We start from the raw sequence: 72,089 nt of genomic DNA on the forward strand, positions 1-72,089 counted from the left end.
TTAATTGAGGCTAGCGTACGGGGGATAGTTTCAGGTTCTGGAACATAATTAATAGCCCCTTCTTAAATCACGAGGAAGGAAGTGCAGTGGGTGCCCATATTACTGAGGAGGAGTGGGTGCTCCATTTTGAAGCCATGTTCCATTGTGCCCCCAGGTTAAACTGCCCCTCTGGTCGTGAGGCAGATATCCCTGATCTGGTTTTTAATATAGAAAAGGTCAAGGATGGTATTGTCGGGTTGTTAAGCAACAAAGCCTGATGGCATTCTGTCTGACCTTTTTAAACCAGACCCAACATTTTGGGTGCCAGTTCTTACAGCAGTCATGGATGCAGCAGCAAAAGCAGGCTGTTCCGATTCTTGGGCTACTTCCACTATAGTGCATGTTTTAAAAAAAGGCAATTGAGACAGCACTCGCTACTATAGACCAATTTCTTTGCTGGACTCAGTGGTTAAGGTGGTGGGTCAAGTACTTCTAGATAGGTTGATTACCTGGGCAGAGGAACATGCTATTCTGTTGGACGTCCTGTACGGGTTCCGCCCAGGCCCAGTGCCTTAACCTATCCATGATTCTCAATAAAGATATGGTTGCCCGACCGGGCACTACTTATTTAGCATTCATGGATCTGTCTTTCATGTTTGATCACGTGAACAGGGCTAAACTTTGGCAAACCATGCTGGCTATAGGAGTAGATGGCAACATTGTCTATTGTTTGGAAAACCTCCACCAAGCAACAAACGCTCAGGTCAGATTCTTGCAAGATTTAAGAGTTTCCTGCAATTTTGCCATAACGAGAGGAGTTTGCCAAGGGTGTATTTTGGCCCCCTTCTGTGTAATTTGTATATTAATGATCTTTATAAAGTTTGTTAATGACAAGGGTTGATTATCCGCAGGTAGGTGGACGTGGTCTGCTGGTTTTATTATAAACGGATGACGCAGTACTTATATCTAGGATCCCTGCTTGACTCCTTCCCCACCTTTATGACGGATCTGGATTTATCAATAAACTACTCCAAATCTTATGTGATGCAGGTGGGTCTTTGCACGAAAATGTCTTTTCAATTTAGGGTAGGATCTACTCAGGTCCCCTTCTCGAACCTGGGGGCCATAATGGATGAGCAGATGAAATGGGACCCACTAAAACAAAGAGGGGAAACTTAGTGAGGGCAAATACAGCCATTTTTAATTTTGCTTCTAAATTAGATAAGAGACCGATTGCAGTACTTTTAAAGATATATCAGGCTAAGTGTGTCGCAAAAGTCTCTTATGGCAGTGAAATGTGGAGGTATGTCACTATGGATGAGCAACAAGTGGCTGAGAATACGTTTTTTTAGTGTTTGTTTGGTGTGCCCTGTGGAATGTCCAACATGGTGGTACAGGAAGAACTGGGGGTGCCCTACCTGTGTGACATATTGGCTCTCCACCTACTAATATTTTGCTTGAAAATTTGGCTGAATGAAGGTTCGTCTTTGAGTCGATTGTTATTGAAGGAGTGTATGACCCTTGACTATGCACATCACATACCCTGGCTCAGAAACATAAGGAGTAGTTTTGAAAGATTAGGAAGAGTAGAACTGTATACATATGCTGAATCTGTAACTAAAAAGTATCTGGGGTGGACAAGGGAGTCCTTCTGCAGTCTAAGGAAATTAGAGAGGGAAAATCTGGTATTGAGGAAACCTAGTGTTCAAATTTTTAATATTGAAAACAACACTCTCAACTGAGCCTATCTACTGGGATCTTTTGGCACTTACTGACCAGGTTTTGCCTGGATCTCTTTTACCTCTTGTTGACTCACCACAGGGGAGCACTAGAGGACGTATTCTAGCATCCTGCGGTTGTGACGGTGAGTCTCCACAGGACTTGCTTTATTTTCTATTATTTTGTAAGTTTTATGCGATCCCCCGGAAAAACTTTATTACCCCTATTTTAAGGAGGCTGGAATTTAAGCAGGCACATCTAGCGCTTATCTATTTACAACTGTTGCATGGAGATTCTATTCTATTTTTCCTTAATTTCCTAGAGCCTGCTTTGATTAAATGCCAGTAGCTGTTAGGGTTTGTTCTTATTCTAGTCACACTGATTATACATACAGATCAAATAAGGCCTCGGGACTCATCCTTCTAATGGTTTGCTTTTACATTTATGTTCAAGGGAATATGCACGTTGTATTGTATTTTTGCTATGTATTATAAGATATTTTCAGGGAGTCTGGTCCATCATGTGATGAATTGTGTAAATATTTTATGAATTTTTTTAAATACCATCTATTGTTTTTTAAATATCAGAGTACTTTTATGGTTTTATATGTGAAAACCGAATAACTTTGGTTTGATTGATTGATTGATAAACTATAGACATTTGGGTACAAAACACAATATTTCAGCATCCGTATACAACCACCAACATGTGTGTCTGATCTATCACCAATTCAATTACACCTATATATCTACTGTGCGCAAAGGAATATGACTGTAGTCCTGAATTACTAAAAATCTTGTAACTCTGAGACCAACATTTTTTCTCATGGCCAACCATTAAGAATAATCTCCTTGACCGTGTTGCATGCCGTGTGACCAGACTTTTTTACTGATCACATGCCCAAAATCAGTAATTGCATCTTTAATGCTGGCAACTACAAATTCTTCTGAAGGATCTTGTTCTATGAATCATCTTCTTGATTGATAAACTATAGACATTTGGGTACAAAACACAATATTTCAGCATCCGTATACAACCACCAACATGTGTGTCTGATCTATCACCAATTCAATTTCACCTATATATCTACTGTGCGCAAAGGAATATGACTGTAGTCCTGAATTACTAAAAATCTTGTAACTCTGAGACCAACATTTTTTCTCATGGCCAACCATTAAGAATAATCTCCTTGACCGTGTTGCATGCCGTGTGACCAGACTTTTTTACTGATCACATGCCCAAAATCAGTAATTGCATCTTTAATGCTGGCAACTACAAATTCTTCTGAAGGATCTTGTTCTATGAATCATCTTCTTGTGAAGACAGTTTAGAGAGAAAGTCTGCACTTATATTTTTGAGAACTAGGAACATATGCCACTGTAAAATTATACTCCTACAAATCACAGAAAATTCTAATAGGTTGAGAAAACCTTTTATATTGCCTTTACTGTACAGATAGAAGGGGTTTCTGATCTGTTCTTATTGAAAATGGTTTGCCCCATATACTTTAGAGTTTTCAATACTCCAGGAGCCTGTCAATGCTTCTGCTTCAGAAGGAGAGTACTTCGATTCAGCCTAAATTAAAGATCTTGATTCAGAGACCATGAACCCAATGTAAAGTAGGTCAACCCCCGACCTATCAGAATATGCATCAACAGTGATAATGCATTTTGACAAATGCAAAAAGTGTTTAGAGGAGTAACCTTAATAAGAACTCCCTTGAGGTTTACAAACACTTTTTTTTTAATTTGTGCCCGTACAAACCAGCACTCCTTTTAAGCAAGGACCTTAATGGAACAGCTACTATTGACAAATTGTTGGCACATCTTTAATAAAATCCACACAAACGTACGCATGATTTCAGTTGGTTCTTGTTACTTGGTTTACATTCTTCGTCAATAACCTGAAACAGGTTCTCCTTTGGGAAAATTCCATTGCCAAAAAATGGTTTTGCTTTAATGCTCAACCTCAAAAGCATGAGGCTTTAACTTGTCTAATTGTACTGTCATTCCCCTGTCTTGAAGAGTGAACAAGACTTTGTGCAAACATTTGATTTTGTGTCTCAGTAGAAGTGGCAACAATTAAAATGTCACCCTGGAATGCCACCGCTCTTTCAATATTCTCAAATAACTTGCACATAAGCTTCTGGAATACTGAAGAGACAGATGCCAGCCCAATAGCATCATGCTGTACCTGAAAGTGCTGTCTGGTGTCCAGAATGTGGAAATGACACAACAGTCTTTGATAAATTCATTTTGGTGATATATCATTTTTAAATCCAAAGCACTAAAAACATTTGCATTATCTAACATTGCCAACACTAAATGTATGTGAGGCAAGGAATGGCAGTAAATTAAAATGTGCCTGTTCACGGCTGTAATGTCCGCACAAAATATCAAATTGCCATACAGCTCCCTCACCCGAATGGTGGGGGAAACACAGTTAGCATCATTTGCTGGCAGGATCACATCCTCCAGGTGCATTTCCTGTACCATTTGGGTTCAATCTTTCCTTGCTCTGATTGTTCTAAGCTCATGCTTAATGGGAACAATGTATTGCTTTAGCTGAATTTTATGTGTGAACAGTACATTTTTGCCCAACTCTTTACAAAAAGCAGACATATTTTTTCAACAACCTTTCCAAAATGTCATCTTCCACAGCCATACCGTAAACTGATGCTTGAAACACTGGAATCTTGGCATTGGGATCAGAGACATCTTAAGGATTTTGAGGGCCCTGGGCCAAAAGTATTTTGGGTGCCCCTGTTCAGAACCACATTGAATTTCTGATCCAGTTTCAGCTCTTTCATGCCTTCTTTGTCTAGGCATCTGACAGCGCGCACATGAACACTTGCCAAATTCTAAGGGCCTCATTTATGAGGCCGTGCGTCACTTTTACGCCGCCGGTGCGTCACTTTCTGTGACGCACCAGCAGCGTAAAAAATGTGCCTTGTTGCACCATATTTACAAAGTGACGCATCTAGGTAGATGCGTCACTTTGTAAACCCCTGCGCTACATTATGCCTGCGCCAGGCGTTCTGACTCAAGAAAGGGTCATAGAAGTGATGCAGTGAAATCTATAAGATTTCACTGAGCCACTTCTAGGACGCAAATGCGTCAATTTCTTACACCTGCCTCACAGCAGGCGTAAGACTGACGCAGGCCCTTTCACATGGGGCTTGCCCCATGTGAAAGGACGCATTGCTGGAGTTGCGTCACTTTTGTGACACACTCCAGCAATGCGTCACTTTTGCACCATACAGATGCGTCAGGAATACTGAGGTATCTGTAACTCCTTGTGCAATGATGCGTCATACTGTAAATATGACGCATCATTGGTGTCGCAAGGAGGGCGCAATGAAAAGTGACGCATCGCTGTTTTCACGCAGCGATGCGTCACTTTTCATAAATGTGATGTGTGTTTCAATATAGTAACAGAAGCAGCTCACTAATATTACTGCAAATAATCTCTGTGGCACCTTCCCATTTTTCATATGTGAGGTCCTGTTTTGATCTAAAAGAAACTTTCAATGGATATTGCATGAAATATAAACACAACATTTCTCAGCAAAATGTCTGTACTGGACTCTTACACATCACTGACTTTAAAAGTAAATTAAAGGAACAAGGTATTTAAAACAATCTGTTTAAGAAATATTCAAGATCATCTGGGCAAGACTCTATGCTGAACAGAGCTCTTTCTATCAGGGGGCCCCTGAAAGGCTGGGGACCTGTGGTCAGAGCCTATGAGGGGGCCCCCTGAAAAGTTGGGGCCCTCGGCCAGAGCCCGCTTTGCCCATGCATTAAAACGTCTCTGATTGGGATTTGAAAGAATACCACTATTGCCCTAGTGATACCGATCCAAAACATATTGACAATGAATAGCATTACACACCCTGTTCAAGTTACGTTTAGATGAAAATGAACAGTAGTCACAAAATATTTCACCATATCAAGTTATTTTTTGGCTGTGCACACGCTTTGTCACCATTGGGTTCTGAACTCTTGTGTTCCCAATGATAAAAAATAAACACCTGATAAAATCTTCAACGACGAGCAAGACCCTGCTATAACCTCTCCATTTTACCATTTACTTCAATGATAACATTTGGGGGAATATGTAGTTCCTGACAAACAGCTCGATTGTTTGTTTGACTTTAAATCCTTTGACTTACCCACATCTGTGCCATGACTCAGCTCCTGTTTAACAATGAGAGATTGAGAGGCTTGCAAGCTCTCTTCATCTTGAACTGCAAGAGCACTAAGTGAGTCAGCCACTTGCAAGTTCTTCTAAGCTGACCTATTCATTCTGGATATGTCAGATGCATAATCATGTTTTCTTTTTACCCATTCCATTTTGATACACAAAACTAATTTTTATTGAGTCATCTGACGAACTTTCTTCTTCAACTAAGAATATGGCTCTCGCCCCTGAAATCATATACACACTTGAGAAATTACCAATTTTTCCGCCTCTAAAGCATTTTTTACTCAGAATGAAGAAGCGCAGCTCCTAGAATCACGGGGCCTCATTTATGAGGCTGTGCGTCACTTTTACGCCGCCAGTGCGTCACTTTTTGTGACGCACCAGTGGCGTAAAAAATGCACCTTGTTGTGCCATATTTCAAAAGTGACGCATCTAGGTAAATGCGTCACTTTGTAAACCCATGCGCCACATTATACCTGCGCCAGGTATAATGTGTGCAAGGGGGGCGTATTGACGCAAGAAAGGGTCATGGAAGTGACGCAGTGAAATCAATGAGATTTCACTGCGCCACTTCTAGGACTCAAATGCATCAAAATCTTACGCCTGCCTCACAGCAGTCGTAAGAATGACGCAGGCCCTTTTACATGGGGATTGCCCCATGTGAAAGGACACATTGCTGGAGTTGCGTCACTTTTGTGACACACTCCAGCAATGGGTCACTTTTGCCCCCACAGATACGTCAGAAATACTGACGTATCTGTAACTCCTTGCGACATGATGCGTCATACTGTAAATATGACGCATCATTGGTGTCGCAAGGAGGGCGCAATGAAAAATGACGCATCGCTGTTTTCATGCAGCGATGCGTCACTTTTCATTAATGAGGCCCACAGTGTGCATGCTTGCTTTTAAATTATTATTTTGACAAGAATTAAACTGTACAATTTATTGGGACTTGTCTGTTGACCTACTCAGCTGTTTTTATGGTAGAAGCTTTCCCCTGAAACAGCAGCTGCATCTCAAACTGAAGAGTTTTCTCTAAGTTCTTAAATGGAGCAATTAAAAGCTCCATTCTGGTCACTCAGTTAATTGTTGTCTATTGTGAAGAAGGTGTGAAGCGTCTCAAAACTTGCTCCTGAATCTTTTTTATTAGTAGAGCAATGACTGATGACTTGAACCCATATGTATAAATCAACAATGTTGCTGATGTCACATTTGGCAGCAAATACTCTAAAGCTGCCACATATGAATCCACTGGTTCATTTATATGGTGATGACGGTATACAAATGTAACCACTTCATTATAATACGTGGTTCTTCCATTAAATGACCCCCAAGTCTGCCCAACGCTTCCGTTAAGTATTAATAATCCCTTGCACCAACAATTAGAGGATGGAATAAAAGTGGTTAGTGTTAAAACTTCTTGCCCATCCATGTCCAAAAAATCAACAGTAGAACAATTTTTGTGTTCAAGTAAAATGAACCATTATGTATTGAACGCATTAAGGGTCTTTTTTACAAGCCCATTTCACTGCCGCTGCGTTACACTTTTTTGACAAATGGGCTTGCATATATTTACAAGGCCACATAAAGTCAGATTGCATGACTTTTCATGGCCTTGTAAATAAGAACCTCTTTCACGCATTGTTATGCTCGAAAGGGGTGTTCCATGGCTGGTGCTAAGGGTGTTTCCACGCAACATCCATGAAACTTGAAGCATTCCTATGTTTAGAAAATGTTGTAAAACTGTGAATGCGTCACAATACTGCACCTCCCCAGGGAAGGTGTAGACATAGAATGAAAATGGAGTCTGCAGCATGCACAGAAGGAGGATATTGCCATTAATGATTGTTTTTGTGCAGGAAAGTGTCCCTTCCTGCACAAAAACAACCTTCCCTGCAGCGGAGGCACCCTTGCAAAATGACACAAGGGTGCCTGTGCTGGTGCATGGCAGCCAATCCTGCACAAGCGCAGGGGAAAGCACAGGAATACGTTGTATTGTTATTAATACGAGGCATCCCTGTGCTTTTAAAGCACGGTGCCGCAAAAATGCTTGCGGCACCACACTGTGTCATATTCTTGTAGATGAGGCCCATAGTTTACAAGCAGTCTTAACCTCTTACCCCTGTTCATGCTGGGTGAACCTGGCTCATTTAAGAACACAGGTGGTTGGTTACTGAAAAGACTTGGAGTACACAGATTGTAGAGATGAAATAAGTTTAATCATCTATTCAACCCCTTAGGCAACCAAGGACCAACTCCATCACCAACTAAGTAACTTCTCTTCTGCCACCTGGATTCCACATTCCAGAATCCAGTAAGCAGGGCATTGTACATTAGCATATAAAGGAACATACATCATTAATAAGATATAACATATCTCCCTTCCTAAATAACCTAAAACAAGTTATATTGATACAACACTATGATTTGTAAATAAAAGAAATATAATTAAGATGAAATAGATTTAGAACAAAAATACTAAATACATTTATAATCTTTCATCCATATAGGTTTGGATTTAAGACGAACACATCTCTCCCTTACATTCCCATTTGAATCCAAACCTGAAAATCTTGCAGACTTAGATTCAGCGTCGATACCAGCTTGACTTGCAAGAAGTTTACACTCCAAATCATTGCATTTCGTTATACTTCTTATATTCCATTTCTTACCATCATCTAACTTGACTACATTACCAACAGTATAAACAATTTGTTTTGGTTTGGACCATTTGGAAGAACCTGGTTTCCTGTTCACCATTTGCTGTATACGTACCCAATTACCACTTTTAAATTATTTTGAGGGTGTCTTAACTCTGATATTATGATCATGAATATATTTTTCCTGGTACTTTTGAACTTTATTCCAAACTTCTCTGCTGTCTCTGACTGTCATGTCATTTTTCTTAGACATCCAAGCGGGTTTGACTTTAGAACCCGCTTCACGTTTTTTTTAAAGAAAAAATGGAGACATCCCAGTGGCAGTATGTGGAGTATTTCTGTAAGACCATAACATGTTTCTGACAGCATCCTTGCAGTTGTCACCATTGTTGTTAGCTAGTTGAATACATTCTTTCAAAACTCGGTTAAATCTTTCTACTAAACCATTTTCTCTTGGATTATAAACTGAAGTAGTGTTATGTTTAATACCAACCATTTTGAGATAACCAACAAATTCACTTGCTACAAATTGCGGACCATTATCTGAAAGAATCATACTAGGGTATCCTTCTGTACAAAAAATTTCTTCACAAAAATCAATTATGTTAGAAGCCTTGATGTCTTTTGCAAAAGCAACCTCAGGCCACTTGGAATGAAAATCCATTAAAACTATAGCATATTTGTCTTCAATTCCCTTTACATGAAAAGGACCACAAATATCGATGGCAACCTTGTCCCATGGTTTGTTAGGAAAGGAGGTTGCAGAAATGGTGGTTTCTTGTGATTTGTGAGATATATCACTACACATGCATGCTACACAACTTCTAACACATCTTTCTATATCCTTGTCCATGCCAATCCACCAAAAATCATTCCTAGCTCTCCTTTTCATGCTGGTCATGCCACTATGTCCTTCATGCAATAACTTTAACATCTTTTCCTTAAGCGATGAAGGTACCACTAACCTGTCACCTCTCCTAAGAATACTATGAACATATGATAGTTCTCCCCATATCATCTTATAATCAGCTAAATCGGTCTTGTTCAAAGTGGATGGATCTATGCCTTCATGCAACTTTTTGATTAAATGCTGCAAAACGTCATCTTTATCTACAGCTTCAATCCATTCCTGTTCATTTAATGCATTATTGCATGATTCCTCAATACTGGCTATTAACCACTCGTCCTTATCGTCATCTACACTAACCGTATCACAGTTCAATGGAAGACGCGATAGACAGTCCGCATTGATATTCTTGTGACCTGGTACATACTTTATCTTGAAATTGTATTCCTGCAATCTGTAAGACCATTTTGCTATTCTAGGTGTGGCTTTTGAAGCACCTTTTGTAGTAAAGATGTCAATTAGAGGTCTGTGATCAGTCCATAGTTCAAATGCCGTACCCCAAATAAATGTCTTAAAGTGATCCACCCCCCACCAACACGCTAAAGCTTCTTTTTCAATTACCGAATAAGATGGTTCAGCCCCTTTAAGAGTGCGAGAAGCAAAGGCAATGATTCTCTCAGCACCCTCATTGTCCCTTTGCATAAGAACAGCACCTAAACCATAAGCACTTGAATCAACTACTATAATAGAGGTATGACTAGAATCATACGGCTTCAGGGCAACTGCTTCGGTAATGTCTTTTTTGATGTTGTTAAAAGCTTGTTGACATAAGGTAGACCAATTAAATGACACACCCTTCTTCATCAGCATTCTCAATTCATGTACTTTGTCAGCAAAATTAGGAACAAATTTGGAATAATATTCCGCAAGTCCCAAAAAGGACCGTAACTGATCTTTATTAACTGGATGTGGCGCTTTTTCTATAGCATCCAACAACTTCATTTTCGGCTTAACTCCCTCTTTGGAAATAGTGTGAGCAAGATAATCAATTTCTTTTACCCCAAATTTACATTTCTCACCACTTACAGTTAAACCAGCTTTTTGAAGTTTACTAAGGACATTATGCACATTTTTATCAAGAGAAGATAAATCTTTACCCCAAATTAAAACGTCATCTTGAAAAATTCTTACTTGTTTCTCATCTTTCAAGATATTGCACATGACTCTTTGAAATACTGAAATACTGAAGATGGAGATGCTGAACCAAACGGCATCCTCAGATATTGGAAAGCACCTTCGGGAGTGATAAAAGATGTTAAATGTTTGGATTCATTATGCAATTTGATCTGATGATATGCATTAGACAAATCAATAGATGAAAAATACATTGCATCCTTGATACTAGATACCATTTCATTAATGTGTGGAAGGGGATAATGGTCAACCCAAATGTTGTTGTTCAAATCTCTCAGGTCCACACACATCCTAATTTTTCCATTGGGTTTTCGAGCCAAAACAATAGGACTAAGCCAATCAGAGGCTTCGATAGGTTCAATCACTTTAGCTTCACACAATCTATTTAATTCTTCCTTCAATGGGCCTCGTAAAGCAAACGGCACATTTCTTACTTTATGAACAATAGGATTATTGTCAGACTTAAGAATAATTTTGTGTTCAAATTTAACTAAACATCCAAGATCTTTGCTGAACAGTTTGGGAAATATAGATTCCCATTTGGAGAAATGATTGTCATCAGTTAATAAAACTTGATCAACATGATCTTGGGATAATAGTATTTGATCAGGATGATTGGGGTCTAATATTAAACCCATTTTCTTTGCATCCTTCCATCCCAATAGAGCACGTCCTTGTTCAACTACATAAACCGGACTTAAACAAGATCTTCCTTTGAATGTTAACTGAGCATCATAATACCCCAACATAGGTAGTTTTATACCACAATACCCTTTAGGACTCGCATTCGAGTAAATCAAAGTTGGTTTGCTCCCATTTTCCCACATATATTTATCTATAATAGTATATGGTGAACATGAATCTGCCCATAGTGCCATGTCATCATTATTTATTTTCACAATACACTTGGGAGGTTGATAGTCTTCAGATATCTCACAAACAGAATCATCATGTATGACCATTACTTCAATTTCAGTTTTATTATTTTCATAATCATCATCTTCACTATCACTTTGAGGTTCAATGAGATTGACTGAACGTTTCCAATTACTATTATCACCAGTTTGGCACCACTTGGCAAAATGACCTATCTTTTTGCATTTGCTACAAATGACTTTAACAGCAGGACATTTATTGAAATCAGCAGTATGTTTCTGACTGCCACATCTGAAACAAACACGCTTGCTGAAATTACTTTTGTTTTTCGAGAAATTAATTTTTACATCTTTGTTATCAGATCTAAAATCAGTCTTCTTTTTGCTATTGTTTATCACACTAACACTGCTGGATTCATCATTATCTTTCTGTTGTATGGCACTTAATTCTTTAACATAATGAGAAGTGTTTTCCATTTTCCTAGCAGTGTCTAGAGTTTTCTGCAAAGAAGGATTTTTGAGCTCAAGTAAACGCTCTTGAATTTTTATATTTCTAATTCTGTTGATAAATTGATCTCGAATTATTTCTTCCTGTAAATCTTTAAATTTGCAGGTTATAGCTAAAGACCTCAAACAAGCTACATATTGTTGGACATTTTCCCTTTGTAATTGTGCTCTTGAGAAAAATTGATGTCTTTCCACCACTATGCTAGTTTTTTTTCCATAATTTTCCTCCAAGGCTTTTAAGGCTTCAGAATAAACATCTATGGATGCATCGTTGGAACTGGTTTCACTAGTTTCGCTGCTTTCATCCACAGTGTCAACAACAGTAGAGACTACACGATTTATTACAGGTAAAGTTTTTAGAACTTTCCTTCCTTCTACTCCTAAATTGTGTTTAAGTAAAGCTAACTTTCTAGAAGGTAAAAATACATCTCCTCCAATAGCCTCTAAGTAGGTTTCAAACGATTCGGACCAATCCTCCCAATTCATGGAAGGAGAACCAGGATTTTGTAGGAATTTGGGAGGAGCTGTAACAGAAGAGTTAACATCCATAATGATTAAATTCACTTAATTTCTATACATTCAAGGAGAGAAAAAATTTATTCAGGAACATGTATATAAAAAAAAAATATTAAATAAATAATGTAGTCACCGATGTCAGCTTGAATAAGGTAGAGTTGTTCAAATTAGCTCCAATGTGCTTAATATATGCAGAAATATATGTAATATGTTGAAGATGATGAAGTTATAACTGTTCAAATGTTTCATGCAATTCTATTCCCATCAGTATTTTAAGTTCACCTGCTGTAATACTTGATGCTTGTTATAAAGGTTCCGCTGTTGTGCTCTGGAAAATAGTTTAAAAGTAAGAGTATAACGTCTTGTTAAAATACGAGTAAAACGATGTTTCCGTGTTGTGATTTGCCGACATACACTATCTGTGTATAGTTGTCATGGCAATTGAAGATGGCCGCCATGCGTTGAGGACGTAATGCCGTGGAGATGCGCTGCGTGATTCAGCGTTTAGGCGCGATGATGCATAAAGTGATGACGTGTGAAGTAGAATGCTGAGATACGCGTGTAGCGCGCTTGAATGTTAACAAGGCACGCGAGTGAAGATTTGTAAGTAAACACCAACGCTAACGATCTCCAGCATTTGAGTTTCTTTTTCGTGAAATGGTAGTCAAATATTAATCCAATTATGAGTAACAATGCGGAAAAAATGTTCCAAGTTTAAAATAAAATGCGCATTCAGGCGGTTGCAGTCGATATAAAGGTTAAAAGGTTAACAAGTTGTTTAACTATGAAAGCAGGCTAAAAAAAAATTAAGCAGGAATAGTTTTTAACTTGAAATGTCTAGATTCAAAGGTACCTTGTAATTCGTAGTTGTCAGCCTTAGGGGTTGAGAAAAAATTCCAGTAGGTTGAAGAACTTTTCTTCAATGGTTCTTCACGAATTCATTCATCTCTCCATAAATTCAGTATATAGATCTTCAAATCGATCCCATCCTCGTGGCCACTGAAAAGACTTGGAGTACACAGATTGCAGAGATGAAATAAGTTTAATCATCTATTCAACCCCTTAGGCAACCAAGGACCAACTCCATCACCAACTAAGTAACTTCTCTTCTGCCACCTGCATTCCACATTCCAGAATCCAGTAAGCAGGGCATTGTACATTAGCATATAAAGGAACATACATCATTAATAAGATATAACAGTTACCAGTTGATTGTAGATATGAGGGATACCAACATTTGTCTGAAATTGATCAATGTTGAGCCTGTGACACAACTTTGGTTGTGTTTTAGTACCATAAATTGGAAGTTGTTAGGAAAATGCATTGCCACTGCATTTGGTAAGTGATGGTAGTAGGGAATATCCAAGGCAGAATATCGAAGGGTCACAATATTGTGAACAGAATACTGAAGGGGCAACATAATGAAGAGGTAAGTGAACACAGGAAGCTATGGATTTACTATTCTTTACTGCACATCTACTTCCCTTGAAGATATATTTATCTCCAATAAACATATTTATATACATATTTATCTTTCAATATTGTGTCCGTCTCTATTCTGGTCATCATATTGTGACTCATATTGTGACTCTTCAATGTTCTGTCTTTTATATTCCTGAGACACACTCTGTAAAGTTAATGTTTTAGCCAAGATGTATACAGTATATAAAGAGCACAGATCATTTACCTTGTCTGAGGGTCTTTTCGTACTGTATTCTTTATTAGTCTGCTGCACTGGAATATAATGTTTAGTGTTAGAAAGGCGGTCCCTGGGGAGGCAGAAGATGTCTGACTGACCACCCCGAGACCCACCTCTCCTTATGGAATTGGCCGAGCGTCGTCGAGAGGCCTCCTGGATGGGGGTCCTCTCTTAGAATCGTCACAGCAGAGCAATCACACCACTACAAAGGGACACCACACAAGAGGGTAACTTCTTAGAATCTTTATCAGCAATAACGATTGGTTCTTTCGGCAATATGTACAAACGGATCGAGGGATCCTTAGAGTCTCGGTAACTGGGGGAAACGGGTAGCGGGACAGTCTCAGTACCAGTCTGGCACAGGGATACCCTACGCTCAGCTCTCAATCCTCGAGCTGGGGGGTTCCGCGAGGTCGGGCCGCGGCAGCGCCAGCAGGCTCCGAAGATGGTTTCAGCGAGGTTGGGCCGCTGCAGCGCCAGCAGGACCCGAAGATGGTTTCAGCGGGGTTGGGCCGCGGCAGCGCCAGCAGGGCTCCAAAGGTGGTTTCAGCGAGGTTGGGCCGCGGCAGCGCCAGCAGGACTCCAAAGGTGGTTTCAGCGAGGTTGGGCCGCGGCAGTGCCAGCAGGACTCCAAAGGTGGTTTCAGCGAGGTTGGGCCGCGGCAGCGCCAGCAGGCTCCAGAGGTTCAGGGTTCAAAGTAGCGAGTTCTTCTCAGGGTCAGCCGCGACAGCGTCAGCAGGGCTCTCGACTCCAGGATACAACTACTGACCCATCCCAGAGCTGTCCCAGATATAGGTCTGGAGTCCTTTGATGTCCGGACCCTCGCGCCTGGGGGTCAGAGGGGCCGGGATGAGAGTGTCCAGACACCCAGCAGGGGGGTGGAGCCAGCGCCCAGGGAGGCCGGAGGGCGATCGACACCAGGCGTACGGGGACGACTGGAGGCCCATCGAAACTCCCCTCCTCCTGGATCCGTCAAGTGGCCGCTTCACCACCTGGTCGATGTCGGGGCTTCGCTGGGGCTGTGGCCGAGGTCGGACCGAGGCCACGTGGTCCGGACGTGTAGGGTCCAAGATGGAGTCGGGGCCTGAAATGGTGGGCCGGAATCGGGGTCGGATCCGCAGAGTGGGGCGAGCAGGGGTCACCGGGCTCCCGAGGGGGAGAGCCGGGGGTCGCCAGGGGTGGCGGCTCTCGTGAAGTTTGGAGGGGATAGTTTTAGGCCGGGGGATAGGGGTTGCTGTTGTCCAGGGCCCGCTATGCAGGAGAAGGGGGACCACGCCACGAGGCCGGGTCCAACACACATCCCCCCCAGCTGAAGACGGGGAGAGTCACCCATCTTCTTGGGGGTTCTCCTCGTCGAGGCGGAAGAAGTGGGACAGGCCGTCGGCGTTGGCGTGGTCGTTGCCGGGGCGATGTTCCACAGTGAAGTCCATCCCTTGGAGGGAGATGGACCATCGCAGCAACTTTGGGTTCTCCCCTCGCATTTGCATCAACCACCGCAAGGGTCGGTGATCAGTCTGCACCCGGAAGGGGGTGCCGAAGAGATAGGGTCGGAGTTTCTTGAGGGCCCACACCACGGCGAAGGCCTCTCGTTCAATGGTGCTCCAGCGTTGCTCTCGGGCCAGCAGACATCGGCTGATGAAGGCCACAGGTTGATCAACTCCTTCGGGGTTGATTTGGGAAAGGACCGCCCCGACACCGTGCTCCGAGGCATCTGTTTGGACCACGAATTCTCAGCTGTAGTTGGGGGCTTGGAGCACGGGGGCGGTACACACAACAATGCTCCCATAGTCCTTCACGAAGTGCCGGTAATACCCAGTGAGCCCCAGGAAGGCTCGGACTGCTGTCTGGGTGACCGGGGGCTCCCAGGCCATGATGGCGTCGATCTTGGGTTGAAGGGGAGCCACATGGCCGCTCCCCACTTGGTGTCCCAGATAGGTCACGGAACCTTGGCCTATCTGGCATTTGCTTGCTTTGGTTGTCAATCCGGCCCGTCTGAGGGCCGTCAGGACTTCCCAGAGGTGCTTGAGGTGCTTGGCCCAGTGGAGGCTGTACACCGCAATTTCGTCCAGGGAGGCGGCGCTGAACCCTTCTAGCCCTGCCAATACCTTATTCACCAGCCTCCGGAAGGTTGCGGGGGCGTTCTTCATCCCGAAGGGCATCACCCTGAAGTGGTAGTGGCCATCTGGGGTCGAGAAAGCGGAGCGCTCTTGGGCGCCCGGAGAGAGTCCGATCTGCCAGTAGCCGGAGGTTAGGTCGAAGGTGCTCAGGTAGCGGGCCGCCCCCAGGCGGTCGATCAGCTCATCGGCCCGAGGAATGGGGTGTGCATCAGTCCGGGTGACGGCGTTCAATCCCCGGTAGTCGACACAAAATCGCAGTTCGGGAGTGGTGCCCGGGGCGGCGGCTTTTGGGACCAGGACGACTGGACTGGCCCACGGACTGTCGGAGGGTTCGACTACCCCCAGGGCCAGCATCTTGGAGACCTCCGATTGGATGCAGGTCCGAACTCGGTCGGGAACTCTGTAGGCCCGGTGTCGCACAGGCGGGCTGTCCCCGGTGTCGACATCGTGGACGCACCACTGGGTGACTCCGGGGGTGAGGGAAAATAAGTCTGCGAATTGACCCAACAATTTCCGGCAATCCTGGCGCTGTTCTGGGGTCAGGGCGGAGGAGAGGGTGACCCCCTCGATGGAGCCGTCTTTTTCGGAGGGGCTCAGGAGGTCCGGTAGGGGCTCGGAGTCGTCTTCAGCCCCACCATCGGTAGCCATCATCATAACTCCTGTTTTCCACCACGGATTTCCTGAAAAGCAAATGCAATCAAGATTAGACTGTCGCAGCAGTGCTTCGACAGAGACCCCGGCCGCAACCCACCCACGAACAGCAGGAAGCCCCCCAAAACGCTACATTGAGCAAGATGTCAGAAGAAATAGCAAAAAAAAGGCTGTTCCTTATGGATTTTGTCCAAAACACTTCTATCCGGTATTAGACCTTCCCAGGAATGCCCCAGGCAAGACCCGCCAACCCACCCGCAAAAAAACACCCGACAACACCCCCAAACAGCGAAAAAGCTAAATCTCATACTTACAATGTCTCTCGGCCTTCGGTCCAAACGCGGCGCTGTGCAGCTAGGTCATCATCATCATCATCAATCATCATAACTCCTGTTTTCCACCACGGATTTCCTGAAAAGCAAATGCAATCAAGATTAGACTGTCGCAGCAGTGCTTCGACAGACACCAAAAATTACACACAAACCCCCGGAACCCCGCCAAAGAGCACCTCAAAGGCAAGCAAGTCAGCAAAAACGGCAAGAAATTTCCACCTCATATTTGGTCCAAAACACTTTTGTCCATTATTAGAGCTTCACAGCAATGGGCCCAAAACCGTCAACTCACCCGCAAAGAAGTACAACACCCCCACAAGTGCTGAGTCTTTCTTCATTGTGCGTAATCCAGCACTCTGCTTGGAGGGAAATCGCAGTCTGGAGGAGGAGGATAGAGGAGCATGTTCTTCAGAACTTGTGAACCTGAGGAATGTAGACTGCGGCACCTTCAAATCAATAAGCAAACAAGTGAAGACAGTTCTGATGATGGTCTTGTTTTTGGGATTAGGTGATTAAAGTTTGAATTAAATTAACTGTGCAAAACAAAGAAAGAGAGACACAAAGCACACAGGAATAAAAGTGAATAAGGACGAAAAAGAAAGTTCTTGATTGATTGTCTCATTTTCAGGGCTCGGTGTCAGGGAATAAGAACAAGATTTCGTCATCATACTCTGCGAATTCAGGCTGGATGAGGTCAGTGGCACCGAACAGAGAAAAAATCCCCTCATCTACGTTGCTGTCCTCCTCGTCTTCATGCGGCGTGCTTTCTCGTACTTTGTAATCTGGTGGTATGAGGTGCTGATTCATCTTGATCATTGTCAGCCGCTCCACATTTTTGGGCGAGAGGCGGCTCCGTTTGGGAGTTACAATGCCACCAGCAGCACTGAAAACACGTTCAGAAGACACACTTGCGAGTGGGCAAGACAAATAGTTTATAGCCAGGTTGAAGAGCTGTGGCCACAATTGTTTTTTGCCATGCCAATACTGCAATGGCTCATCATTAAGGAAGACCTCTGTTGAGTCATTCAGATAGTCCTGCACCATCGACTCAAGGTCATCAACTGTTCCTCCACTTTGCTTACTTTTTGCTGTGCCTGTGACATTTTTTCGAGAACCATACCCCATCAAACTTAGCCAATCCTCCTCCCCAGCCACTGTTAGTGTTGTCATTGTGTGTGGTGCAGATGATCCAGTTGCCGGTGTCTTTAACGGCTGAGAGGTCACTTGTGCCCCAGCCACAGGTGCAGAAGTGGATTCTTGTGACTGCGGATGGCCTGCTGATGCTGATGCTGATGCTGATGTACTGGCTTCTCCTTCAATAACCTGCCGTTCTTTTTCAAACCTCTTGGCTGACCAGGCTAACCAATGTTTGTACTTTTGAACATCTGCATCAGCGAAAGGAAAGAATGCGTTGTCTGCCAGCGCCTTTTTGTAGCGTGGATCCAGAATAGTAGCACAAATGTAATGCTGATCTGAGTTGATGTTTTGAAGACGTTCATCACCACGTAGGCGATGTAATAATTTCTCAGACAAAATGAAATGTTTTTTTTTTTTTTTCATCTTTTTCAAACTCAGAAGAAACCGCCATCAGTTGGTGCTCTAGTATGCACAACAATGGGATAGCTTTTCCCAAATTACAGTCCTCCTGGCTGACTGCACGCGTGAAGAACTCAAAAGGACGAAGCATGTCTGTCAGGCTTTTAACTATGTCCCATTGCGCCTTACTCATCCGCAGGTCCTCCTTCTGAGATGTAGCCTCTGTCAAGAAATAGTGATCGAGTACCGTATACTGCTCATGCAGACGCTCAAGCATGTAGAAGGTTGAGTTCCAACGTGTTGCCACCTCCTGGATGAGTGCTTTCACTGGCATTCCACGTTGAAGTAGCAGTCTCCGCAGATGCTTCCGGGCCTTAAAAGAATGGCTGAAATGGTTGCACATTTTGCGGCAGGTGGCCATTACCTCGAACGCTGGACTCTCTTTATCACTCAAGAATTTTTGAACTACCAGGTTGATACAGTGCGCCAAACACGGCACTCTAACATGGTCACCAAGGAACATGGCCTTAACTACATTGGCGCCATTATCCGTGGAAACATAACCAATCTTGCGTTTTAGGGGGGATAGCATTGTCAAGACCTTTTTGTCAAACTCTTCCAAAAGGTTTTCTGCTGTGTGACTTTTCTCCAAGCCAAACATGGCTAGTGTTGCATGTTTCCGAGCAGCTTTGAAAACTTGGTCCGGGTCAACACCTGCGTTTAGCTTTGCTTTAACACCTGAAAAAGAGACCCAGTGTGCAGTGATGCACATGTAATCATCGCCTGGGCCACTGGTCCACATGTCTGTTGTCAGATGTATTGTGTGAACAGCACTCTTCTGCAAAGCTGCCCCAATCGCCTGCAGCACATCTTCATGTAGTGCTGGAACCGCAACTCTGGCAAAATAGAACCGGCTCGGAACCTTCCATTTAGGGCAGAGCATTGCAACTAATTCAAGAAAACCTACCGCTTCTACAAAAGAAAAAGGTAGAAGGTCCACAGCTAGCATTTTAGCCAGCTTAGTGTTATACAGACGCGTCAGTGGGTGGTTGCGTTCATATGGCACGTCTGAAGTAAGCATTGTTCTAATGTTGCCCTGGACCAAGCATTTACGGGCTGATAATGACTTCGTTGACCCAATTTTGCTCGCTGGTGAACTTTTGTGCGTTGGTGTCTCACTCGCTCCAACACTCTTAGTGTGCCTCACATTGGGTGTGCTGCTGACAGGGGTACTGGGTGTAAGGGAAGTGTTTGACACGTCTTCTTCCTGCTCGTCAACATCAGATGAAACATCAACGTTTCCTTGATTTTGGCCTTTCTTGATCGCAGCTAGGTGCGCAAACCATTTGACAGCGTGCTTTCTCTCAAGATGACCACTCTGGCCGCCGGTACCATAGTTGGTACCTGACTTACCACGACTAACTGCAAGCTTACAAAGGGTACAAATGGCAAACTTTGGATTTTTGGGACAAACAGTAAAGAAGTCCCAAACTGGGGACTTGAAGTGTCTGTGGGACCTGGAGGAGCCGGCGATACTGGTGGTGGTGGTCATGAAGCTAATGCCAGATGAAGTGGAGGATCTGGATTGCCCAACTTTTGTACGTTTTCCACTTTCACCGCCACTAATTAAGGTCGAGGTTGACGAAGGTCTCTTCTTGCCAGAAAGAAATATGGAAGCGGGACGAGTTGGTGTACTACTTAACTCCAATGATTGTGGTGTTTCCACTGCCTCCTCATCGACAACATCATCATCATCATCATCACGCGCAGCAGCTCTTCGGGCTAGGGTCAAAATGTCTGTTTGCTGCATGCCCGCTGGGGCTGCAGTGACCTTTATGATGACTGGGTCGTCGTTGGCAGAGTCTTCATCAGCAGCAGTATCCGCCACTTCTTGTTGAGCCTCATCACACTCCATAAGTCTGAGACTTTGGACGAGCTTCCTTTTACGCTTAAGTACCTTTGTTGGATCATGGTGTGCCTCACTCTCAGACGGCTGTGGTGCTGGTTCCCAAGTTTGATCCGTATCATCAGAAGGAGGTGTGCTTGAAGAGGATGTAGACACCACCCTTGATCTCTTCCTTGCTAGGGTTGTGGAAGACAATGAAGGATCAGCAGGAGGAGTGGCTTCCTCAAATGATACCTCGCCTTGATTGTCGATTTCCTGATGTGCCCCTACTTCGGGAGGAACAACTATTGTGGGCACTTGTGACCCTCCATGCACCTCTGCTTGCGCATCTCCTTGCGCTGCCTCTCCTTCCACATGTACTTGGGCTTGTACTTGCACATGTGATTGTTGTTGCGGCTGTGGTTGTTCAACACTCGTCAGATGAGCTACAACAACCTGTGTTGATTGAGGGACATTGCTGCTGCTTTCTTGCGATGAGCCAACATCACTGGTCGATGGTGATTGAAGAACTATTCTGGCTGCCTCTGCAGCACTCAAGGGCTTGGACTTAAGTTGGCGTGGTGGTGGTGGTGGCACTGAGCCCAATGGAGCGGGGGGGGTGCTGCCAGCTTGGTCCCCAGCAGATCCCGCTGCTGCTGCTGCAGGCATACTTTTTTTTTTACTCCCAAAAAAAGGGGCGGGCGGCACACCAGTCTCCTTGGTAACTTGCTTCTTCTGCTCCTTACTGGCACCTTTCTTGCTAGAGGAGCTACGGGTTACTTTTTTTGGGGCCATCCTCTTCAGAGCAGGTCAGCAGGCAGCAGTTGCACGAGTTGCAGAGGGTTCTGTGTCCAGACGTGACGTCGCGTGACGTTATGCTGCACACACCGCTGCAGGACTTCTTCCTGGCACTGGTGGTTCTCTTGAGTCTTCTTGTGCACCTAAAAGCAATGGAAGACAGAGGAACATCAGTTCAGTTATACACCCCAAAAATTCGACAAAACACAGAAAAATGAGCACAATCCCATGCCATCCTTGATGTTTACATTGAAGACACCCCACAGAAAGACTACGGACATGCAAGTATGCAACACTCACTACCCCTGGGCATAATGGATGAAAAGTAGGCAAAATAAGTGCAGGCCTCAGACACTGCCTCTCCTCAAAATGGCCCCTTACACCCCAGGCACATGTTGCCTGTACCAGCCAGCACTCAAGATGGCCACCACCACCACCCACATGGCCAGTCCACATCAACAGTACACCCCCAAAAAACAGAAAAACAGCCAGAAATCACCACAATCCAACGCCATCCATGATGTTTACATTAAAGAGAGTGAGACCACACCACAGGCACACTCAGTCCATGCACCACCCACCACCCCTGGGCAAAAGGCCACACCAGCAGCCCCCCAAAAACGACAAAAAACAATAAAATAAGCCCAATCCCAGCCCATCCATGGCCTCAATTATGTTTAAATTCAAGAAGACACCCCACAGAAAGACTAGGCCCATGCAACACTCACCACCCCTGGGCAAAGGGCCCCACCAGCAGGCCCAAAAAAACGACAAAAAACAATAAAATCAGCACAATCCCAGCCCATCCATGGCCTCAATGGTGTTTAAATTCAAGAAGACACCCCTCAGAAACACTAGGGCCATGCAACACTCACTACCCCTGGGCATAATGGATGAAAAGTAGGCAAAATAAGTGCAGGCCTCAGACACTGCCTCTCCTCAAAATGGCCCCTTACACCCCAGGCACATGTTGCCTGTACCAGCCAGCACTCAAGATGGCCACCACCACCACCCACATGGCCAGTCCACATCAACAGTACACCCCCAAAAAACAGAAAAACAGCCAGAAATCACCACAATCCAACGCCATCCATGATGTTTACATTAAAGAGAGTGAGACCACACCACAGGCACACTCAGTCCATGCACCACCCACCACCCCTGGGCAAAAGGCCACACCAGCAGCCCCCCAAAAACGACAAAAAACAATAAAATAAGCCCAATCCCAGCCCATCCATGGCCTCAATTATGTTTAAATTCAAGAAGACACCCCACAGAAAGACTAGGCCCATGCAACACTCACCACCCCTGGGCAAAGGGCCCCACCAGCAGGCCCAAAAAAACGACAAAAAACAATAAAATCAGCACAATCCCAGCCCATCCATGGCCTCAATGGTGTTTAAATTCAAGAAGACACCCCTCAGAAACACTAGGCCCATGCAACACTCACTACCCCTGGGCATAATGGATGAAAAGTAGGCAAAATAAGTGCAGGCCTCAGACACTGCCTCTCCTCAAAATGGCCCCTTACACCCCAGGCACATGTTGCCTGTACCAGCCAGCACTCAAGATGGCCACCACCACCACCCACATGGCCAGTCCACATCAACAGTACACCCCCAAAAAACAGAAAAACAGCCAGAAATCACCACAATCCAACGCCATCCATGATGTTTACATTAAAGAGAGTGAGACCACACCACAGGCACACTCAGTCCATGCACCACCCACCACCCCTGGGCAAAAGGCCACACCAGCAGCCCCCCAAAAACGACAAAAAACAATAAAATAAGCCCAATCCCAGCCCATCCATGGCCTCAATTATGTTTAAATTCAAGAAGACACCCCACAGAAAGACTAGGCCCATGCAACACTCACCACCCCTGGGCAAAGGGCCCCACCAGCAGGCCCAAAAAAACGACAAAAAACAATAAAATCAGCACAATCCCAGCCCATCCATGGCCTCAATGGTGTTTAAATTCAAGAAGACACCCCTCAGAAACACTAGGCCCATGCAACACTCACTACCCCTGGGCATAATGGATGAAAAGTAGGCAAAATAAGTGCAGGCCTCAGACACTGCCTCTCCTCAAAATGGCCCCTTCTTACACCCCAAGCACATGTTGCCTGTAGCAGCCAGCACTCAAGATGGCCACCACCACCACCCACATGACCAGTCCACATCAACAGTACACCCCCAAAAAACAGAAAAACAGCCAGAAATCACCACAATCCAATGCCATCCATGATGTTTACATTAAAGAGAGTGAGACCACACCACAGGCACACTCAGTCCATGCACCACCACCCCTGGGCAAAAGGCCACACCAGCAGCCCCCCAAAAACGACAAAAAACAATAAAATAAGCACAATCCCAGCCCATCCATGGCCTCTATTATGTTTAAATTCAAGAAGACACCCCACAGAAAGACTAGGCCCATGCAACACTCACCACCCCTGGGCAAAGGGCCCCACCAGCAGGCCCAAAAAAACGACAAAAAACAATAAAATCAGCACAATCCCAGCCCATCCATGGCCTCAATGGTGTTTAAATTCAAGAAGACACCCCTCAGAAACACTAGGCCCATGCAACACTCACTACCCCTGGGCATAATGGATGAAAAGTAGGCAAAATAAGTGCAGGCCTCAGACACTGCCTCTCCTCAAAATGGCCCCTTCTTACACCCCAAGCACATGTTGCCTGTAGCAGCCAGCACTCAAGATGGCCACCACCACCACCCACATGACCAGTCCACATCAACAGTACACCCCCAAAAAACAGAAAAACAGCCAGAAATCACCACAATCCAATGCCATCCATGATGTTTACATTAAAGAGAGTGAGACCACACCACAGGCACACTCAGTCCATGCACCACCCACCACCCCTGGGCAAAAGGCCACACCAGCAGCCCCCCAAAAACGACAAAAACAATAAAATAAGCACAATCCCAGCCAATCCATGACATGAATTATGTTTAAATTCAAGAAGACACCCCACAGAAAGACTAGGCCCATGCAACACTCACCACCCCTGGGCAAAGGGCCCCACCAGCAGTCCCAAAAAAAGGACAAAAATCAGCACAATCCCAGCCCATCCATGGCCTAAATGGTGTTTAAATTCAACAAAACAGTTGTATCATGCACCCCTAACCAACCCTGGTCCTACTGGATACTGTGGCTACCCACAATATAATTTATTTAATGTTCTGAAAAAGTTCCAAAATTTTACTTGCAGCAACTGTAATGCCCCAAACAAACTTACTTGTGAAAGTTGATTTCTAATCCAAAAGTGATCCAAAGACAGTCAAAAAGGCCTGAAATCCAAATATCCAGCAGCACCCACAAAAAGTAATCCTTCCAGCTCCAGATCCAAATGAAAGTGACCAGGAGATGGACAAAGCACTGGGAGGAGCCTGCTGGACAGGAACAGGAAGTTGGAGACTGTGGGGCACTTCCTTCCTCCCCCCCCCCAAAATGGACTCCTTGCAAAAAAAAAAGGCCATGCAAATGTCAACCTGAGGAGTGATTCTGATAAAAATCATAATTTTCTGAAGGTTTATCCTGTTTGCTGGTGATTTTCTTGTGCGAAATTGCAAAATCTCTATTTCGCAAGTGCGAGATTGTTCCTTTCCGCCGCAACTACGTGTTCGCAATTGCGAACTCTCGCGAGGTGTGCTGTGCAAGGTGGCAAGCCGCGAGTACGTATTCGCGGGCGACAAACTCCCGCGGGAACACGCAGCAAGATCTAAAATGGCGCGTCACTCGCAAAGAAAAACAACTCGGCAAACGCTAAAATGACGGAAAGTGAACGCCGTGCACCACGCCGCGCGCCGCAACCAAGCAAAAAATCCGCCGCGAGCGGATTCACGGATTTTCGACAAATTCGCGAGCGTTCGCGGATTGCGGATTTGCCGAAAATCCGAAAAATCCGCGAGCGGAGCGGATTTTACGCCCATGCTTAGTTACCACAAGATCACAGCTTCAGCAAGCAGCTGATCAGCTGAGGGAGTGGAGATATAAACTAATGGCTAGACCCAAAATCAAATTGATACGAGATTCCACAAATACTGCAGCAGCTGTCTAGTAAACTAATGTTCAGCTTTATGTTTGGTTCACAATATTAGTTATAAAGCACAGTAGACCCATTCAGGACACCTCTTGTTCGACCTGGCCCAAAATGAAGGGTGAGAGAGCTCCCACAGAGAATGGAAGTGTATCATCTGTGTGGACGTTTGGACATTTTTCACCATGAAATCAAATTGTGCATTAATGTTGGTTACTCTACATTTGAACTATTCATGTGTACTGGCATAGATCTATTGAATTTGAAACAAAACCATTATGATGTGTTTTAGGGTATTTTTCTGGCTTTCATTAACTAGACCTCAGTAAGGCCTCAACACCATCTTCTCTGAGATGGCTGCTGTATCAGGTTTTTCAGGTTTTTATTGGATTAGCGCAGTTAATTAAAACCATAGCTATAAAATATCAACATTAGCACAGTTTAAAAAAGCAAAAACTGAAAAAAACGATCAAGATTTGAAGTCCTGTACATGTAAAAATCAATCTTATAGGTGCCCGTATAATCGAGAAAAACAATGCAGGACTTAAAGTGAAATAGATTAGTGTAGGAATGCTAAGTAAGGGGACAGAAAAAGTCTGTGATAAGTTTTTGGGGGGAGAACTGAAAGCACGGGGGCCAAAGAGGCTAAAAAAAGGTTGTCCAAGAGTCTCACGAATTTTCCAGTCCTTGCAAGTACTTGAGTGTCTGAGGAAGTAAAGCACATGGCCGATGCTTCCCAACACGACCTGATGCCCCATTTTAAATATATGGGTTTTAAAAGAAGTCTTCTGGGGGCGTCCAGGGCAGGACAGCAGCACAGGAGATGCAGCCATGATTCAGTCTGGTAATTGCACAGTCTGCATGCCCCCTCCTCACTTGTTGGAGCCCATCGGTAAAAGGCAGTTGAACACAGACCTAGGAGACGCATGAACATTATATTCTTCCGAGCCACTGCATTTCAGTTTTCCAGGAGGTAAGATTGAAGTACCCCAGGGAGGTATGAATTGTTCAGAGGGAGCAAGACTTTTGATGTTTTAGAGCCTGGGAGTCCATCCGGTGGGAAATTTGTTTGACCTGCTTATTGATAACCTTTTTCCAGACTGTGTATGGAATAGTGTCTGAGGTTTGTAATGAGTTATCGATCTCTAGCGATTTTATAGCCTTTGTAACTTGACAATTCCATGGATTTCCTGGGCTAGTAAAGGTTTCTTTTAGCCGGGCTTTTAAAGTGTTGTCTGCGGCTTTTAATGTCCTTATAAAGTATTTCAGGGTGTCAGCCTCACAGTAAATAGATTGTCTTTGAATGCCCAGCTCCAGTCGTAATCTTGCCCTATGAATGAAGTTTGGAAGATGAAAGATTTTTTTATAAATGGCAGCTTGGGCAAAATCAAGACGAGCAGAGCATGCGCCAGGGAAGGCCTGGTGCCCATAGTTTAAGGCGGGGAGAAGAGTAGCTTTAATCACCTTCAAGATGGGTTCTGCAGAAGGACTACTCAGGGACTGATTATGTTATAGCTCCTGCTCTCTTTTTCAAGGCGGCTAGATGGGCTGCTGGTCTAGAGAACTCGCTAAACCAGACCCCCAGGTAATTATATTTTGTCATTGTCTTGATCTTTGCAGGCCCAATGTACCACCTTAAGCTTTTCTTGTTCTTACAGCCGCCGAATATCAAAACCTTAGTCTTTTCCTGATTGATAATTAAGGTTTTGGCAGTATTATATTTGTGGAGCCTGCTTAACGTTCTTTCGAGGTCCGATTTTGCCTGGTCCATTATTACAATATCATCGGCATATTGTAAAATGTGCAAGTTCCTTTTTGCAGAGCCCAATTTTGGCGGGAGGAGATTACTTTTCTCCAAGAATGTTCCCAGGTCAGCAGTGTAGAGATTGAACAAGAGGGGGGCAAGGACGCAACCTTGCTTTAGTCCGTCTCCGGTAACAATTTTTGCAGAGACTGTCTTTGGGCCAGTTTTAATTCGCACCAATGTGTTCTTATGCAAGGAGATAAGGGCTCCTAGCAAACTCTGTGGAATTCCCCAATTGTCCAGTTTCCTCCATAAGGTGTTGCACGACACTTTGTCAAAGGCGGTGCTGTAATCTATAAAGCAACAGTAGAGAGCAAGATGATTTTTTTGTGCTGCTTGTTGGCTCAGAATAGCTAGCGTCGTGATGTTATCTATTGTGGAGGCCGAAGATCTGAACCCTGTTTGGAAATATGGTAGAATGTTGTTTTCTGCTACCCATTTTTCTAATGACCTAAGAAGACACCGGGCGTATACCTTGGCCTCAAGATCTAATAGGGCAATGAGTCGGTAATTAGCTGGTAGCGAGGGATCTCCTTTCTTAAAAATTGGGCATAGCATCGAGCCCAGCCATGAGTCTGGTAGCCAATGGGTCATAAACACTTTGTTATAAAGGGGGACCAAAAGCTTGGCCCACTCTTCCGTAGCACATTTAAATACCACTGCTGGAAGGCCGTTGGGCCCAGGAGCACCGTCTTTTTTCATGGCTTTCAAATACTTGGAGGCCTTGGCTGAGGTAGTCAGATCGTGTGTTTCTGTCTGGGTGGTATCAACACGGTCTCTTAATTCGATCGCCACAGGATCCGGGGTATCACAGCAGTATAGATGGATCACGTGCTGGGCCCAATCATCTTCACGAACCGCGTTCCCTCTGCTCTTATTGGAGGAGCGGAGCTTATTCATGTGGTTCTAGAACTGGGACAGATTGTTTTCCTTTAGCAAGGCGAATATTTTTAGCCAATCGTTCTGTTCTTTTTGTCTCTTGGCGTCCCATGATGATTTTTTGAAGGCTTTGCGCAGTAAAGCCATATTATTGGCAGAGAGCGCAGTGCCTTTCAATTTGTGCAGGTGCACGGCCCTCCTTAGGGCTCTTCTTTGGCTGGCTAACTCCGGGTCAAGAGTCAGCTTTCAACGTGGCCCATAGGGTCTGTGTTGGGCTTCAGGGCCTGTTAAAAGGGCTCGTAATTTAGCAATGGCGTTTTCCCAATGGTGAAAAAAGTCTGTGGGGGACTTGGAATTTCTCCCCCAAGCCAAATACACACCTTGACAGAGCCAGAAGCGTCCCATTTGATTCTTCTGACTAAAGTGTGGAGTTCGGCCTGCGTTGATTGCCCCACTTCAGTTATTTCGGCAGCGGCAGGCACTTGCAATTGCATTGTTACAGGTAAAGGATTATGGTCGCTCTCGGAACGAGTGGAAATTTGCATCCTGATTAATTTATTCGCCAAAGATGGTGATAAGAAGATGTAATCGATGGTCAAAATATTCTTAAATGTTGGCGGAAAATAGACACCCGGGTTTTGTTCCAATATAGTTTGCTTGGCAGAGCGTAGGTTGTAATTAGTTAGAAAAGTAATCATGGTTTCTTGCTCTTTAGATTTGATGACTGAGAGGCCGTTGGTTGCCAATTCTCTGATGTTGAAGTCCCCTAATAACAGTACCTCTGCTGAGGCGAATTCCAATAAAAGTTCTTCCAGGTGTTTAATCAGTAGAACTGTTGCAGTTGATTTTAAAGTTTTAGCTGTGTTGTGGTAACAGTTGATTAAGAGTATTGAGAAAGCCTTACCTAATGATGAGAGACCGGTAATTAGCACGGTCTGCCCTGCCGTTAAGTTCCGAAAGATGGGAGTAACCACAATCTTACACCCATGTTTGATGAAAATGGAAAGGCCCCCAGAGGGTCTTCCATAGGAATAGGGCTGGGTAGCTGATTGAAAAAGTTCATAATTGCTGTGGAGAGGCGATGGAGATAGAGACCAAGTCTCCTGGAAGCAAATAATGACGCTTTTATTCAGGAATTCCATGGCTAATTTATAAGAAAAGGTTGATTTTAACCCAGCCACATTCCAAGACGTGATGGACAGTTTGGAGTTTGACCAGTTGGCTTCCCCGTTAGGAGGACTGCTGCTGGGAGCGTGTGGTTGAAGGCTCTCGGTCGGAGTGCCCATAGCATCTGTCAGTAGCATGGGAGATGAGATGGCTGGATTTACAGCTTACCAGACATTGATTATTGGTACATGAGATGTTTATAAAGTTATCCACTTTCGAAGCTTCAGGAAGCCAGGCATGGGTTGCACTCCGGTTCCCTTCAGAACACTGATGTACAGCCTCATAGGGTCTACCTGAAGAAGAACATGGGAATATTTTTGTTGTTTAGGAACCCACAGTTCTATGCCCCAGTTTTCAAATTTGCTGGCTTCCCCGAGAATTGCATCCCTTAGGGATTCTCGGGACCACTTTGTGACAGTTGCTTCTGAGCCCCCTTTGCCTGGTAATGAGACAAACTTGACCAATGTGAGATCTGAAGAGGTAACCCCGGAGAGCGCCGGGACGTGGTTGAATAGGCGGATAAGGTTGTTTCTATTGAGGGTGTCTTGTGGGCCCTTGTGGTCATAATGTGGGAAAAAAACAAGTTCTGCTTCCTTTTCCGGACTTTGATAGTTCTGTCTCCTAGCTGTTTCGATTTGAGGTGCTGGTACCTTGAGATGTTGGGGTCGTACTTCAGACAGATGATTATTCCCCCCTAGTTGACTTGTCCCTCCCGGGACATGTATCAGTTGGGACTGAAGAGACCTCTGCGTTTGTATAGAGTGATCCCAATGGGGTTCAATTGGGACACCTAACGAGTGGCACAGGGAGAGGCCCGTCGCTTCATCTTCTGTTGTAGTTTGGGACTCTGCGTTCGTTCGTTGTACCTTTCCCGGGCCTTTGATTGGACTGTTCCGTATGTTTAGTACTTCCGTTGGGAGCTGTGATGTGTTATTTTGACAGCCTAGGCTTTGGTCATGAAAGGCTGTTCATTTAGTTTTAATTGGCTGAGATCCATGGGTTGCCATTGTAGAGTATAATTCGGTGACTCTGGAAGCCGGGGGCGTTCTCATGGGCACTTCCTGAGTCAATGGCCCAAGATTTCCAGTGGCCTCGTTATTGACCACAGGAGTCATTCTTGTCTCAGTGATTTTCGATTTCGATTTGAAGGCCAGGTTGAAAATAGGAAAGTAGGAAAGCCCCCTTACTTTGGTAACTGGCAAACTAGGTGCCCCTGACCCATCATGTCCCACTCTCCTTTTCGCAAGACGTTGTTTTTTTGGATTGTTTTTTAAGTTTCTTTCTCGCCCTCCTGGACAGTGGAGGTTTCATGGTCGAGTTGGGTGGCATGTGAACCATATTTATATGGACTGTGTCAGTGAGATCAGACTGCGAATTCGCTAATGGGATGGACTTTAGGCTGCTGATGTTAGTGCTCTCCGAGCCAGCTTTGAGATTGCCTGGGCTGGTCACCAATGACGGACAGGCCGAAATTTTAAGGTCTGGATCAAAGAAAGCGAGAATAGTTCTTCTCGCTGATATTGGATCGGCTAATATTGCAGTACACAAGGGCTCTTCGGAAGAAAAAGAGGTTTGAGACTCTTGAGTAGATTTCAGTTTCCCGTTTCCATTGATATTAAACTTCACTCTATCCAAGAGCGCACCCAGAATTTCTGGGAGGGATGAAAGTTTGTTGATTAGTGGAAAACAGGAACAAGAGTTCGAACTATCCGAAGGCCCTATGGATCTTTCAAGAGAGCTTAGCCTGGAGCCCAGATCTGACAATGCTGAGGCCAAAATTTGAATTAGGTCAATCTGTAATTCCATTTTCTGTGATTGCCATAGCAAGGCTGTTGCAATTGCGTCTTGCTTTACATGAAGGGATGTCAAAGAGACCGAGATAGAACTTGTAGATCCCGAAGGGGCAAACACAGATGGATCCGGTTCTTCTTGCACTGTGCTGAAAGAGTTAAAGTGAGGGCTAAGGCCCGGTGTGTGAGCGAGGGATTCTTCGATTCAGGCTCCTAAAGAAGCCAGGAATCGGTCAGATAAGTTTTTAGATAGGAGAGGACTTTCATACTTTGGGCTCTTCTTTAAAAACAGAGAGTCGCTGGGATTAATTTGGGGTGCACCTGGACTGCGTTGTAGTGAGGGCTTTGATACTGAGCTAGCAGCTACCTGATCTCTGCCACTGTCTGGACGATTTGAAGGAGTGGACAGGATGCTGCCATGGACTTGGGCTTGAACTTGTAGTTTGACTACAATATTTATTACTGTAGTGTTTATAGAGTCTAAGCCAGGAACTGATGCAGAGGAATTTCCCGGGCCAGTGGAATAGACTCTTTCAGGGTCAATAAGGCTATCTTGGATTATGATGACATCCTCCTGGGAGAGCCTGTGCGGCTGGTAGCTCTCATGTAAAACGTGAGCTTCAGGCGAGCATAAGCAGAGACTCTCTGAGAGTGATCTTTTGATGTGAACAGGGCTGGGAGAAAGAAGAAGCTTGTCGTAGTCCTGGATTTCCACGTCCGCGTCCGCGTCTACATCCGCGTCATGATGTGGTGTTGAAGTAGGGGGAGAGCCAGTTTGAAGAGTAGGTTTGCCGAAAAACTCACTGATCCGAGCTTGTAACAGTTGGCCACCTGGGTGCGACGTTTTGTCTTTAGTTGTCGATGACTGTTGTTGAACATCCCCAGGGGAGGCATCACGAAGGGTATTACCCTTTCGCCGAGGAAGTTTCCTAAGTAGCTTAGTGGCTTGCCCCTCCATGAAGCCCCCTCTGAATATTGTTTATGAACTTGGCAAAGTCGGAGCTCCGTGTCAATGGCCCAGGAGTGGTAGAAGAAGAAAAACTACAGTGACCACAATCCACCAGAAGTTGGGCCAGAAATTGGGCTGCAGCAGACCGAGAGACCGAGAGAAGTTTATCAAACTCTGTGACAGGGGTGCACTTTAATGTTTCCAGTTGCCTTGTCACACTTCCTTAGGCCTGTGACCCCGGGGACCAAACCGCCCCAAACGGATATCCGCTTCCTGGCATGTGCCGCTTGGCGCCTCTGCTCACCCTTCGTGTGTCCGCCACGTAAGCAGCAGGCTGCAGGCCGTAGGCGTCGGTCCGGGATGCGAACACTCCGGCACCCCTCCGACACCCCTCCAGCACCCCCGGCTCTCCGGGCGGCAGGCCGGCAAGCTGGAGGCACTGTGAGCAACCTCAGCCACAGGCGGAACAGCCGGCAACAGACGACAGACAGGCAGGCAGGCTGTGAACCATGAACGGAGCATCTCACCTCGGAGCTCTGGGCGGCCGTCCAAGCGGCGTCAACTCCGGCAGACCCGCCGACGGCCGAGCCGGCTGCCAGACCACAAGACTTGGGGGACAGCGTGGACACGTCAGTCCTTCGATAGCCTTGACAACAGTAGGGACGGCGGCAGGTAAGACAGCACGATAAAACAGCATGGCTGCACGGCAGCACAGCAGCACGGCAGCACGGCAGCACAGCAGCAGCGTCACTCCACCCAGTCTGTCAGTGGCATTTGCAATCAGTGTATCATAAAGGCAGTCTCTATTTATATTTCTTACCTGACCCTACATGCAGCAAGAATGGCACTTTTCATTTTCATTGCCCTCTTCTTTAAACAGATGGTACACAGACATAGAGACCACCAGTACCTAATATCAGTGTGGGCGCAGCAAGCATGAGTACGCAAGAAATAACAGCTTTAGGTACTGCAAGTGCTCCACCTGAGAATACACTACTGGCTTTGCCTGGTCCTAGTGGGATTACAACTGCTGTGTATACAGTGGTTTCCATTGTTGAGGCTGTAGCCAATACATCACCTGCGAAGAGGGCAATTAATATTGCTAATTTGAAAATTGAATTAGTAGACACTTTGCGGGAAACAATTGATTTAAGCAGGATACTGACATAATTTATATTAATTGAAATACTTAATCAAAAAAGTGCCAAGTTGTGCAAATAAGGCATGTGGCTGCCATGTCGATTTGACAAGTGCACACACTTGCCAGTCCCTAAACCTTCCCTTTTCTTCATATTAGTCAGCCCTAAGTTAGGCCCAAGGGCAGGGTGCATTGTATGTAAAAGGTAGGACATGCCCTTGCGTGTGTAGCATGTCCTGAAAGTGGATTACAGCCAATTTTGTTTTTCACTATTGCAAGGCTACCTGTTCCCATATGCAAGAATGGACAGTTTGATTATAACATCTTATAATCCTAACTGACTCAGGGAACTAGGTAGAAATTTGAGATTAGTATGCCTGAACTCAGAATGATAAAATACATCTTTTAGTGAAGTTGTTTTTAACATTCTGTGTTTGAAAATACCAATCTCTGCCTTCAGAGACAAATGATTTTTGTGGATAAAAAGGGGGACCCAGAACCCAGAACTTTAGATCACTTCTGGGAATCAAGACAGACCTTTGCCAAGGAGAAGAACCAAGGAAGCTGAAGGAGGAGACTGCCCCTGTGTTGTGCTGTTGGGGTTGGCCTGCACTGATTACTTTAGTACCAAGGTAGCTGAACTGGAGGACCTCTCTGAGCTGACCCATTAGCAGCAGGAAGGAGGACCCTCCAGGGAAGAGTTTTGAGAGTGAACAAAAGAAGTGCCCTTCTCTTGTAGGCAACAGGCTGCAAACCAGATAGCAGATGATCAGTCTGGATCACATTGGATCTACTGGGAGAATTGTCTCCTGTATAGCAGGCCTCAGGTTGCTGAGCCTGGGTCAGACCATGTGCTGGTGGTACCCCAGCGCTTCAGAGCCTTCCTACTGGGTTTGGCTCATGATGTGCGTTTAGCAGGACATTTGGGGCACAACAAGACCTTTGAAAGGCTTGTAACCCACTTTTATTGGCCCCAAATCTGCAAGAGTACAGATACTCATTGCAGGACCTGTGAGACTTGCCAGACACGTGGAAAGAGTGGGAGGAAGCACACAGCTCCTCTCCAGCCATTCCCTGTGGTCAGCACCCTCTTTGAAAGGGTATGCATTGACATTGTGGGGCCTCTGGATCCAAAGACAGCCATGGGCAACAGGTTAATCCTGGTCTTGGTGGACCATGCCACCCGGTACCCGGAAGCCACACCTTGCAGGACAGTGAAGGCCCCCGTGGTGGGACATCCACTGATGGGGATTTTCTCCCGTGTGGGCTTACCCAGACAGGTGGTGTCAGACCGTGATAAAAACTTAATTTCTAAGTATATGAAGACCTTGTGGCAGGAGTGTGAGGTAACGTATAAGTTTACCACTCCTTACCAACCCCAAGGTAAGGGGCTGCTTGAGAGATTCAACCGGACCCCCAATGGCATGATTATGGGTCTTGAGGAACCTATGAGCCATAAGTGGGACGTCCTCTTACCATGCCTTCTCTTTGCTTACAGAGAGGTGCCACATAAGTCCTTAGGGTTCAGCCCCTTTGAACTGTTCTATGGTCACCCTGTGTTGGAGGAACTCTGAGTTTGGTAAAGGAAGGCTGGGAGAAAGCTCACAGGAAACCTCCCCAGGATGTATATAGTTACATGCTGGTTAAGTTAAGAGAGGAGAGATGAGCCAACTCGTTCCAGGGAACAGGGTACTTTAGACATCTTAAGCCAATCAGACATATCCCTAGAGGAAAATTTAACACGGCTTCACCCTATCCTTATAACCTTTAAACTCATGTGTTACATCATACAACCTTTAAACTCATGTGTTACATCATACACACCACTTTACTAGTAACCCAACCAAGGACCACAATATACTCTACAGACTGAAATGTAATGCTTACACTGTTTCATTTCTATAAAAGCTCTTTAGTCTCAAATTTTAAAATTTCGGAAATAATTCCAAAAGATACCTGCAATCACAATATTAAAAACATTTTACACAATTTATGCATTCCACTATACACGGTCCCACAATACAAAATATTAAAAGGAAAAAAGGACACAGTCATTAAACAATATATGCAGTATACAGCCCCTATAAAACGACAGTTATGGTTATCTGATTAAACATCAGTCAGATCCAATAGCCCTATATAGTTTACGTGGAACCACTCGTACAGGAGTATCCCTTTTAACTAGAGATCCCTTGACTTTTTACGTATAGTAATTTATATACTCCAAGACTCACATACACTGCCTTTTACATATCTAGTTGTTATTGTTAATGTATTCTTATTAGGCACACAGCTACCCAAGGGTTTCCCGGCGCAGCCTGATAGGTCAAAAGAGACAAGAAAAGGCACTATTGTTTAAATAACCAGGTTTTTAGGCCCTTGCGGTAGTTCGCGTAACTAATTTCAGTCCGAAGTGTCCTTGTAAGGGAATTCCACAACCGCGGGCCACGATAAGAAAACGACAGACCGTCCATCCGGGACAGTCTGATCCTTGGCACAATAAAATTAGCCTGTGAGGCTGAGTGTAGCGTACGTGAGGGGTGATAGCGCTGAACTAGAGCTTTGAGATATTGTGGTGCTTTGCCACAGTTAATTCTGAACATATAGCTCAAGGCTTTGAACTTTATATGGTTCTCAACCCTGAGCCAATGTAGATCACGGAGGGTGCCAGAGACCAAAGCACTTTTGAGAATCTTGTAAAGCAACCTGGCCACTGCATTTTGGACCAGCTGCAGCTTACGTACAACATCCTTATTGGCTCCAAGATAGAGGATATTGCCATACTCCAGCCTAGATGTAATGAGAGCATGGACCACCGTGCGTTGTGTAGGTGATGGCAACATCCAAAGGATTTTTCTGAGGCAATTAGGGATGGCAAAGCAAGTCAACAAAACTTTCACCGCTTGCTGCCTCATTGCGAGATGTTCATCAATTATGACCCCCAGATTCCGAACCTGTCGACTGGGCAGAGGTAGAGCACCCATCTCCGATGGCCATTGTAGGAGCCCCATAATTTCTTTTCCCTGCCCAGTAGCAGCACCTCAGTCTTCTCTCCATTCAGTTTAAGCATATTTGCTTGCATCCGTCCTGCGATGTTACTCAACCCAACTTGGAGAGAGGATGGATTAGTTGTTCTATCAGCTGATAGAGAGAAGACAATCTGGGTGTCATCGGCATAAGAAAAAAGGGAAAGCCCTGAGTTTTCCGCAATAAGTGCTAAAGGCATTTCCCTATTCTATATGTAATGCTCAATACAACACACAAAAAAAGGAAGTAACGGGGAGAAATAAAGATATTTCCCGATGCAATGTCTGTGCCTGAGAGGCGTACTATTTTGATGCATTCCTAGGTTTACATTTCTTTGTAAATCTTGTAATGCAGCACAATCCATGGTTCGATGCTTGGGAATGCCCACACCCCAACCGTCGACTGCCTCCCTGCCACAAGGCAATGCAAGGCAGATGCCTTACGTTACCTTAGATTTACTATCCACGCAAAGCCATGCAAGTGGCATTGCGAGGCATAGGAATCCCATTTAAGGGCTTGCGTTGCCTTGTGTGATGCAAGGGCAACGCAATCCCTTAGTAAATCCGGCCCAAAGTTTGGAAACACACTTTAACAATGGAGAACTCTCCACCCAACCGCAGGGCTATTTAATCCTTTATTATTTTTACATGTGAAAGATTCTTCGGGATGAAAACCAAATATACACAGTAGAAGTATAGTCAATATAGATAGATTTCTAGACGCTTGAAACTAAATCATCATTGAGTACTGCTATTGATTTTACTATAAACAATAACACATTACTTACTACTGAACAATAGATATTACTGATTGCACCAATTAGCAAAACATCTATCTTGCCAATAAGCCAAATATAAATAATGACGACAATGAAAGCCACAATTAACAGAAAGTCCTATGGCAAACTCCACAAATCTCGAATACTTGCTTCAGTGAGACTTGAGCCTTCGACAGGGACCTAATAATGATCCTCGTCCTTGCTTTAATTCAAAGAATTATAATATCGAGTTATCACAAACATTTATGAATAGATTTTTCACTGTCAGTTCATGGTGTTTACCTTACATACGTTCTCTGCTCATATTGTTTACCGAAGACATGTGAAACCTACCTTCATTTGTGCTATTGAGGTCGAAATTATTGTTATCTGTTACCTATAAAATGCTCGGTACTTACAGCCTGATTCATGTAGGTAAATTGCACTCGCAAAGGGCCAGATTCTGAGAATCTGGCCCTTTGCGAGTGCGATTTTTGCATTTGGTATTCATGATACCAAATGCAAAAATCGCTATGTAAGAATTCGCATATTTGCGTGTAATGGCATTTAAGGAATCTCTAATAGAGATTCCTCATATGCTATTCATGACACAAAACAAAATAGCGATTTTGGACTTTTGGGGCCGCTATTTACCGAGAGGTCAGACCTGTCGGTAAATAGCAGAAACTCAGAAAAATGCTTTTAAAAGCATTTTTCTAAGTTGCATGTTGCACACACACATGTCCTTTGGACATGTGTGCGCGCAACACCTGTTCAACTGTGCATTTTAGGGGTGCTACAGGGCGTCCTTTGGACACCCCTGGCACCCTTAAAATCGCTATCTCATTTGCGAGTAGCAAATTGCTACTCGCAAATGAGGGATACTCCCCATTCATTCCTATGGGCCTCTTGGCCCATAGGAATGAATGGGGAGTATTTGCGAGTAGCAAATTGCTACTCGCAAATAAAGAACATGTAGGAATCGCTATTTAAGTAGCAATTCCTACATGAATGCCGTTTTGCGTGTCCTCAATAGCGAATCGCTATGATTCGCTATTAGGGCCACGCAAAACGGATTGTACATGAATCAGGCTGTTAGTCCCTTATTAAGAGTGGCAATATTTCACTAGGAACAATAACTTTTTGTGAAATTCTGCCACCACAAGTGGTGTGTCAGGGTCCATAATTATCAGGCTCAAAATCTACAGACCCAATCATTCCAGGCCTGGAGGTGCATGGTCTCTCCTGTGCTGCAGGGGCTTTGCTGCAGGTATCTGCATAGCTAGACCACTGCACCAACCCTGGAGCAGAACAAGGGGAGAAGACAGTGCTTAGCAGATTCCTCACCGGGATCAGCAAAAAATGCCTGGTAAAGGCAAATATATCCACGTCTGTTCGTGTATTCCTCATTCCAGGGGAAAAAATGAATTGGCTGATGTTGTTGTCTGAAAACTGACCGAAATCATTAAATCTGACCTCCCCGTATCAATATACCATACTCTGCTGAACTTGCAATGAGGGCCTAAGTCAGTATCGATCCATCCATTCATCCACCCACCCTTCTATCCATCCTTCCATCCTTCCATCCACCCATCTATCCATCCATCCATCCATCCATCCATCCATCCATCCATCCATCCATCCATCCATCCATCCATCCATCTCTCTCTCTCTCTCTCTCTCTCTCTCTCTCTCTCTGTCTCTGTCTCTGTCTCTGTCTCTGTCTCTGTCTGTCTGTCTGTCTGTCTGTCTATCTATCTATCTATCTATCTATCTATCTATCTATCTATCTATCTATCTATCTATCTATCTATCTATCTATCTATCTATCTATCTATCTACCAGCCTGCCTGCTTGCCTGCCTGTCTGTCTGTATCTATGTACCAGCCTGCCTGCCTGCCTGCCTGTCTGGCTGACTGTCTGTCTGTCTGACTATTGTACAGTCAGCAGTACTGTCTTATGTTGTTATGGTTAGGTATACATTTCCATTGAAAAGGTGATTTGTGCCTTGTTTATAACTTTTGCGCTGTCTGCAGGGGAATAAAAGTGACCATTACCATTGGAAACTTGGCTCTCTGCTATAACAAAAACTCTGAAAAGAGATTACACCAAAACTTCACATGAAAGTAGAACTTCACACAGTGATGTGCCTGTGCTTGGCTTGGGCTGTGCAAAGCCATAGGCAATGTTCAGCGGAGATTGGCCCTTCATGGGGTGATTGGCCAATGGGCTTGGCTGAATACCAGTCCCTGAAGCGATCCCTACTTCATACAGCCTTGGGGATTTCACAAATACCTGATTGGTCTATTCAGTGTTCTTTGACAGTCAATAGTTTGCTTTATGTCCCTAAGGACAGATATAGCTTTTTGGGACTATGGGAGTAGGGGCAATCAAACACTTAAATATACTCAAATAACAACTTCAACAAAAAACTTCCATATCAACAGTGCAACCCAACAACATATTCAAAAATATGACACAACAGCAAAACACCACAAGATAATACCAAAATTAAAAAAACACAAATTACCAACATTGTCCACCATAATTTCACCACAACATAAAAAGCATATATCACCACAGCAATGCAGCATAGTGAAACACATACTCCACAATACCCTAGCTCAATGGCATAGCACAATAACAAGACAAAAGATTAATTTAGCAAAACAGCACCACAGCATAATAGAATAAAGTTCAAACAACAGAGCATAATAATCAGATCAAAACACGCTCACACAGTAGGAGCAATACAGCAATACAACACAACAACACTACTTAACAGCAAATCACAGAACAAACAAGGCAACACATCTACAGAATAACACAACTATTCGACACAAATAAAAACCACAAAAAAACTTTTCAAAGCATACAAAAAGGCAAAACAACAAAATGCCACAACACACTTTGAAGCAACAAAAATACAACAAAATACCGAAGATTATCATAGTAAAACACACCAAAACAGCACAATACAAGACAGAAACACAAGAACTGAACACTCCAATGGCGGCAAACTCAAGTTGACCATCTTCAGCAGCAATTGACTTGTATGCGGTAGATATTGATTACTCCACAGTCTACATACTGCAGAATGTAAGCATTTTCATGTGGACAATGTACATTGTGAAAAGTCGTGTATGAAATATGGATTGACCTTTTTGGGTACATAATGTATGTCTTTGGACTCATCACTGTATTCTTCGAGCTCTCGTCCTGTGACCTCGGGCCATAAAAACAACGTGACCTTTCTCGGGGCCATATTCACATATTTCTGTACCATAACTGCAGTCCACATTGTACATAAGAAAAAAAGTGGTTTCCCATTTTAATTCCTATGGGATTAAAAAACAGCTGAACATAATTACACAAAATTTGGCAAGAAGGTAGAACTTTATCAGAGGAGTGTACTTTTATTGGTTTGGTATAAATCCATTCTTTATTCTTTGAGAAATTAGCGATTAAAAAGATGCTTGATTTCGGAATGAAGAGATATATTGACAAGTAATTAGTGGATCCTCAATGGATTTCGCAAATCCATGGAGTATTTTTTCACTCCATTCAAGTAATAATTACATCTTATAGGACAAAGGTGTTTTACTGTGGAACAGGATGTGGCCTGCATCCCTCTCATATCCCACTCTAAGCAGCAGGACATGCTGCCTCCTTACCTAGGTGGTGATGGTGAACTGGCGGGCTGCCGCAGGATTTCTGCGGTGGATCTTCACAGCCGTAGGCCCACCGGTGCAGTCTTTGGCATTCTTTCTGAGGGCCATTTTGGAAATTATTATAGTTCTCCCTCCCACAATTCCTGGTAAGGTACGGTTTAAAGCATAAGCCATCATTGCGACTCACTCATTCCTTGTTGAAGGGCCTTACCATTTCATAATCGGTTCATAATTCCTGATGTAGTTTCCTATTTTGATATAAGGAGAGAGATTTATTCCCTTATTGCGTTACAATACTTCTTCACTCCTGTAGGTGTATTCCAAGCTTCTGTTGTTCCTCATTTCTGTGACGTTTCCAATTTGGCTGCTCCTGTTTTCCTGCCAGATCCTCCTTCCTCTCTCTGGTGGGTTCCTTCACTCCTGTGGAAGGTCTCTATTCTGGCCGGTGCTTCTCTCTCCAGTCTCAGTTTGCTGGGTCACTTCGTCTCTGCCTATGCCATCTGGGAGCCTACCATCGTAATCAGAGGTTTTTTCACTTAGAGGTTTTTCCTCCTCAGGGCTCCTTCTAGAAGACACTATCTGCTTAGGCGCTAAAAGATGTTGGCGGCATCGTGGCCCCTGGAAGGGGTCACCCTTACCTCTGGTAGACTAACACTTTGGCTCAAAGATCTTCACATCCTCCTAAGCTATTGTCCAGACTTTTTCTACCTGAGAGGTCTGAAAAGCCTGAGAAAGGACGCCTTTGCTCTCTTCGTGCCGCAACGATTCATAAATCTAAGACCCTCTACATTAATCTGTAACATTTTGAAAGTCTTGCCATCACAGAAACACTTCTGTTTTGGCCACCATAACTCAACATGTGTTTGGGAAATGAAAAAGGGCTTAAGGGGGCACAGTGAACTTACTGACTTCTAAGCTAATGTAGATGGGTCTAGAGGGAACCCTCCCAGATTCAAATTAAAGTAAAAAACAATTATCATCAGAATCATGGACTCTGCAATGCAGTTGTGGATCCGTGACCTACCCTTAGTCCGGCAAGTACTCCATGGTCTCAGGATCTGCGTATCCAACATAAGAGACACAAACCCTTCAAAATAATTTGAATTAAAACATATTTTAGAATAATAAGGCTGTTCTTGGTCAATGGCCACACAGGGGGGTTAGCAGCAGCATGCAGCATAGTGGGGGAGCACAGCCTTAACATTGTGAAAAAAATATTGTTGGACACCAATAGCATGTCAACAATATCATGCTGTCAAGACTATTATTGGTCAGAATATCGCAAGTAAGTGACTAATGTTGCTTTTAAAATATTATTATATATTATATTGCTTTTAATTATTGGCCGATGTTTGATAACTTTTTGTACTATACCTTATTCTCATTTGAATATTAATTATGTAACATTATTTGCATAGTTTCCTTTATTTTTGTCTTGGTAATATATTTAGAGAATGTTTTTATTTTATTTGAATTTATTTATTTATTGATAGTGTGCTAGATTCGTAAGGCAGTAGGGTATGACGTTTTTAAATATATATTTTATAATTGTTTATAAATTGTTTTTTTATTTTATAGGTTTTAATTTCTTAATTTCATTATTAATTAGTACAATTATTTATTTATAAATTATTTGATAGATAATAAAACATATTATCTAGTCCCTATGTCCATTCAGGGCGTCATTCCGGCGCGTAATTCAGTAAAAACATTCTCTCTCAAACGCCCCTGGCATAAACTGAATTGGGACCAATTCCAAACCCACCTCACCGCTACCTCCCCAGCTTTCCCGGCTGACCCCAATGAGGCCAATTAGCTCTTTACCTTGGATAGCCCTATTCCAGCTAAATTGTCCATGAATCGTCAATCTAAATCTAACCCATGGTACAACACTAAACTAGCTGCTTTGCGTAAAATCTGCAAAAAGCTAGAGAGAACCTGATGAAGGGATTATGATCTGACCTCCAAGGATCTATACCGGGCTACCGTAAGGAGAACCATAGGACCATCCAAGTGGAGCGCGCAGCATTTTATGCTGAGCAAATCAGCAAGAGCACTACCCAGGCGAAGTGTATCTTCTTGTTAGTCTCTGACCTTAAAACTCAGAAAGACGCTGCAGGACCCCTGATCACATCTGTTCAGCGGTGTGAAGAGCTTGCTGCCTTCTTTGTTAGGAAGGTAGAAGACATTTACAAAAGCTTTCCTATGGTCCAACCCGGCCTCCTTGAAGCATCTTGTTATCACATCAATCAATCGTTTGTAGAGCGCGCTACATACCCGTGAGGGCCTTAAGGCGCTGGGGGGGGCAGGGGGGCTGCTACTGGTTGAAAAGCCAGGTCCTGAGAAGTCTTCTGAAGGCCAGCAGGTCAGTTGTAGGTCGGTAGGGAGAGTGTTCCAGGTCTTGGCGGCGAGGTAGGAGAAGGATCTGTTGCCGGCGGTGGTTTTCCTGATGCGTGGAACTGTGGAGAGGGCGAGGTTGACTGAGCGGAGGCTGCGGGTGGGGGTGTAGAAGCTGAGTCGACCGTTGAGGAATGCTGGTCCGGCGTTGTGTAGGGCTTTGTGTGAGTGGATGAGGAGTTTGAAGTGATCCTCTAGTTTATGGGGAGCCAATGCAGGTCTCGCATGTGGGGTGTGATGTGGCTGCATCGGGGGATGTTGAGAACCAGTCTTGCCGAGGCGTTCTGGATGCGTTGCAGCCGTCTCAGGAGCTCGGTTGTTGTTCCTGGGTAGAGGGCGTTCCCGTAGTCCAGTCTGCTGGTAACGAGGGCCTGGGTGACAGTTTTTCTCGTGTCGGAGGGGATCCACTTGAAGATCCTGCGGAGCATTCGGAGGGTGTTGAAGCAGGAAGCGGAGACGGCGTTGACCTGATTGGTCATGGAGAGGGCGGAGTCGAGGATGACCCCCAGATTGGGTGCGTGGTCGGTGGGTTCTGGGGCTGTTCCTAGCGATGTTGGCCACCAGGAGTTGTCCCAGGCTGAGGGGGTGGAGCCGAGGATGAGGACCTCCGTCTTGTCTGAATTCAGGTTTAACCTGCTGTCCTTCATCCATTCGCAACGGCCTTCATTCCTCTGTGGAGGTTGGCTTTGGCTGTGCAGGGGTCTTCGGTGAGGGAGATGATCAGCTGGGTGTCATCGGCGTAGGAGCTGTGATGTTGAGGCTATGCTGTCGGGCAACGTGGGAAAGGGAGCAGGGAGATGGGCCGGAAGTTCTTGAGGTCCTTGGGGTCCGCCTTGGGTTTCTTCAGTAGGGCGTTGATCTCTGCGTGCTTCCAGCTCGCCGGGAAGGTTGCTGTCTCGAAGGAGATGTTGATTGTTTTCCGGAGATGGGGTGCGATGGGGTTGGGGAGTTCTTTCACGATGTTGAAGAGCTCTTTTCTGTTGTGTGCGTTGCTGTCTAGGTGGTCCTTGAAGGCGGTCCACTTGGAGGTCCTGATGAGTTGGTGGTGTCTGCGGGTGGCATTCTTGTGGGCTGTGTAGCTGTCTGGTGTTCGGTTGTGGAGCCAGTTCTTCTCCAGCTTCCGACAGGTGCGCTTGGTGGTCCAGAGGTCTTCGGTGAACCATGTGGCTTTCTTGTTTGTGTGATTGGTGGTGGGGGTCCTGAGTGGGGCGAGGGGTTGGCGCAGTCGTTGATCCACTGTTTGAGGTTGATGGCGGCAGTGTGGGGGTCGGTGGGGTCAGCGCGGTGGTGCCAAGGCGAGGGTGGAGGTCAGTTGGTCCTCGGTGACCTTGCCCCAGCAGTGGCGTGGCGTCTTCTGAGTGTGGTGGTGTGTGGTGGGTTTCCTGAAGGTGAAGTGGATGCATCTGTGGTCGGTCCAGTGGGGTTCAGTGGTGTGGTAGAAGGAGATGTGGGGACTTGCGGAGAAGATGGGGTCCAGTGTGTGTTCAGCGGTATAGGTGGGTGTCGTCACAAGCTGTTTGAGTCCGAGGTTGGTGAGGTTGGCGATCAGGGCGGTGGAGTTGGCGTCGTTGTTGTTCTCGAGGTGGAAGTTCAGGTCCCCGAGGTGGATGTAGTCCGTGGAGGCTAGGGCGTGGGTGCTGATGAGGTCGGCGATGGTGTCGCTGAACTGTGGTCGGGGTCCGGGTGGTCTGTAGACGAGTGTACCTCTGAGGGTGGTGTTGGGGTCATGTGGATCTGGAAGTGCATGTGCATGTGCTCGGCGGTGGTGAGGGTGTTGTCGGTGTTGGTCGAGACTCGGAGGGTGTTCTTGTGGATGAGGGCGATTCACCCTCTTACTCCGTTGGTGCGGTCTCTGCGGGAGATGTTGTAGCCTACTGGGATGGTATGGTGATGTCTGGTGCCGAGGTGGTGTTCAGCCAGGTCTCGGTCAGGAAGGCAACGTCGGGGGTGGTTGAGTCTAGGAGGTCCCAGAGTTCGATGGTGTGCTTGCGAGCGGAGCGGGTGTTGAGGAGGATGCATCGGAAGTGATTGGGTACTCTGGTTGATGGTTTGGCGGGCTGGGTGCTGGTGAAGCTGCAGTTCCGGAAGGTGAAGGGCCCTTGGGTGCACTTGGGGGTGGCCCGGTAGCAGGTGTGTTCTCGTCCTGGGTTGAGTGTGTGGAGGGTGCTGGAGTCGTAGTGCAGTCTGGTGTTGTGGTGGCTGTGGGGTCCAGGGGTTCTGGCACTGGGCGCGGTCCAGGCGCGGACGGGCGCAGATGGGCTTGCCTTTGGCGTGCTAGCGGCCGCACACCGGCCGCCATAAGAAGGGGAGGTGCGAGGAAGGAGCACCTGGGAGGGGGGAGGGAGTCAATGGGGGTGGGGGGCGGAGACACAGGGCGTAGCGGCGGGAAGAGGGAATGGGCACAACAGGAAGGAAAACAAGCCCAAGCTAAGGCAAAGCAACAATAAGCACTGAAGTACAGAAGCAAAAACGGTCACAGAAGCAAGCGGTCACAAAAACTGGGGGCACAAATACAGACGGTCACAAAAGAGTACTGGGGGCACAAGCACAGGTGACAACTACATACCTAAGGCCCATTGGCCACCAGGGATGATGCGCAGGGCCTGCGGGTGGAGGCGGGCCTCGAACACCCACAGAACGAAGTCAGCAGCGGGAGCACAGGGGCACGGGCGCAGTCAGGTGGAGATGCGCGCTATGGGGAGCGACCTGCCTAAAGACAGGGTCAAGGGTCGCTCTCACTGCAGCGGCCACCATAAGAAGCCTCTAGTGGTACACTAGAGGCTTTTCCCCCTATTCCTCAAGATGTATTATTCACCCTTTGCTCTAAAGTCAAGTCAGGCTCTCCAGTTGATCCTCTGAAGCCTGACCAATTCCGGAAAAACTCTACCCACTATTCTACTCCCTTTGGAACAGGTGATCAACGGGTCCCTCAGCTCAGCAGTTGTGCCTCCGCTTGGAAGCAGGCCAGGGTGATACTGCTGCTCCAAAAACCTTCCTTAGACCCTAAAAAGCCAGAAAACGTACGGCCTATTTCCTTGCTACCTTGGGCTGCTAAGATCACGGAGGCCTAAATTAACGCTCTCCTCACGGAACACCTTAATGCCAACAACTGGCTCGACCCTTACCAAAATGGTTTTTGCCCTGGCCATAGCACTTGGCCGTGACTGAATATCTCTGGAAAGCTTTAGATGCTGGGCAGACATCGGCACTGCTCTTTTGGATCTTAGTGCCTCGTTTGACAATGGGTCTCACACCATTTTGCTACAACACCTGGTGGAGGTGGGAGTCACTGGCTCAGGCTTGAAGTGGCGGGCATCTTTCCTTGCGGACAGGATGTTTCAGGTGATAGTTCCCCCTTTTCCTCTAGCACCTTCCTATAAGTCAAGGGGTACCACAGGACTCCTCCCTGAACCCTCTGCTTTTCAATCTTCACGTTCAACCTCTGGGCGGAGTTGCCAAGAGCAGAGGGCTGACCATGGTCTCCGATGCCGACGACACACAGTTGGTGGTGGCTCTCTTGAGTGACTGCAAGCAGGAGGCCTTGTAATTTCAGGGTTATCTCGCGGTAGTCTACGAATGGATGACTACCAACTGTCTCTAACTTAATGCTAACAAGTCGGAGGTGTTCTTGGTGGGAAAGGACCATGAGCTATGAAATGAGCTCTGGTGGCCAAAGAGCTCAGGCATTGCCCCTGCCCCCAAGCAGGCAGTGAAGAACCTCGTGTCGGGATGGATGCTTCGCTTAACTTTCAGACTCTAACTAAAAAGGTGGCGGGAACCTGCCTCGGATTGTTGCGTGGATTCAAACCCATACTGGTCTTTTTTGATGCCCATACCAGGCATATCATTGTCCAGGCCCTGATTATGTCAAGACTTGACTATGCCAGTTCATTGTATCTGGGAGCGAACAAGTCAGAAATACAGAGGCTACAGAGAGTCCAGAATGCGGCCGTAAGATCTCTCTTCGGTCTGTGTAGAGCTTGCTCAGTGACAAGTGCCATTCCCGTCTCCACTGGCTGCCTGTGGCTAGGCGAACCGAGTTTAAAGCACTTTGCAAAGCCTTTAAAATCTTGAAATTGGCAGCTCCGAAAATCCTGTCCGACCTGCTTCTACCCTATATCCCCACCCGCCAGCTTCGTTCCATGGGACAATGCCTGGTAGTGGTCGTCAGAGTCAGGAGGGTTTGCGCTGGAGGTCGTTCCTTCCGGAACAGAGGTGCCATCCTTTGGAACTCATTGCCGGCCCACATTCGGGGGCTTAATAACTACCTCGAATTCAGGAAGGCCATTAAAACTTTTCTCTCCCCCAGTCCGTGGGCCTCCTGGGCCCTTTCTGTGCTCGGTCACCTCTCTGCTGTTCAGCACCGGGACGTCTCTTTGCCGGGGCAGCTTTCGCGCTCTATAAAAACTGCTAAAATAACATAACATAACATAACATAACATAACATAACAATTAATTGTTTAACTATTAAGTGGTTAACTAGATTCTTGATTATGCAGCTTATGCTTAGTATTATTTTTATTTGTGAGTGTTGAGATTTGAGGGCGGAAAGTGATTTACAAATATATTTTTCATATTCTTAATTATCACAAACCTTAAAATATTTTATTTACATTCCTGATTTATAATTATTTATATAAATGATGTATTACTTTTTGTAAAATATATATTTTAAGTTTGGTTTTTACATATGCAATATATTTGTTATACGTAGTAGTGGCAATAGTAAATCTGAGCATTCCAAAGTCCTCACTTTCCCTCCTGTTGCTTAGGTTATAGTGGAAATAGTAAATGTGACCACTTCAAGGATCAACACTTCCACTACTATTGTTCAAGTTTGAATGGGAATGGTAAATATGACCCTCCTAAAGTCCAACACTTTCCATACTTTTGTTCATTTTGAAGTGGAATTAGTAAATATGACCTCTAGAAAGTATATCACGTTTGATGCTGTTGCTCATGTTGAAGTGGGAATAGTAGACCTGACCCCTCCAAGTCCAACACTTTCCATACTGTTGCTCAGCTTGGTATTGGAGTTGTAAATCTCAGCCCTCCAGAATGCAACACTTTCCCTACTGTTGCTTAGTTGAGGGAGGGGGATATTGAATCCAAACCCTACGAAGTCTAATTGTTTGGTAATTTTATTTATTTTATTTTATTTATTAACAAACGTTTTTTAATTTAATATAAATGTTATATTAGTTGTATATTGTATATATATATATATATATATTTTTTAATAATGGTATTTTTTTTATTTTTATAATTTAATTGCATGTGTTTAAGTTTAAATTGTATGTTTTTTTAATATAAAGTAAGTGTTAAAGTGCCTCCATTTCTGTAGGCATCACCTTTATGTGCTAACTGGTATTGCTTTTTTTTACTCTCCACAAATGGGCACTGCTGACCAGACCCCAATGTATGTCCCCAAATGCCTCAAACATGGTAAAACAAACTAATATTCACTTGACATATTTTATTTTACAGTAAGGACATAGTATATGGTGCAGAAAAATACACCACCGGCAGAGAAAGTGAAATGTTACCTGTTGACTGCAACACTGATCGTGCCATCAACTAGAGTGACAAGGAAAACATTCCTTCAGGCCTATCTGTGTAGTCTGGCTACTGCTGCTTTTACCTTGCAGGCGAGCTTGTCAAAATAACCATATGTGATAGGAAATAACCCTACTTTTATATATTAAACATGTTACCCTTAAGTCGGCCTTGTAGTACACAACGTAAGGTACCTTGTATTTGTACCTAGTGGTATGTGCAAGAGTTTAGTGTTGGGTTGTCCCTGCAGTGCTAGCCCCCACAGTCAATTTCCACTGTGAAAGGCTGTAGCTGTCCTATGAGAACAACCGAAGTTCATAAAACTGCAATCTTTGGTTTGGGACAAACTACTGGAATAATTCAACCACTATTTGTAATGTTTATTAGAAATACAATTCAAAGGTGAAGTCAGAATTTTATTAGCTATTTACGAAAAATGACTTTTAAAATGTTAGACTTCATCTGCCTGAACCTCCATTAGGTTAATTAGCATTAGCCTGCCAGCAGTGCCCCCTGTCAGTACTTCGCATTAATAAGGTGTGAAAACTGCTGCCAGAGCAGAAACAATGGCTTAAGCCTTTTGGCAGGAAGGCCTAGAGTGAGGTATGTCACTGCTATCAGCCCAAGAAGGGCAGCTGGAGAGGGTTAAGGAACTTCATTAACTTGAAAGGGACTGGGGTGAGGTCATCCCATTCATAGTTATGATTAGAGGGGGGCCTGGAGAAGAGAAGCCTTTATTTTTGTGTCCCTCTGTAGCCGGGTTAGCACCAGTCCACTGGGAGAGTGTGAATTTAGAATGTTCACACTCTTGAGTTTTCACACCAAAACAAAGGACTAAAGAATCACCGTGGCCAATGCCTATCCGACTTTGCGGGGACTTTCCCAGATACCACCTGCAGCTTTTCCCCACTGGAAGAGCTAAACAAAATCAGAAGTGCAGAAAAGGGCCCTTTTTTGGATGGTCACCCCATACTTTTTGCTCTGGATGCTGTGGTTGTAGATATGAAAGTGCACTGGACCTGCTAACCAGCCCCAGTTCCAGTGCTCTTTCCCTCCAAAGGTAATGTGAATTAGTACACCCAATTGGCAAGATACTTTAACCCGCCCTTGTAAGTCCCTAATATATGGTACCAGTGGTAAGAAGGGCCAGACCATAAAAGGAGTCACCGGGGTTGCATCACTATTTGTGACACCCTAAGTGACCCGAATAAAAGTAAAGTATGCATGGCTGCTACCGCAGCCTGCACGAGCAGCTTCTTTGCTTGAGTGCGACTCTGCTCACACAATATGTGACGGGTTCTCCTCACTGACTTAAGGTATGTAAGTCACCTCTAAGGAAGGCCTCCTAAAGCCCATGAGGCAGGGTGTGTTATCCTAATGGTGAGAGCATATATGTGCTGACATATATGCCTTAGCAGTAACCTTGGCATTCAAGCTTACTGTAAGTGAACGGTGGTCCATAGGTTAATGTGGGCTGGCTACTGGACAATACCAAGATAGCCAGCTTCACAATAGTACCACCCAATTTAGTTGTGTTTGGTATGAAACACCATCAGCCTGATTCATGAAAAACGGGATTTGCGAGTCTCAAATAGCGATAAAATGCGAACCGCTATTGAGAACTCGCAAATCAGAATTCATGAAGATTACCGGAAAAAAAAGTGACTCGCACGCGGGCGCAAAATCCGTTAGCGACTAACGATAATCGCAGAATAATCGCTATTTCCGGCTACCTGCGTCGGGAATGCGAATCGCAATCTCGCGCGATCGGAAATGCGAATCGCAATCTCGCGCGATCGGGAATGCGAATCGCAATCTCGCGCGATCGGGAAAACGGGAAGTCGCTTTTCGAGCTCAGTGATGACATCACAACCAGGAAGCAGGCAGTTCCCACCCCCATTCACCACAGTGAGGCAGACCTCGAGGGAGCAAGTTGGAAAGCAGCAGCTATTCTGGTGATTGCGAAATTGCTACTACTCTGCTGCCATGTCAGAGGAACCTGTTCCTGGCCCCAGCAACAGCACAGGGTGGAAGAGGAAGCTAAAGTTTTCTGAGCAGGAGCTCGAAAATTTGATAGAAGGGGTGGTGGCCAACCACGACAAACTCTTTGGGAAAGACTCCAGGAAGGTCCCAGAGCAAGACAAAAGGAGGATCTGGCTGGGAATAGCCTCCAGTGTGAACTCCGTGGGTGTGGCCGATAGGTCACTTGAGGAGCTCAAGAAACGATGGTATGACCTCCGAGGTCGTGCCAAGGAGAGGGTGGCGGAGCGCCTTGGAGAGTCATCGGGCACTGGAGGTGGCGGACCTACAGTCCCTCCTAACACACCCTTGGAGGACCAGGTGGAGAACACCCTTGAGAGGGAGGCGTGCGTTGGCGTCACACTTCTGGACTCCTCCCGCCCCACCCAAGACACCCAAGGTAAGTGGCATGCGACTGCGACCCTGTCCCCTATGACCGTCCCTGACCAAATAGGCTCACATAATGTCCCTTAGTCATGCCTTTGTTGCGCATCAGGAAATGCCCTGAAGCATTGTGGGAGATGTAGTTTGTCCACAATGTAGTAGTACCACAATGCAGCCAGACAGGTTCCAAAGTACGCAAATCCACAGCCATCCAGGGAATGTCACCCAGCATGCATGTAACATCAGCACGTCTGACAGTCACATGCAACTAATGAGTATCCACTTACCCTCACAGGTGGCGCAGAAAGCAGCGACAGTGAAAGGCTGCAAATAGATGAGGAGGCCCAGAAGGAGGATTTTCCACCGCAAACCCAGGCACCAGCCCCTGCCGCTGCAACAACACCAGCAGCCAGGCCCCCCACCGTTGTGGCCCCTGCATCTGGCGGACCACCCACAGCCAAAGCCAGGACCCCCACCGTTGTGCCCCCTGCATCTGGCGGACCACCCACAGCCAAAGCCAGGACCCCCACCGTTGTGCCCCCTGCATCTGGCGGACCACCCACAGCCAAAGCCAGGCACGCCACTAATGTGCCTCCAGTCCCTGCCGCACCAGCAACGCCTGCTGTGACACCACCTGCAGCTGGTGCTACAACATCTGGGCCTGCGACAGCGCCAACACAGCGGCCAGCCACAGTGACAGGCCAGCAGAGCAGGCGTGGGAGGTCTCGCCATCACACCACTGCTGCAATCAGCAGGAGGGGCAATGGACAGAGACATGCCTGTTTGAGCGTCGAAAGACGCATGTTGAGGATTCATCAGCGCCAGTCACAGCAGCAAGGTGCCATTCAGCTCCAGCTCCACAAGATTGGGCGCAATGTGGCCGGGGTGGGAGACCGCATGGACCGCATGACGGCGGCCATGGGCCGCATGACTGCAGCCATGGAGGCCAACACTGCTGCGATGATTAAGCAGCGCAGTGCAGCAAGCCGGCGCCACCACCAGCTCATGAGCCGGCTGGCATCCTACAGCAGGTCCAATTATGTGGCTGCAAATGCCACTTCACAGTTGTCGCGGCGGTCACTAACACAGCAGCACCAACTTGTACAGTGCTGTGAGGACATCACCAGGGTCCTGGAGCACCTCACCACGGCGGTTACGGCACTACACCCTCCTGCTCTACCTGCCACTGTAGGGGGTGACGATGGCAGTGAGGGGGCATCCAGCATCAGCAGCCAATCTGCCACACTAGTCCCGCCTATTAGGCGCAGCACCAGGGCAACGCCAGGTACAGGTGCCCCGGAAGAGGAAGAGCCTCAGAGGCGCTTGGGCATAACGCGCAGGAGGCGCAATTGACTCTTTCAGACAATCACTGGCACAGGCTGACTATAAGCCTGCCCTGTCCTTTGACACTGCAGTATGAAGGAATACTGTTAGTAGTAAATAGTTGTACTGATTACATTTTTTGTGAATGAAACAAATATATTTATTTTGCAGCACACATTAGCGTTGTGTAATCATTACATTTTGCATGCAATTGTGATTTGTGGGGTGAGGGAAGAGGGTGGGCTAGAAATTGTTCTCTGTGATGTGGTTGCGACGTCTGTGGCCTTCAGCTGGGTTCTCCCCGCGTGCATGGTGCGCATGTGCTGGTGGCCGGTCGTCCCCTTCTGATTCACTGCCTGAGATGTCAACAGGTATCCGGCGCTTGGTTGCAATGTTATGAAGCATTGCACAGACAGCCACAATGCGGCAGCACACAGCAGGACTGTAATACATGGCCCCACCTGTCTTGTGCAGTATACGGAACCTGCTCTTGAGCAGGCCAAATGTCCTTTCTATACAGTTCCTTGTCCGGATGTGCGCAACATTGTAGCGCCGTTGCTGAGGTGTGGCAGGGTTGAGGTAAGGGGTCAGGAGGTATTCCCGTAGGGCGTAGCCACTGTCACCTGAATGAGAGGAGCAGATGTTGATTGCCTGTGCAGCGCAGTTACTTCATAGCAATGTGACATTGTCGACAAAGTGTACTTACCAAGTAGGTGTCCTTCCCCAAACTCTCCCCTGAGCAGTCGTGTGTGGAGTCCGCTGTGCCTGAAGATAAAGGAGTCATGGGTACTCCCTGGGTACTGGGCTACAATGTCAGTGATGATGGTCTTGGCATTGCAGACCATCTGTATGTTGAGGGAGTGGTAGGACTTTCTGTTGCGGAACATATACTCCGTGGCAGCTGGTGGGCAGATGGCGACGTGGGTACAGTCTATGCAGCCGAGGACATGGGGAAAATGGGCTACATTGTAAAATTGTAGTTTTGTCAAGTCCAATTCCTGTTGGCTCGTGGGAAATGTGATGTGACGGTGGAGCTGGGTGAGCATGGCGTCAACGAAAGTGTGGAGGCAGCGTGACATGGTGGGCTGGGATATCCCCCCAGCAGCCGCTACTATGCCCTGGAAACTCCCGGAGGCCAGGAGGTGCAGGCTACACAATACCTGCACATGTGTAGGCACCGAATTGTTTCGCCTTGTTGGGTTCTGCATGAGGGGGTCAAGTTCATGTATCAGCCAGATGATCATTTCCCCATTCAGCCTGTATTTAGCAAATATCTGTTCTCTGGTTTGGCCCAGCAAGGTGACCCGCTGGCGGTAAATCCTTTCCTGCCTCATGCGTCTCCTCCGTGCTGCTCGCTGTAGCCTTCGCCGCCTCACCACCATGTACATTCCTGGCATTGTGGAACGCCTAATGCTGCTGCTGAATGTCCTTATGTGTGATTGGTCAGGCCTGAACCTGTTGGTGATTGGCCAACGGCTTTTCAAATTTTACTTATTCATGGCTTTTATGGTTACCACCTGCTTTGAGTTGTCCTTAATTTGCGCCGCGCAAACTGCGATTTTGGGGTTTTTCGCAATTGTAGATTTTTCATGAATGCCGATTGAGAATATATTGCGTTTCGCTATTTATTTTGCAGATTCCGTGGTTGGTCGCTTTTTCCGTATCGCTAATGCTCGACTACCGGGAATCTGCGACTATTATAGCGTAATCGCTATTATGTGTTAGCGTATTCGCTATTATATGTTAGCGAATTCGCTATTTTGTTCTTGAATGCCAATTACGTAAATTGCACCCGCAATTGCATTTTCGCTGCGATTGCGGGCGCTATTTCGCTTCATGAATCAGGCTGCATGTATTTTCACCCCCGACCTGATTCTTGTGTTGGAGGTGAGCTGCAGTGCACCCGGTTGGCACCCTCAGAGGGTGCCCACTAAGATAATGAATTCCCTAGTTTCTTGACGGGCTTTCCGGGCTGTTTGCTGCCAAGACAGAAGTCTAGCCTGCTGCTGGTGAGTGCAATTTCTCAGTGGCAGCTCCTTGAGGGAGTGCTGCAGGGCGGTGAGGCATGGTGGGGAGGGGCAAGGTGGGGGGTAGTAAAATCCGGCATACGCCTGAATGGAGTTAAGTAAATAAATAAACAAATAAAAGTAATTACATGGCGCGCGCTGCAACGCCAATCAGCACGAAGGGGTTAAAAACCAAACAAAAAAACACTGACATTTACCAATTATAAATTACAGAGCTAAATATACTTGCACCGCCGGCATGCACTGTTTATGACCTCACATATTAACATTACATGTGAATGACATCATTGATGACATCACTGATGACATCCCAAAGGACGCAACTCTGTTTTGCAAATAGTTGACCCAGTGAGCATTCTGGTTTATGCAGGTTTGACACAGTGAGTGCTCTTTTTGCCCAGAAATGACGCAGTGATCACTCATTCTTCCACAGAGGAAACACAGTGAGTGTTCTGGTCTGCGCATAGGTGGCATAATTAGTGAGCTGTTTTGAACAGAGCAAAAGCAGTGATGGGTCTTCTTTGCATAGATATAATGAGCAAGTCCTCTGATGTGCACAGGGTTGATCAGTGCACTGTTCTTCTTTGCACAGATTTGATACTGTGAGTGCTCTGTTTTGCACGGAGCAGTGAGCACTCTGTTCTTCTCAGAGATGACACAAGATCCAGCCCTATTCATGTTTTACACAGGCAGTACAGAAACAAATTTTACTGCACTGCATTGCACAGGGAGGAAGACAAAGCGCAGAGCACTATCTACTAAGATCAGCGTATGATAGTGTTATATCCTGAGCTGGTGCTCAAACAAGAATGCCTTGCACCACACACAGCTTTATACCTTGGTGTGAATGTAAGTGTGCACCATCGACCATAGGGCATATAGTGGATGCATCACCTTCAAGAACTAATGCCTATACCTAGAAAATCTTAGAAAGATCCCAAGCATTTGATGTGTACTTTGCACTACAGCACACATAAAATGCTTGGGGTTTATTGAGAAATGAAAAGATTCCCCTTGTTAACACCTGCTTCAAGGAGGCATTTGTTTTTGATCCAAAGCCTTGCCTATCCTAGTAGATTGAGGTTTGCGTCAACACCTGTGGTTATTTGCGCTGATCCATCCCAGCAATGGACACTTGACGCAAAGATCGCAAAGGGGTTTTGAGTTGAGATAAAGGCACATTTCCAGCTCAAAGAATCTTTTGCCCTTGATAGTATATACCCTTGTAAGATTTTGGATCAATTTGTCGTGCTTTACAATGGTGCAAGGCTTAAGTAAATATGGCCCCTTATGTGCTTGGGTTGGCACAGAATTGACCCTGGATTGCACTGATCTGCAGAGAGGTGGATCAGCGAGTGCTCTATTTTGAGCAGAGTTGGCGCACTCAGGACCAGATTTACTAATTATTAAAACAAGGGTGCGCAGCAACCAGGTTTACTGTGTGAAATTGCGCCAGGTGGAAAACACAACACTGAGCCATATCTATTAAGCTTAACTCAAACAAGTCAGTCTTGCGAGACAGACTTCCTTGCACCTTGGAACAGAGTTGAATGTGTTGTCTAGCATAGGTTTTGTAATGGAAGCTTGTCTTTGCAGTACAAATACTTGGAAAATCTCAGCGACAGTCCAAGTATTGGCTGTGTGCTGTGTAGTGCAGCACACATAACATATTTGGGATTTTTAAAGACATGGATACATTTCCCCTTGTTCAATGCAAAGGTATCGACCCAGGCCAAAAATACAAAGGACAAACACTGGCTATTCAAAAAGACAGATTATACATAAACTATAACCCAAAAGACTATACTGATATAAAAATATTTTTTAATTATATTGATAAAAAAGATTAAACACATAAATCACGTATACATGATGATTTGATACAATAAAAAGATTTTTTGATAATGATAAAAATGAAACATTTGTTCTAATAATAAAAAGCTCGAGGGACAGTATTGTCGTCCTAGATAATATTCGCGTGGCTGTAGTCTGTCAACGCGTTTCGACACGTCGTAGTGTCTTCCTCAGGACAATAATTTTTGCGGCAAAATTTTCTAAAAAGAACAAAACACTTTTAGCTTTTCAAAACATATAGTACATTGTGTTATAGTGATTGGATGCACTCTTTTCCTATTTTATTAGCGTTTCTTTTTTTGGGGTTTTCTTTAGCCAGGTATAAGGATTAGATCACTTATTTTTCCACTGAAGATAGCCAAAAACAGGTCCAGACCAAAGTCTAAGAACACATTTCCCATCATTAATCTTGGCATCAGTCTAAGATTATACATTATATAGAATTTTTAAATCCATTTGATAAATATAGATGATCGCATGTTTATATAACAAATGTTCGGTAAATGTGGATAGTTACATCTTTGGACTGTATACCATACTCAAATGTAGATAGTCACATCTTTGGACTTTGCAACATACTCAAATAGAAAAAAAGGGGAAAGAAAAAAGGAAAAGGGTAAAATAGTCAAAGGTGTAAAAAGATATTTTTATTCTTGTATCTGGTGTATCTCATAGGGCTAGTTAGTTCAAAGGTTTACATGCTCCCTACTATTTGCATTTTCCTTACTGTTTTTTTAGTAGATTATGAGACATTTAAAACTTGTTGGTTGGACTGACCTATTTTATATCTGCTTTCATTAGATACTTTTTCCATTATGTTCAGGCTAGAAAAGTCACTCACCTTTGTATATGGGATGAACTCAAGTTTTCTGAGATTTCTGTGGTTTCTGGTTAAAATCAGTTGTTATTTATCGGGCCTGAATAGTCATAGTGAAAAACAAACACAAGTTTTAGATTATGTCCCCTACTCTTCTGGTTATTTTTCCTAACAAGCAAGGCTAGGAAGTTTGAAACCATTTTTTGAGTTCTAAAATTTATTACCTCTATGCAATCCAGTTTCATTTAATACATAAAGGGCTTCTCAACTTATATTCAGTGCAGCAAAGGCTTTTCGACTTTTATTAATCATAATTTTTCTTATTTACATTCACTTCCCGGCACTCTTTGATGCCATAGTTCTGTCTTTAGTTAATTGTTATGCTTTCGTATGATGCCATAGTTCTGTCTTTAGTTAATTGTTATGCTTTCGTATTCATTTTTACTACAACCAATCATTGCTTATCTTGTTCCCTAATGAAATAGAAGGCATTTTTTACCTGGAGTGGCTTCTTTTGTATTATCATGTTTACACAGCAGAATACGAAGAATGAGGCACCTTAATCAACTCGTTATGTCGGTATGTGAAATCTGAAGGAAAAAATGCATTTCTAACTATTCCATCACATCGCTATATATTGCTTCAATATGAAGTTCCTAATTTGCATAGACGCGGTGTTATTTGCATATTCTCGCGTTACCTTTTTCAAAGGATTTCACTGCTAGCTTCTCACTCTTCGTCTCGGAAATACATAACCACTATTTTCATTAAAACGAATATTCTGTAATAGGAGTAAATATTAGGACATAAAGTTAAAGACTGACAGAGCGTTTAAAATAAACTTTTTCTTAGGAATAAGTACATGGCTTCTTACCGCCACGGATGATATTTTCACTCCGAGGTGATTCAAACTGTTGTTAATAAAGAAAACGCCAAGGACGCCATGTCAGCTCTGGATATTACCACTTCGACACTAAACAATAGAAACCGATGGTAACATTAACTTAACTCAAATTTATTTCTTTTAGTAATTTATAGTGGAAAAACAAGGCGTGTTCCTACCTTCTATAATTACGCTGTCAAGATCTGAACAGTAAATTCCTAATGTGAGACTCCAGCGGTATGGCCGAGTCTTTCTCTTAGCGTGGAGCAGACAAAGCTTCTAAACGCCAAGACACGAGGACGTTTGCAGAGCGAGGGTTTTTAAAATCTAAGGAATTAAGACAGCAACAAATTGACATTGTCTCAATATTCTAAAGTTTCCCCTTGTTACTCCCACTTCAAGAATTCATTATTTTTTCAGGCAAAGCTCAGGCTGTCTTTCTTAGGTTGGGTTTACATCAAACCCTATGGTAATTTGCACTGATCTTCCCCAGTAATAGCCATTTGGCGCAAAGCCATACAAATGTTTTGTGCAAAGTAAAAAAAGACATATTTTCAGTGCAAAACACCTTTTGCCCTCAATAGTAAATTCCCTTGTATGGCTTTACATTCATTGCATTGCTATGTGCTGGCGGAAAGCTATAGTAAACCAGGGCTGTGTTGATACAGTCAGTGCTCTAGCCTGTTGATGCACTGAGTGTTCTGGATTATGGGAAGTTAACACATTAAGCATTATAGTTTGCGCAAATTTGATCTAGAGAGTGCACTGAGTTATAGAGAGCTGGATCAGTGACTGCTCTGTTTTAAGCAGTGTTGATGCAGTCCGAATTCTGGTTTGCTCATGGTTGATACAGTGACCGCTGTGGCCCAGATTTGGACGTATGACAGAACAACGCATTCCATTGCAAAGCATGGCTTTACCACGCATGCGTTACAATGTGAATGCTTTACCATCCATAACCTTTACCATGCATCTTTTTACAATGAGTATGCCTTTACCACGCATGCCTTTAAGATGAATTTCGTTGTAAACACATGTATATTAAAGGCCTTTGCGTGGTAAATGTTTTAACTGACCCCTGACCCCTGCCCTCAGCCCTCAAACTGGTCAACAGTGCCAACACGGCCCCCAGCCATTTTAAAAAATACCCCACACCTGCCCTAAGCCCTAAAACTAGACCCCAGCATGACTCCCCCAGCTCTTTTTTTAAATACCCGACCCCTGAGCCCTAAAAATAGACCCCAGCGTGAAACCCCACATGTCCCCAGCCCTTGTCAATAATACCCGTCCCCTGACCTGAATCCTAAAACTGGACCCCTATGCGACCCCCTCCAGCCCTCAGTCCTTTTTGAAATCACCCAGCCCCTGTCCTAAATAAAGACCTTTCCTCCCCCCCAGCTATTTAAAAAACATACTCGGTCCCTGCCCTGAACCCTAAAGCAGTACCCCGGTGTGACCTCCCCCTGGCCCCCAGTCCCTAAAAACAAACACCCCGGTCTAAAGCCATAAATCCATACCCCCCCCCTGCCCCAGGCCCAATCCCACTCACCTTAACAGGACGACGAGAAAACTCTTCTGAGGCGTGGCACAGGCCGTCAAGAGGAAGCGTGGTCTATCCATTTCCTCTAATGACGCTGATAGCCTTTACCACCATTGCCAGAATATGCCCTTACCACCAGTACAACGTATATGCCTTTACCATTCATACCTTTCCAACATTCATTCGTTGTAAAGGCATGTGTGGTAAACACATATATGTTGGGAAAAAAAATGCATGGTAAAAGATATGCACGGTAACAGCGCATGCATTGTAACGCATGCATGGTAAATGCTCTGCATGGTAACAGCTGCTTTGTAATGGCTGTTTCCCTCCAGATTCATCACCGACAACAAAAAGGCTTTAGTAATATTTACAAAGCCATTCAAGGAGTGTTTGCACCACCTAATGCGGCTTTGTAAAGAAATGTAATGCAAAGCAGCTGCTTGTACTGTGTAATGTTACATTTTAGGATGGGAGGTGTTCCATGGGTGGAGCATGGGCATTCCCATGCCTCCACCTATGGATTCTTGCACCTTCCCAGATTTACTACAGCTAGTAAACCTGGGAATGTGTCAACATGCTACACCCTCCCCAGTGAGGTGTAACAAGAAGAAATACCTTTATTTCTCCTTGTTACTTTCTCTTTGTATGCATGCAGTCTGCATCACAAATAGAAAAAGGGAAATGCCTCTAAAGAATGTTTTTTGTGCAGGAAGGTGCCCCTTCCTGGCACAAAAATGATCTTGCTCATAACGCAGACACCCTTTCACTACGGTACAAGGATGACTGTGTTGGCACAAGGGAACAAACAGTGCGCCAGTGCAAGGATAGAGCAGAAAATCTACATATCTTTGTAAATATTGAACATTTCTACTCACTCCCTTTCACACAACGCAGCCAGCAACTTTTCTTGCAAGATTAGTACATTTTCTTTCAGATTTGCAGAGGGTTGATGCAGTGTGTGTTCTGGTTTGCACAGGGTTGTCAGAGTAAGGGGAAGATCTACTATAAAAAGTGCAGCTCAGCACAGCAAACAAAGTTGGTGCTAAAGGTTGCCCATTGGGCAGAAAGCAGCGCAAAGCCAAAGTTCCACATGTACGAAAGTTTTTTGCATTTGCAAATGGTGCAAAACGGTAATAAGCCATTTGTGAATGCAAAATAGCCTTTCATGATTTATGAAAAGGCTTTGTAGTCACAATTTTAGGTTATCGCAAACATTGCGATTACCTAAAATTGTGACTACAAATAGAGAATCACAAATTGAGATTCCATTACTATATATACGAAGCATTTTCCAAATACAATCTGTGCAACTAGGAAAATGCAATTACCATTTACTTCAAATCAATGTTATCCATGTTTTGAGGGTGCTGCAGGAGGACCTTGAGCGCCCAGGAACCCTTGGATTTGCATTACCTAATTTGCAATTACCAATTAGATAATTGCATATTCGCTATGCAAAACCATTTGCACCTATGGGCCATTTGGACCAAAGGAATTATTGGAGTAATATTACCTAATAGTAATTCGTTATTAGATAACATTAAGGAATTGGCAAAATTCTTGCAATTCCTTACATACATAGCATTTTGCGATTACCAAATAGCGCTTCTGTAAAATTCTCTATTTAATAATCGCAAAATGATTATTTGATACATGTGGCCCCTAGTTCCAAAATATGCGCTGCTGCTGCTCTCTTCCCAGGCACTGGCACACAGATTCCCTAGCAACACACACACACTTTGCACCATAGTACAAAGTATGTGTGGGCTATCCAGCATAGGTTTTGTACTAGAAGGTTATCCTTTCAAGACAAAATCCTATGCTTAGAACAATTTTTTAACATTTCACACATTGGGTGTGTGCTGTAGAGTGCAGCACACATCCCAAGATTGCAATGTTTGGAGATATTTGCGCATGTGAAGAAGGTGTTATGTCATGACACAAAGCCAGGTCTGACAATCTTTGCAGATCTGGCTTTGCATCAAACACCAAGGTAGGCACCATTAAATAACGCGAGTACCACTCATGGAATGCCCTCTTTACTTAAAGTACGCCAAAGTTATGCAAAGGGTTATTGTGGCTACTTTAAGGCCAACCTTGCACAGCATTAAAAGTTTGCGCTGGAAAGTAAGCACTTCCCATCAACCGCTTTGCTTCGGTTTGCGGTGCAATGTATTGATAATTCCCCTTGAAGAGTGCCGATATGCACAGAACTGGAGCAGTGATTGCTTTGTTTCACACAATAAAATCTATTTAGGCACAGATGGCTTCGTGCAACTTTAGAAAGTCTCTGAATCCCCAACTTTATGACATGTTGCAATAATGAAAAGCGGATATGCTCCAAACAGCAATTGTCACCACAAAGCGTAGCGGTGTGCTTCCATTCTTTTAAACTCTATAATCTGGCAGCGATATGAGAGCTGCACATCCGCGAGACAGGCAGGCCTGTAATTTGCCGTCCCCTCCTATCATTCCACTCTCCCAGGCTTCATAAAATGAGTTTCCCGACCCTCACTCCAGGCTGAGGGTGCCGCACTGCTGAAGACGTGTTCTTCTGCGAGAAAAAATGTTAAACAGTTGTAGCGGGTAATATTATGTGAGAGAGGTTCGGCTCGGAGAAGTTATTGCTACTTTCTTCTATCAAATCTACACATCGCCTTTGATCACAAAACCTGGAGGTGATGTGCACCTCCCTGCAGGTTGCTAGATGAGCTGAGCTGTTAGAAATGAGCATGAGTTCTTACAACGCATACAAAGACAAAGCGTACCGTTACGAGTGTATTAGTACACATTTATTTATTTATTTATTTATAGAGCGCAACACTCATCCCAGAGGATATCACAGCGCTGCGTAGCGAAAAGTTGAGGATGGGGAGCCAGTTTGATCCCATACTCTGTTGGGGGGTTAGGCCTTAAGAAATAGGTGGGTCTTAAGTTTTTTCCTGTACGCTAAATAGTCAGCCGTGAGACGTAAGTCTTGGGGGAGTTTGTTCCATTTCTTTGCTGCCAGATATGAGAATGAACGTCCACCAGCTCTCACTTTCTTTATGCGCTTCGGCTTAGCATTGACAATTAAAATGAGATACCATTACTACGCAAAACCGTTACCACAACTATGCCTTTACCATGCATGCCATTACAATGCAAAAACATGCGTGGTAAAGGTATAGTCGTGGTAGAAGTTTCTAAGGTAGGTGACAGTCCTCTCACTACATTTACACTACCCAGCATGACCCTCCTACACTATCCTAAACCCTAAAACACTACCCTGCACTCCACATACACCACAACACTACCCTAAACCCTAAAACACTACCCCCAGCACGACCCCCTACACTACACAAACACCACAACACTACCCTAAACCCTAACACACTACCCCCAGCATGACCCCTACACTACACATACACCACAACACTATCCTAAACCCTAAAACACTACCCCCAGAACGACCCCCTACACTACACAAACACCATCCTAAACCCTAAAAAAAATAAACTCCCACCCCACGACCCCCGACACTACCCTAAACCCTTGAAAAAATAAACCCCCCTTACCTCTCTCTCCTCGTGGTTCCTCTCTCCTCCTGGGACCTTCTTCACGTCGTCTCCGAGGGACGATGCATGTTGTTGTGAGGAACAGCCTCAGTTTCCTCACAATGACATGGAAAGTTTTTTTTTTAGTTCATATGTGAATACCTTTACAACGAAATTCGTTGTAAAAGCATACCATACATGCCTTTACAACAAATGTATTTGTAAAGGCATGCGTGGTATTTACACATGCAAAGTAAAAAAAGCATAGTAATTACTCTGCGTTGTACAATGCATGTGTGGTAATGCATGCGTTGTAATGGTAAGCGAAGTAATGACTATGAACTAATGGCTGTTTACCATTCGGAATGCTTTTCAGGTATTAAGATTAGCCGGTCAGATTTGTCCATAATTTGACGATTCGCATTTGACTTTTTTGGTGGGACAGCCACAGATGTTTGGCTTATTCCTTCAAGCAGATGGGTAGGGCCTATTTTGGTACGAGGAGATTTGAAAGTAGAATGCTGGGCCTTAGTACTGAAAATGGACTTGGTAAAAGTGGTCTCAATATGCACACCTACTTTTACTTGAACTCATTTGTATTTTGCGAACCAATCAAACGTTTGTTTTTCAAAAATACTGAATCGTAGTGGGTTGTAATTCGAACTCATAAATATTAGTCAGGCAGGTCGCAAATTTCAGCCCCATATGATTGGCTACAATCACAGTCATGGTGGCCTGCGCGGGTCAGCAGACCACCTTCTGGGATCACTCGACCACCATGTCTATGACAGATTTCAAATGAATAATTAAAAAAAAATGTAAATCACTAAAACATACCATAAGGAATCAGTATTTGGAAGGGACGCCCTTAACACGCTTCTACCAAATATCGATTCCTCGTGGTTTCCTAAACTCATTCAACAACTCGGACGACCTTTTCGATCTACTGTCTCAGTGGGTTTGCCAATTTAAAAACCCCTCATGCATTAGGCCTAAGGTATATGAAAAAATAGTCCCAATGGGAAAAATTTAATCAGGTGAAAATTAAGAACAGCGTAGAAAGCACCATGCAGAAAGTAGGCCATGTAGGCAACAGAATAGCCGAAAGAGTTGTTAAGCTCCAGGGCCGGACTGACCATAGCGGGCACCGGGCAATCCCCTGGTGCGCCGCACCGGTGGGGGCCGGTTTTGGGCCCCTGGGGGCCGTTTTTGTTACAGGGCCGTTTTTGCAGCACGGCTGCAAAATCGTCTGAAAACCGGCCCCAGCAAAGAGCTCGGCGGCACCTCCAACCCCTCCGAGTGGGGAGGGGGGGCCGGCCAAGCACTTTGCCAGGGCCAGTTGTGGTTCCCAGTCAGACCATGTTAAGCTCTCACTACCGTAGTGTGTGGTGATCTGCCAGTCATGAGCCCGCATCCTAACAATTCTGATTACGGTCCTCATTAAGAGCGGCTGGTTAATTGCAATCTATCCTGTAACTGCTATCATCACACAAGCCGCACGTATGAGTTTTGTGATACATTTTGTTAGGTCTAGTCTGTAGATATTTATCTGGGGAAAATGACCATTATTTATCCGAACATTTGGATTTTGGGGCGGTAAGTATAAAACTCAGCATATTATTCCCCAAAAACTCATAATTGGGTGGTATTCATCATAAGTTCCAACTCAACAGAGTCTGAGTTTATGACATCCAATAAAAATCGCAATAATTACTGGACCCCTGATAATGTGGGCCTAAGAATCCAACCTTTCCAGGTTCATAAATTGAGTATCATTTAATTGGGTAACATCTGCGTAACAGTGCTGATAAATGGCAAAAGAGAGGCGCTATTCAAAAAGCAAATTGTTATTATTCACCAGTAGCGGTCGGCAGTAGGAGTTACTGCAGGGCGGTGACGTGGGCAGGGGGAGGGGCAGGGTGGGGGGTAGTAATGTATGAATTACGAAGTTTTACAGGTAAGTAAACACTTAAATAAATAAAACGAGTTTCGTTGCGCGCACTGCATCACATTTGGTGATGCAGTGCGCGCAACAAAATTCGTTTTATTTATTTAAATGTTTACTTACCTGTAAAACTCCGTAATCCATACATTACTACCCCCCACCCTGCCCCCAGTAGCGGTCGGCAGTAGGAGTTACTGCAGGGCGGTGACGTGGGCAGGGGGAGGGGCAGGGTGGGGGGTAGTAATGTATGGATCACGGAGTTTTACAGGTAAGTAAACATTTAAATAAATAAAACGATTTTTTTAAAAATGTTTACTTACCTGTAAAACTCCGTAATCCATACATTACTACCCCCCACCCTGCCCCTCCCCCTGCCCACGTCACCGCCCTGCAGTAACTCCTACAGCCGACCGCTACTGCCTGCCCCTCCCCCTGCCCACGTCACCGCCCTGCAGTAACTCCCACTGCCGACCGCTACTGGAGATAAGATGCCATGACAGGGCAGTATTGCCCGATATCTAAATCTACTGGGTTTTATTAGCTGCAGACTGAGCTTTCTCCTCTTTCAGGCTCTTCAAGTGGTACTTGGCATGAGTAAAAAACCCACTTGATGAGTTTGATGGGATTTTGTGCAACTACATTTCCAGTTTATAACATTGTCTGTGAGTAGCACTTTGCATTCTGTTGAGAGACTTCTGGATGGACTAAAAGCTGGTCTTGTCCCATTTACCTCCATTAGTGAATGTGGATTTTACATAGGCCAATGGTAGTTTCAAAGATGGTAAAGGTAAACAAGTATTGACCTTGCCGGCCTTGTTAGGTTGCAGGCAGGGTACCTGTATTCTTTTACTGTAATCAAGATATTTGATCCTAAAGTCGAATCCTACATCTTGTCAATTAGATGCTTGTTAACAAAATGAGCCTCTTCCACCAGGCTTTCAAAACTCTTCTCTGCAGGACTCTTTAATTATGTTGGCAACATATTTTTTTGATGGATATCTGCAGATACTAACCATTACTCCTGGATGTTCAAAAATAGCTCGGTCATAGGGTTCCATCAACATTTGTTGAGTAGATTGCGACATACTCTTTAAGTGCTCATGCCCAAAGCACTCTGAAAGCATCAGAGGGTGGTTAATGGTGCATCATATAAAACCCAGCTAACATAAATATACAAAAAAATAATAAGGTATGTTGGAAGAAATTACAGTTTGATCATGGATCCCTTCTGTTAAGAGTAAATACTATTTTTGGTACTACTTCTGAACACGAAATACATCTGTAGTGCCATTAAAAAAATGAGCTATTGTACAGAACAGAGGACCCTAGTGATTAAGGATCAAGCGAATAATAGACATATACTGAATAGTATATATGACCTCTGTCCAGCCGGACAGGTATTTATTTTTCAATTTTTCTGTTATATTTATGAATATAGCACTTATACAAAAGTGGGCACAGCCTGTGACCCACAGAGGACAAGACAAAACAGGTGACAAAACAATTATGTAAAAACGCACAAAAGCGGTCTGTACTATTATTCACTTTTACAGACTAGGATTCATTCATAGCAACCCATTGTTTTACACAATTCGTAAGTTCAAACAAACATATGGTGCAGTAGAGTCGACGACGTTTCGATGCAGTTAGAGAATACATGCATCATCATCAGGACAAAAAGTAATATGTCGTGTTTGTCTTTAGAGTTATTTTTCAAGTTACATTACCCCTATGGCAATTTACATAACGTTGAAACCACATTTAGAAAGGGAGAAAAGATGGGGGAAAAAACATAAACAAAAGAATATCCATTAAAACTTGACTAGGCATGTATACATTTTCAATTCAAAGAACCTACAGTGAATTGAAAATGTATACATGCCTAGTCAAGTTTTAATGAATATTCTTTTGTTTATGTTTTTTCCCCCATCTTTTCTCCCTTTCTAAATGTGGTTTCAACGTTATGTAAATTGCCATAGGGGTAATGTAACTTGAAAAATAACTCTAAAGACAAACACGACATATTACTTTTTGTCCTGATGATGATGCATGTATTCTCTAACTGCATCGAAACGTCGTCGACTCTACTGCACCATATGTTTGTTTGAACTTATGAATTGTGTAAAACAATGGGTTGCTATGAATGAATCCTAGTCTGTAAAAGTGAATAATAGTACAGACCGCTTTTGTGCGTTTTTACATAATTGTTTTGTCACCTGTTTTGTCTTGTCCTCTGTGGGTCACAGGCTGTGCCCACTTTTGTATAAGTGCTATATTCATAAATATAACAGAAAAATTGAAAAATAAATACCTGTCCGGCTGGACAGAGGTCATATATACTATTCAGTATATGTCTATTATTCGCTTGATCCTTAATCACTAGGGTCCTCTGTTCTGTACAATAGCTTACTGCCCAAGGACCCTAGCTCTAATCCTTTTGGGTTTCCCTTGTCCTGTTAAAATAAAATTAAAAAAATGAGGCCATGTGCAAATGATATTTGCATTGACCACATTTTGGTATTGCGTAATAGAATTAAAATAAGGCATACATTTGTGTTTCTGTAAAAGTGTATTAGGGGGTGTGCATGAAAATCCATTTTGGTAATGTTCATGTCTCTTGTACAGTAATGATGGCACATTAAACCAGGCAGAGGGTCCTAGACAACATGATAAACGTCATCCTCATGGAGATGCAGAAATGTAGCATGCTCCATAGGAGGACACCTTGGTAGGGGGATTTCGAGATCCGAGACCCCTTTGGAAGGAAATGGTCAGGAACTTCACATCAGGTGAAGGGCCCATGAACTACCATCAAAAGAGAAGCAGAAGTGCACACACACAAAGTTTTTCACAGCAGCCATGACTGCACCCTTTTCTTTTGTAAACTCCATACTGCGGGTGTAGGACAAGGGCTCCTACAAAAGTGAGTGGTGTTTAACCCCTTCGGGGCTGATGACGAGCTGGGCTCGTCATGGCGTAGCCTCCTCGCACGCTCATGACGAGCCCAGCTCGTCATGAGCCCCACCCACGGGGGAAGCGCCAGCGCTCCCCCCGAGTCAGCCCGATTTTTTTAGTTTCTGCGGGGATGGCAGGGGAAGACCTTCCCCTGCCTCCCCCCGCCCTCCCCGCCCGCGTCATCAATGACGTCAGCGCGCGAGGCGCGCTGACGTCACCGGAGGCTCCATTTGTTTACCGACGCGCAGGGAAGCCATTTGCTTCCTGCGCGTCGGATGGTAAACAGGTTAGTTTTGCGGCTGGGGCGGGGGAGATTTCAGTATTGGTTCTAAGGAGGGAAAGGAAAGGCTTTTCCTTTCCCTCGGTGGCATTTAGAGGTTTCCTGCTGCACGATCGTGCGATCGTGCAGCAGGAATGTTAGGGATTTTTTTTTTTTTTTCGTGGATGATCAATTTCGTAGTTCGGGGAGCGGCCCCTTGGGGAAGGGTCGCTCCCCTTGTTGGGGGAACATTATCTATGAAGTCTTCTCTTTGCTGCAATGTTGTTGAAAGGCCGTTTTTTCTACAAAAATGCCGATGGGGGTCATTTATAAAGTAAAATAATAGTGCTCATTGTAATGAAGGATGCAAGTGCCTCTGTCCTTCATTACTTATACTGATGTGTGTTTCTGAAGTGGCTAAAAAACACACCTGTGCTGCCTAGGCAAAGCTCACTAGTGTTTTTGGCCTGATGAATGTTTTTTTTTTGTGTGCTGCTTTTCAAACACATGCTTTGTCTCCAGTGACCATGTGTGTGTTACTATGCCATGTGCGAAGGGGTCCCTTGAGTGAGCTGTCCATCATAGTGGGAAGCTCACAAATGTTTTTGGGCTGTTGATTGTTACCTGAATTTGTGCTGCAACTCTAGCGCCATCTTTGTCTCCATTGACCATGGGTGCGTTACTATGCAACTGCACAAATGTGCGCAGGGGTCCCTTGAGTGGGCTGTCCATCATAGTGGGAAGCTCACAATTTTTTTTGTGTTGATGATTGTTTTCCTGAGTTTGTGCCGCAACTCGAGCGCCATCTTTGTCTCCAGTGTCCATGTGTGCGTTACTATGCAATTGCACAGATGTGCGCAGGGGTCCCTTGTGTGAGCTGTCCATCATAGTGTTTGGGGTATGCACGAAACATGTCGACGATAGGAGTTGATAGGTACATCTGGACACATTACGTTTAGGGCAGCCTATCTTTCCACCCCGTTTATTACCACCTAGAGGCAAGAATAAAGTTTATTGTAAACCTACTGGGCAGGTATTTCACACATCACATAGTCCACTCCTCAAATACACATGCACCACACATAGTCTAATAAAGTGCTCCTACGTAACTTTCGCAAGTCGCAGCACGCCCCAGCCCGTAGAGGACTGGGATGGCCCCAATGATGAAGCATGTCACCGTGGGGCAACCCTGGTGAGTGAGGGGACACCTAAAAGAGGAGCATTTCTCCCCTTTTTTGTACACAATACCATATTTTCACAATCGACCCCAGTGTGTGTTGGTTGTTATCTGAATAAACTAGCAACGCTCTTAGGTATCTGGAAGCAGAGACCATTTGTTCATCATAGTGGGAAGTTCACAAATGTTTTTGGGCTGATGATTGCTTTCCTGAGTTTGTGCTGCAACTCGAGCCCCATCTTTGTCTCCAGTGTCCATGTGTGCGTTACTATGCAATTGCACAGATGTGCGCAAGGGTCCCTTGTGTGAGCTGTGAATCATAGTGGGAAGGTCACAAATGTTTTTGGGCTGATGAATGTTTTTCTGAATTTGTGCTGCAACTCGAGCGCTTGCTTTGTCTCCAGTGTCCGTGTGTGTTACTATGCCATCGCACCAATGTGTGCACAGGTCCCTTGAGTGAGCTGTCCATCATAGTGGGTAAATTTAGGAAAGATGGTGCACTCCGCTAGTTGGTGGGCGTTGCCAATAGGGGATCTTCTGTGTGAGTTCACATGCCTCTTATGTGTATAAATGGTCAGAGACTGTTGAGAGCAGCAGATGGGGAGAAAGAAGCTCCTGGTCATAGGAACTGTTTTAGGATTGCGCTTGTGAAAATCAAGGATGCAAGTGCCTCTGTCCAGCATCGCAGTTAACCACAGTAATTCTGTTGTCCCCCTCCCCATGAGAATCCCTGATGATGTCAGCGCGCACAGCACGCGCCAACATCTTCAGGGATTCCCAGGCGGTCGGGAAGCCATTTGCTTCCTGCGCCTGGAGGTGTTAGGTTGGTTTTGAGATATTTGGGGGGGTTTGCAAAGAGGCTTCAGGGGAGAGGTAAGTGATTTTCCTCTCTTCTGATGTCTCTTTGCAGGGCATTTCTGGCTCACGGTCGCGCACAGCATTGCGATTGTGCGGTGGAAATGCCCTCACTAGCACCAGGGATTTTATTTTAGATTGTAGGAAGTGACCCATTGTGCAAGGGTCGCTTTCAGGTGGGTCGGATTTTAAATTTAGATGTTCTGGCCCCCCCCCCCGGTGGGCAAATCAACCCGTACTTTTGTCCGTTTTGCCCTTTTTGATGGCCCATCTGTGTGGATGTGATTTTGGGGGTACATTTGTGTATTGTTTATTCATTTGTTATGTTGTTTGTGAAATGTAGTATTAAATTATTTTTTTTCTTCTTTGTTTTTGATCCAGGCTTTTGCTGTTTGTATTGGTGTAGGTTGTGGTTCGGTTAATGCTGGTTTTGCAGCTTGTGTAGTTGCATGTGCTTGGTAAGTAAATGTTTTTTGTACTATTTTTCCTAGATAAATGTGTTGTTATGAAAAGTGAAGTTATTGCTGTTTGTGTGGCTTTGTGTTTCTTGATTGTTAACTTTTTTTTTGTATTGCTGCTTGATGTGTACTTTGTCTAATCTATACTTGTTTTTTTTTCTTTCCAGTGGGATTTCCTTTCTTTTTGCTGTGTTTCAGCAGAGTAGGTGCTGGTGAGTCTTCTTATATTTGGTTAGATTTGAATTGTTTTTGAGTGTATTGATTTTTGTGTGAAGACTCTACCTTGTTTACTTCTTCCTTTGCACAGTGTAGGTTGTTGTTCACTTGTGTGTGTAGTCTTCTTGATTTGTAAGGATAATGGCTGCTCGCAGGATTACTGCTAAGCAGGTTGTTAGTTTGCTTTTTGAGTCTTCCTCTGACCATGGTCCAGACACTGACTCCGATTCGGAGCTTGAGTTAGGTGCAGAAGATTCAGGCAGTGAGTTTTCTCTTCGCATGGTATCATCGGATGATGATTCTTCTTCTAGTGCTGATGAAGTGCCTGTGGTAGAGAGGGACATTGATGTGCCGGTAGAGAGGGAAGAGCCATGTGAGCGGCAGCCTAGGTCCTCAAGGTTTCCCTTTTTTTCTCGTCAGGAACAGGCAAGTGTGGTAAAGGCTGCGCCCAAAAGGTTTCACATTGCTGTGGTGCGCCAAAGGTTATCTGGTGCTGCTAGTCTTCCTGTTGTTGAGCAGCATGAGGCATCTGGTGCTGCTAGTCTTTCTGTTGTTGTTGAGCAGCAAGTGGCATCTGGGGATGCGAGTTCTTCTGTTGATGTTGAGATGCAAGAGGCAGCTGGGGATGTGAGTTCGTCTGTTGGTGAAGAGATGCAAAATGTATCTGGGGATGCTAGTATTCCTGTTGGTGTAGTGAGGCAAGAGGCATCTGGGGATGCTAGTGTTCCCGTTGATGTAGTGCAGCAAGAGGCATCTGGCCTGCAGGCTAGGGTGGCTTCTTCTCCTCATGTTAGTGATGACGTCTGGGTTGCCCCTGGCATGGTGCAGCCGGAATTGCCAGACTTCACTGGTGTTCCAGGGTGTAGAGTGGATACTGACAATTTTTTTGCCAATTCAATATTTTCAATTGTTTTTTGACGATGAGTTTTTGCAGGAGATTGTGGAGCAAACTAATTTGTATGCAGAGCAGTATTTGAGGGACCACAGTGCCAGCCTTAAGCCCCATTCCAGAGCTACCCATTGGTCTCCCACATATGTTGAAGAGATGAAGAAGTTTTTGGGATTAACTTTTTTGATGGGCTTGCTAAGGAAGCCATCAATGTCTTCTTATTG

Source organism: Lissotriton helveticus, chromosome 5_1 (genome assembly GCF_964261635.1).
Source record: "Lissotriton helveticus chromosome 5_1, aLisHel1.1, whole genome shotgun sequence".
NCBI classification, from domain to species: domain Eukaryota; kingdom Metazoa; phylum Chordata; class Amphibia; order Caudata; family Salamandridae; genus Lissotriton; species Lissotriton helveticus.